Source organism: Siniperca chuatsi, linkage group LG6 (assembly GCF_020085105.1).
Source record: "Siniperca chuatsi isolate FFG_IHB_CAS linkage group LG6, ASM2008510v1, whole genome shotgun sequence".
In the NCBI taxonomy this organism is placed as follows: Eukaryota; Metazoa; Chordata; class Actinopteri; order Centrarchiformes; family Sinipercidae; genus Siniperca; species Siniperca chuatsi.
In genome coordinates this window covers 29,954,738-30,026,826 of record NC_058047.1, presented here as the reverse complement: position 1 = coordinate 30,026,826, position 72,089 = coordinate 29,954,738, and the positions used below count along the sequence as shown (strand labels likewise).

General features: G+C 39.2%; 2 protein-coding genes and 2 long non-coding RNA genes across 6 annotated transcripts; 3 read left to right on the top strand and 1 right to left on the bottom strand.

The window, feature by feature from the left end:
* Positions 1 to 11,599: 11,599 nt before the first annotated feature.
* On the top strand, positions 11,600 to 32,376 carry pde6d (phosphodiesterase 6D, cGMP-specific, rod, delta). Its single transcript, XM_044199017.1, has 5 exons — positions 11,600 to 11,898; positions 24,236 to 24,324; positions 25,997 to 26,122; positions 29,942 to 30,047; positions 30,660 to 32,376. The coding sequence occupies exons 1-5, from the start codon at positions 11,849 to 11,851 to the stop codon at positions 30,739 to 30,741; spliced, it is 453 nt and encodes a 150-aa protein (XP_044054952.1). The 5' UTR covers positions 11,600 to 11,848; the 3' UTR covers positions 30,742 to 32,376.
* Positions 32,377 to 33,683: 1,307 nt separating this feature from the next.
* LOC122877448 lies at positions 33,684 to 41,374 on the top strand. Of its 2 annotated transcripts, XR_006378252.1 has the most exons (4): positions 33,684 to 36,937; positions 37,964 to 38,228; positions 38,405 to 40,779; positions 41,091 to 41,374. It is a non-coding gene; the product is annotated as an uncharacterized LOC122877448 (long non-coding RNA). The 2 variants fall into 2 exon arrangements; XR_006378251.1 differs by having other exon boundaries at positions 33,684 to 38,228.
* LOC122877449 lies at positions 41,316 to 46,392 on the bottom strand. Its single transcript, XR_006378253.1, has 3 exons — positions 45,567 to 46,392; positions 42,884 to 42,940; positions 41,316 to 42,420 (listed from the first exon to the last, which is right to left on the bottom strand). It is a non-coding gene; the product is annotated as an uncharacterized LOC122877449 (long non-coding RNA).
* Positions 46,393 to 49,328: 2,936 nt separating this feature from the next.
* Positions 49,329 to 68,688, top strand: lmnb2 (lamin B2). 2 transcript variants are annotated; one of them, XM_044199015.1, is made up of 13 exons: positions 49,329 to 49,797; positions 53,741 to 53,877; positions 54,042 to 54,198; positions 54,579 to 54,704; positions 55,422 to 55,520; positions 58,426 to 58,497; positions 58,769 to 58,894; positions 59,050 to 59,270; positions 60,168 to 60,405; positions 60,741 to 60,848; positions 62,496 to 62,615; positions 62,817 to 62,894; positions 63,399 to 63,865. In XM_044199015.1, exons 1-13 carry the CDS (start codon positions 49,585 to 49,587, stop codon positions 63,486 to 63,488), a joined length of 1,785 nt encoding a protein of 594 aa, XP_044054950.1. In that variant the 5' UTR covers positions 49,329 to 49,584; the 3' UTR covers positions 63,489 to 63,865. The 2 variants fall into 2 exon arrangements, with proteins under 2 accessions (XP_044054950.1, XP_044054951.1); XM_044199016.1 differs by lacking the exon at positions 63,399 to 63,865 and adding an exon at positions 64,822 to 68,688 and having other exon boundaries at positions 49,335 to 49,797.
* The last annotated feature ends 3,401 nt before the right edge of the window (positions 68,689 to 72,089 follow it).

Below are 72,089 nucleotides of genomic sequence, written 5' to 3'. Positions count from 1 at the left end.
CGGGTGCAACAAGCAATATTACTCACACCTCACTGAAGGTAGAAGTTCCTCAGCAGTGTGGCCAAGTGCCGCCCCTAGCACCAATAGGAAGCGTCGTGCTGCAGCGCGTCTCAGTTTTGTTTATGCGCGGACCTCCGCAGGGCTGCGAGCATGCACAGAGGCGTTTTTGCTCCGCGCGTTGTTTGTTGTATTCTCCAAAGCGCCAGGGGGCGTACAAACAAAATATACTGTGAATAAACAACAAGTCAACGAATGTTACCGGAAGAATGTCATCATCCAATATCCCGACCCCTCATACTTTTCCACACTTTCCTACAAAATGATATATCTTTTGCCAGTGTGGTGGTGATCTCCATGAATTTGGCTGTCCCTGTGGTCTCTCAAAGAAGGGTGGTATTTGTGTTTAAAGAGGCGAACCTGCTCGGTCAGCTTCTGCATCCACAAAAATTCAGAGGTGCATGGCTAAGCTCTGCAACAGCTTGCGGCCCGACGCAAAAGGCGCAATTATGGGGCCATTATTGTAGCATAACTATTTACAAATGTGAGTGAGAGTTTTGTAACTGTATCTCAATCCGTATGTGTGTAATCAGATTTGTAAATGTTTAAAAAAATAAAGTGTATTTTAGATTTGTGTGTATGTGTAGATAAATCGGTAAATATGTACATAGACTTTTGCTACTCTCCTCAGGTTGTAGTCCCTCCCACCAGAGATGAGAGCGGAGGAGGCGAGAAAGAAACTCGAGGAGAGCGGAGTCGAGGCAACAGGCCTTCATCTTCTTCTTCTGATGTTTTATGGCGTTTGGCAAACAGCTTTTGGTGCATAACTGTCACCTTCTGAAATGTAGAGTGGATCAGAATGGTCTTATGCCTTCCCTATAATTCTTCTTCTAAGTCCTGTCTTTTCCAAAAAACTAAATATTACCCTGTACCCCACATGCCCTGAGTTCAATTGAAGTAATTCCTTTATTCCGAACTTGATGTGATCTCTTTCCAGTTTGTTTTTTAGCATCTGTCTTTCCTGCACGTACCTAGGACAATTGATAATTACATTTTCTACAGTTTACTGTATGTTACAATACTCACACATACCAGTCCCATGTTTATCAATTATCTTAAGTGTACTATTAAGACCAGTATGCCCAAACCTCATTCTCGAGATAATGTCTTCGTCTTTTTTTGTTCTACTGGTTTCCCTCATTTCTCCTACTTTCTTTTGGATACTAGTAATGTCTACCTTTAGTTTCCCTGTTCCAAATTTCCTGCCATTTCTTTTTCATTTCTACTTGAATTATGCTTTTAACTTTAGACTAACTATAATTTACTATCATATTTACTTCTACTTTCTTAGTTGCATCTTTTGCATATTTGTCTGCCAGTTCATTTCCCTCTACCCCTATATGTGCTGGAATCCAGAGGAATTTCACTATTACTCCTGCTTTAGTAATTCTGAAGATAGTTTGAGCTATTTCCAGCATAATGTCCTGTCTTGCTTCTGACTGTATACTCTTTAAACTGGTTAACGCACTGCTAGAATCTGAACCTATTAAAACTTTGTCTGGTTTGATGCTTTCTGTCCACTCAAGGGCTAAAAGAATAGCCAACATTTCCCCTGTAAATACTTAAAGGTTGTTACTAACTCTTTTATTTGACACTACATTTAAATCTGGGATTATGAATGCAACTCCTACTCTGTTATTTTATACTTTTGATGCATCAGTGTATATTTTAATATACTCAGCGTAATTTCCCTCTATATATCTGTTAACTTGGTTCCTATCTTTCTGTCATTTTTCTTTCTCTTGGCATGATTTTAACACCTTCTGCGTAGGGCGATTTTCCTTGTGCCCCTTTAAGTTTGCCCAGTATGTTAGTGCTAATTGGGTTCTTCTGATTTCCAGTGGCATTTCATTCATTTCCACCTGCAAGGCTGATACTGGGGTAGTTTTTATGGCACCACCGCAGAGTCTCAAGGCCTGATATTGTATTGTATCTAACTTCTTTAATAATGTTTTTGATGCTGATTGGTAAACTATGCTGCCATAGTCTAGAACTGCCCTGATTAATCCAATATTTACAGTTTTCAGAGAAATCCTGCTTGCTTCAGTACACTTTTCAACAACTTTTCCTATATGAGTAGTCCAAGTAAGATTCTTGTCGAACCAGATACCTAGATACTTGAAACACTCTACCCTTTCTAAACTTTCTCCATAAAGTTCAAGTTTAATTTGGTCCTGAATTTTCCTTTTTGTGAAAATACTGCCTTTGTCTTTGCCAAAATCGAAAACCCCACTCCATTTCCCAGCCCTCTACTTTCATTTTGCCTCTTACATTTTCCTGACTACATATTCTATATTCCTTCCCATTTTCCCACATAACTCCGTCATCTGCAAATAATGCAACACTCACACCCATCTATACAATTAAACACTTCATTTATCATAATTGAGAACAGAACTGGTCTAATTATACTCCCTTGAGTACCATTTTCCACTAAATACTTGGTACTATATTCTTTTCCTACTCTTACTGATATCCACCTCCCTGTTAAGAAGTTTTTAGCCCATCTACACATTCTCCCTCTTATTCCCATTTGATGTAACTTTATCATTAACCCTTCCTTCCACAAAGATGTCATATGCCTTCTCAACATCAAAAAATACAGCTACTAAACTCTATTAATTTGAGCTTCCCTAATTTCATTTTCTAAACACAGAGCCGGATCAATTGTACTAATTCCTTTCCTAAATCCGCTTTGGTAATTATTTAACATATCTTTTGTCTCTATATGAAATCTTAACCTTTCCATAATTTTGCCTACATGTGACGTCAAAGCAATCGGCCTATAACTTTCTGCTAAGTGTGGATCCTTACCTGGCTTATATATGGGGACAATAACTGACTCTTTCCATTGACTTGGTAAACATCCCTCTTCCCATACCTTATTATATAATCTTAATAATATTCCTTTACTCCTATTACTTAGGTTTCCTAGCATACAATAACTTATTTGGTCTCTTCCTGGCGTTGTTTTCGCAGACTTTCTTAATACATTATTTAGCTCTCTTATAGTAAACAACATATTTATTGCACTTCCGTCTTCCTTATCATCCTGCAGTGCTTCTACATTTTTTTCTATTGTTCTATCTCTCTGTTTCTTTTCCTCATTACTCAAATTTTCAGTACTATGTACCTTAACAAATGCCCTTGCTAATAACTCTGCTTTATCCTTACTTTCTATTACTACATTTCCCCCATCTTTCATTATAGGATATCCATACTCTTTTCTATTTCTGGACATCCTCTTAATCATCCCCCATACTTAGCCTAATGGTGTAGTCCTTCCTAGTGAGTCACAATACCTCTTCCAAAAATCCCTTTTAACTCTCTTTATTGTACTCCTAACTACTGCCTGCTTTCTTTTATAGTCAATAGGATTCTGAAAATTGTGTTTTTTTCAAGACTTTATATTCCTTATTTTGATTTTTTATTGCAGAAGTGCATTCTTGTGTCCACCACGGAACTTTCTTTTTCCTCTTCCTACTGTTTTTTTTTTTTTTTTTGGTATTGACTCTTTTGCTGCTCCTAGTATAATACAGTTTATTTCTACATTGAGGTCATCAATTGTTTTGTTCATATACCTCTTTTAATTTCAGTTATTACTCTATACTTGTTCCAATTTCCTTCTTCCAATTTCTATCTTCCTTCTCTCTCATCCTGTTCTACTTCCCTTTCTACTCCCATACTTGTGAATATAGGATAGTGATCACTCCCTATAGTGGTTCCTTTAATTACTTCCCAACTACTTTCCCCGGCCAACGACTGTGATACCAAAGATCTATTGCAGACTCTGTACCCTTCACCAAATTTACCCTTGTGCCCGATCCATCATTTAAACATACCAGTTCCTTTTCGTCCATTAGCTCCTCTAAGATTTCGCCATTTCTTTCCTCCTCAAAGTCACCAATGACCTTTTAATGAATGCAGACGCAGGCATGTGTTCAATTCTTGTGCTGTTGGACTTAAGTGCTGCCTTTGACACAATTGATCATGGCATTCTTTTAGATAGACTGAGGCACTGGGTGGGCATATCTGGCACTGCATTAGACTGGTTCTCATCTTATCTGTCCAATAGGAAATTCTGTGTCAGGATTAATAACTTCATGTCATCCTTCTCCCATATCAAGTACGGTGTGACTCAAGGTTCTATTCTGGGACCAATACTGTTCTCTTTGTACATGCTTCCTTTGGGTGATGTAATCCACAGACATGGTATTTCTTTTCATTGTTACGCAGATGACATGCAGTTGTACCTCCCTGTCAAGCCCACTGACCTTAGTACGCTGAGTTCACTGCAGGACTGCCTGTCTGACATAAAAAATTGGATGTGGATAAATTTTCTTCAGCTCAACTCAAATAAAACTGAATTCCTTGTTATTGGGCCACCAACACATCACTAAACAAATACTGCCATCTACTGGTAACCTGTCACAACATATCAAGCCTGTTGCAAGAAATCTTGGTGTCCTGTTTGATAGCAATTTATGTTTTGAGCAACATATCACTAAGCTTGTACAATCATGTTTTTATCACCTCAGAAACATTGCAAAAATACGATCTATTTTAAATCTTAGTGATGCAGAAACTGTTGTACATGCTTTTATCTCCTCACGCCTTGATTATTGTAACAGCCTGTCACTTGTCTTAATCAAAAAACTTTGACATGACTGCAGACTGTACAAAACTCAGCTGCTAGGCTGTTAACCAGGACCAAGAAGTACGACAACATAACACCTGTTTTTGCCTCTTTACATTGGCTCCCTGTTGGTTTTAGGATTGATTTTAAGATCTTGTTGATTACTTTTAAGGCTCTTCATGGCCTGGCCCCAGATTATATTTTAGACCTTGTAATCCCTTATGAACCTTCACGTAATTTGAGATCTTCGGGCAGGGGTCTCCTGTCTGTTCCTGAGTCCAGGATGAAAACTAAGGGGGACAGAGCTTTTGCTATCAGGGCACCGAGGCTCTGGAACAACTTGCCCGAAGAAATTAGGTTGTCTGAGTCAGTGTCTTCGTTTAAGTCTCGTCTCAAAACATAGAAAAGGTTTCAGTCGTAGTCATCTGGACACTGTTTTCAGAATCAAGACGTTTCGCGACGTTTAGCCAAAACGTCTTGATTCTGAAAACAGTGTCCAGATGACTACGACTGAAACCTTTTCTCATAATACCTTATTACCCGACTAGAACACTGCGCTCCCATAATGCAGGGTTACTTGTGGTTCCTAGAGTCTCCAAAAGTAGAATGGGAGCCAGAGCCTTCAGTTATCAAACTCCTCTCCTGTGGAATCAGGTCCCAGTTTGGGTTCAGCTTATAGTTAGGGCTGGCTCAGGTTAGCTCTGGACCATCCCTTAGTTATGCTGCTATAGACCTAGACTGCCAGGAGACTTCCCATGATGCACCTCTTTCCTCTCTCCTTCTCTCCCTCTCCATCTGAATTCATTTTTATCCCATTACTGTATGTTACTAACTCGACATCTTATCTCTCCCATAGTTTTATGCCTTTTCGTTTCTCTCCTCTCTCCTTTTGTCACTTTCAGCAGGTATTTCTGCCTCCGGAGCTGCAGAGACTGGATCTGTGGTTGTCGGCCACCTGCTGCCCCTGTGTTCCTGCTCGACAACTGCTACTACAGTTGTTGTTATTGGCTCTGTTACTAATACTGACATTTTTTCCTATAGCTGTCATTCCTATTATTATTAATTTATTAATATTAACACTACAATTAGAGTTCTACTATTTTAAACATTCTAGGTGGTATTTGCATTGTGGTTCTGTGATCAGCTCACAGGAAGCCCTTTTACTACTTTTAGCAATTGCTAAAACTCCCCCACAAAGAGTTTAGTAGTAGTTTATTACAGCTCCTGACTGCTTTGTTGATACAGATTTTATTAGGATCTAGTTTAATTCCCTCCTTTTCAAAATAGTCGTCAATGTATATTTCTGCTCTTCCAGTGTTTTGACATGCCTGGGGTAGCCAGATGCCTCTTGCTTGCATTTTAGAAATGTTTTGACATCTGCCTTGTTGGGAAAATGCCACACCTCGTTAATGGTCACAGTCTGGTACCCCTTTTCCATTGCCTTTTGAAACTCAAATGAGACCCACACATCTGACAGCTGCCTCTTACTGTCGCTATGTGTACATTCACTCGTCTGATTGAGATCTTCAGCACACTTGCTACACAGTAGGAACATGAGTTTATTGTGACACCTGGGGGGTAGGACTGGGTGGAACAACCTTTTTGGTAGGAGCACAGTACATTTCACAAACCCAAAATAATTATCAATAAAATCAAAATCCCTATGGATAATCTGAGGGTGGCCAACCGGGTACTGTTTTTTCGCTTTAACTGTTGGATACAAACTTGTGAAGACATAGTATCTGATTTTTTCATTATCATTTTCAACCTTGAATATAGCTTCATGGCATTTGTATGGCTGCCAAAGAGTGCTAGGGTCAAGGCGTTCTGGTTTATTGTAACCAACAGAAAGGCTTGGACTGCGGGGTTTGATTTTGATTGGATTTGATTTGGATTTGTTTGCATTACTTTTTAATCCAAGTGTAGTTCCCAATTGGTAATTTTAGTGTTTGTATGTACTTTGCAGATGCTTGTGGGCCAGGCTTTGTACCACTTCATACTCCAATAAACCAGCAGCAGATTATCGCAGTGGGAGTTGGCGATGTAGCTTCATCCTAGCCCATTAAGGCTCTGTATATAAGGAATATAAAATTCTAAATGTTACAGGAAGCCAGTGTAGAGCAGCTAAAACTGGACTAATGTGCTCTCTCCTCCTGTTTCTTGTTAATAGGCGAGTTTTGAACGAGCTGAAGTCTCTCTGTGGGTTTTTTCAGGAGGCCAGTAAAAAGTGCGTTACAGTAATCGAGTTGGCTTGAAATAAAGGCATGAATCAGTTTTTCAGAATCTTTTTGATTTATAAATGGTCGTACTTTAGCTATGTTTCTAAGGTGGAAAAATGCTAAAGACAAATGCTGAACCCTCCCCACACATAAGCTCACATGAAACAATGACATGATTGACAGCAGAACATCACACTTGGAGTATATGCAGCAAAATAGCTTCTTCACATTCTTCAGCAGTAAACCACTTCTCTATCTTCAGCTGAGACATTTATTTGAACTCAGGATTAGTGGGTTTACATGTATAATGACTGAAGTTCTGACTGAAGTGAATCAAGTTTTTTGTTTTGTTTGTGTGATATTTACGGGCTTTCAAGAATCAAACTAAAACTAACAGAACTAAATGAAAACTAAACTGAAAAACAAAAAAATCTGAAATGGTCTAAAAACAGAAACAAATTTTAATTGGTGGATCCAAAATAACATCCAACCATGCCACCTGCTAGTCCAACCCCATGGCCAAACAGTTGTTTTCTGATGAACCCTGACACCCAAATATCAGAGTTGTGAAGACCAACTCTGATACAGCTAAATCACGTCTACCACTTGTGGTAGACATGAGCCTGACACGGGGCACATCCCAACTCTCAGCAGGATCTGATGGGTCCTACCTCACATTTATGGAAGTACTGGGAATAATGACAAACAATGCCTGACCAGAGAGACAGGCAAGCCTGTACAACATTACCTCAAATAAGTACTTGAACATGTTACCCTGAACATGGCAGTCCTGGGCTATTTTTAAGATGGAGTTAATTTCACACCTAGAGGAAATGTTTTTAAGAATTTGAGTTTTGTCCTTTTATTTAAAAAATTTAAATAAAATGGCTGTATACTGTATGCAGTACAGGCTGTATGCAGTTAACTAAGCTAATATTAGCTAACTCGCTAACCTCTATGGGAAATTACAGTAGTAAGCTAACAGGCTGGAAAAGCAGTGGAAACTGAAAGTGCAGTAGTGCCCTTGCCTTACAAAAGTCAGAACAAACTTTTAAATTAGGCCTTGTAGATCTAATATGAGTGAAATTTAGTTCAAATTTGTTCAGAAACAGATTTTGGTGGACTGCTAAGGTGAAATAAGTGAAAGTTTACATAGCCTACTTAATTCAATGGAGCCCTACTACGCATGGCTCACAGAACTAGGGGCCTCAAGAGAGAGGACTGCAGTTGGATCCTTCTCCACCCAACAGGCATGATACTGGGAAAATGAAGGCTTGCTAGCTAATGCTGGAAGCCAGAAACAAGCATCTATGAGTCACTGTTTGTTTGATAATCTAAACAAAGAACACATTTTCTTGTGGTGGCCTTTCTAAAATGAGCAGTGGTGAAAGTTACTATATTCTGTTATGATCAAGGAAATGATAAGCAGACAGCGTTAGCTAGCGCACTAGCTAGTTGAAAGTTGTCTGGTACAAAACAAATGATGGATGGAGCGTGAGTTGTTAGTGTGTCTCCCCACTGACGCATACAGCAAAAACGTTTTCTAGCTTCTGGGTTTACTTACGGGGTTTGCGGCCCACTGAATATGCACAATAGTGTTTCACCCGCAATTTCCCACTCGGCCCGTAGACTTTACAGACTCAATCAATTAATTAATCATTTCTCTTCGTTAAGAAGAGTAGTGCCCTGAGGACTTTACTCATTAAAGTTATTTATGATTATCATTGATAATTCTGATAGCCATAATTAATTTATCGCACCTACACAAGTGGGTGCCCCCCCTTTAACCATTGTAAATCCCACCACTGGCTTCCTTCAGGAATGAAGAGAAAATATTAAAGCAAACTATTCAGTGCTGTGTGGTCACAATGATAAGCATGGATGGTAGCAACGTGGTGTTGTTAGTAAAGTCAGCCTGGAGGAAAAATTTCTTTCCTGACAAAAGCCTGATCACCCACAAAATATGCAACTTTGATCTCCTTATGAGCCTTATCAACCAGAGGCCGTAACTTCATTTGGTTTTCTTGGTCCTCTGTAAATTTGAGGCCATTATTGCTCAGAAAAGTGGACTTTTCTGAAGCTCTCTACAGCTTGTCTCTGAAGATGTGTGAGGTGAACTGTATGATGATATTCCGGGGTTTGTTAGACTCTGAACATCTAACACCCAGTGGATGTACAGTGTCCGCCACAGCAGGGAGTCTCTGCTCATCCTCAGTAACGACCGCTTGACATATTTGTATGGCTTCTTGGGCGACATCAGGTATTTCTTCTGGGACTCCTGATGAGCCTCAGATTCCGCAACCCAGAGTAGCCATCTAGCACGGAGATTCTCTTCTTACACACATCGGTACGCTCCTCAACTCGTTGACAGTGTCGCTCAGTGTCAGTGCCACTTTATCTTTAGCTGCTATTAATTCTTCTTTTATTGCATCCACCGCATTTTTCAGATCTTCAATTCCAGCTGTATTACCGCTTATCATCCTTTCAGGTGCATCTGATCTGTTGTTAATCAGCTTGGTAATAAGCAACGGTGGGAATTCTTCCTCGTCCATAATATCATATTCTGCTGTCTATATGCTGTCCATATAGTCATGTCCTCCATCCACAATGGCATCTCTCGAAGCTAAATTCAAAAGTAAATTCAAAGTAGTAAATTTACTGACAAAGCAGAGGGATGGGATGGCGTCACCTTGTGTTTACAATGCCGATCATTGACTAATTTATTGCTGCTAAACCCAGTCCACATGTGAAATAAAATTATATTGGTGGGATGTCTAAGTTTGAATGTGATCCAAATCTTACCTTCTCATTATCCTAGTGAATTTCTTAGATAAAGCTAGTAACCCCTGCCCGCAAAAAAAAAAGAATGATGAGCCCCTCTCGGAAAGGAACAGATCCGACTCCCTTCAAAGAGTCGTAATTCCCATCACTATGAGCAGGCAGTAGGCGATTTGAGGGGGGCAAACCTGCTCAAAAGATGTTCTGTGCTTTGTGCTGGTGACGCTTCACATTGCCACTTTTAATAATCGCCACCGGCTCTGAACATATCAGACATACTGGTGCTCCCATTGAGCCATATCCCCTGTTAAAAATTAACATGAGTCAAGCATGAGTGCTTGCAAAGGTGTTTGATTATGGTATGATTACACCATATTGCCAAAAGTAACTAGACTCTGTTGTCCACATACTTTGTGTAGTTTTGGTAAGGCCCATGATTTTAGATGTACATGTTCAACTATCACATATTAGTTGGAAATTCAGTTGTCTACACACTTTGACCTATGCAGTTTAAGTGGAGCTTCAGTCCAGTAAACAATATTTTTACAGTAACGCTGTTTAAGTTATGGTGTACGATCTTGTATAGTCATTGGAACATTACAAATTGGACAAAATTGAATATCAGTGTAACCCATGACATGCAAAATGACACTAGCATTACACACTAACATTAAACAACCTAGTTTAACTACAAGGTTCAGTTTATACAAACTTCTCAAGCGTTACAATTAATTAACTCAAGTGGGTACAAAATCAAAACTCAGATTTTCAAATGTCTTTTTAATAAATCAAGAAAGTTACTTTTATTGTTTCAAATAAAGATTTAAAAAATTTACCAAAGATGGTGGGAAAGGCAGAAAAAAACTCTGGCTTCAGTTGTTAGTAACTTATTTGAATAAAGTTTTGAAAAGAAATTGTTATACTGCTATTGAAAGTGTGTTTTAAAAAGCAAAGAAAATTTCTGGCTTTTGGTGTCACATGACTTCCTGTATAAGGATGACCATTGTGCAAGGAAACTATAAAAGAACGAAGTGTCATTACGTCAGTGACAGCATTCAAATTTTGCATTGGTGCCAGACTCTGGTGCCACTTCTATTGAAGTTAATGGGGCGGGCCTTGCAAGCCCCACTATAACTCATCATATCTGTGCTATTTCACCTTTGACTGAAAAATGCTTCCACAAAATAAAAATAAAACACATTATGTGATGTTGACTGATGTTTTTTATCTAAATTTATGAGTTTGTTTTCCTTGTTATTGGTCTCCAAACACATCATGGCTCAGTCCAGTAGTTGCATATAGCTCAACTCAAGCCCCTGTTTGGTCCAAGAGCTACATCATGATACATGATACACTTGGCACCAATGTGCTTTCACATGCTACACAGTAACATAATGACCCTTCCTTCTTTTATAGTTTACTTGCCATCATGGTTAACGTCTGCCATCTTTTCTGCAGCCAGGTTCTCTTGGACCCTTCCCTTTGAATCACCCACTAGTACTACAACTACTGCCATATACTACTAAGTATATGATTGGCTTCTTCAGGCAGAATGCTCTGGACTGGGACTGCTGTGAGCCAAGTAGGCTAAACTAATTCAACTCGTAAATTGTATTCCATATTTTTGTTTTATTCATTAGTCTCAAACTTTTATTTCATATGCTCAGTTTTAAAACCAAATTTTCCATCCACATTTGTTTTGTTGTTGGTAATGTTGTATTTTGCATTTCGCGAAGTATGCATGTGTACTTTTTGAATGAGAAAATGAGTGGTACACACGGAACCTGTAGCAGTGGCCCCAATCACACTTCATGGTGTGTGCGGCGTTGCCCCTGGTGACGCGTCCCTATCCAGTTTAGTTCCACCCATGCTTCTCATTCTCGGCCTATGATTGGCTGTTAGTAGTTACCATGTGTCCTTGACTGGCTATGCTAGCTGTCTGTTAGTTAGCTGGATATATTAAGCTGATTGCATTATCGGATCAGATTTAACCTGCAGTCCAACAATATAGAGTTAAGTACACATATTTTATGCTATTTCAGGCAAACATTAGCTGACAGTGTAGTTAGCTAACTAATTAAGCTAACATCAACAGCAGTTTTGTTATTTCAGCAGATCCTGGGTTTTCTGTAAGGAACGAAAACAGACGATTTCTGAAATGTCTTCAGACGAAGACAGGGCCAAGGAAATTTTGAAGGGCTTCAAACTGTATCCTTTTTGCTGTTGAGGCGGTTTGGTGATGTTCTGCGAAGGTTAGACACATAGTAATAGGCTGTCTGTCCTGTTTATAACTAGATAACGTCATCTAACATTAGCAAGATGGTAGTAACATCTTGTGACTGTTGTTGAGTATAATGGTACAGTAAGGTTAGTATCTGTGGCTAACCTGTCAGTTTCACCTCTCATTTGATAACGTCAGCTACACAGCTGATGTTTGTCTTTATTTGATGTGACCAAAGAACATTTTCTTGTAGTTACGGACCTAGCTAGTTCCCATCTGAATGACGGCCTGCCAGATAAAATGAGTGGCCTTGTCCTGTGGCTAACTTGCCTGGCTAACTGCTCAGTGCCCTTGCTGTGGCAGCTGTTCTTTTTTTTATCGTAACGATAAATACCCTATATAGCAATACTGACATGCGATGGAGATAATGTTAAGATTGACACAGGTGGTTGTCAGATACCGGTTGATCTTTGTCAAACATGTACTTACTATTAGTAAGCTCTTAGCTGAAAGTTAAAAACAGAAATGTTACTAGCGTTAAGTATGTAGCTTGTTAGCTGTATTACAGCTACGTACATATTGGAAGTTGTCAAACCCAGGTGCGTCCCTTTCTTGTATGGAAGTGATGCCATACTTCATACTTCATTACAAATCAGCGAATTTCAATGCTGCACTGCTTAAAGATCATACCAGTGTATTTTGAATGTATTATCCAATCCACCAAAAGTCACGTACTTTTCCAATAGTGTTTTAAGGTCTTGAATGTTTTTGTTTCTTTCACAGTGACAACAACGTCTGCTCTTATTATTGTCAGAGTTGTGTTATTGTTGTGTGGTGATGCAGTAAGTTTTCAAATCAGTCTGCAGCGATTTGAAAACAGTTACTTGTTTTAGGAGGGCTTTTCAAACAAGTGAAATTACTTTGCAAACAAGTGAATTTATGTCAGCCCATTGGCAGACCTTAACCAGGTTTTATATTATGCATATTTTCCAATGCACACACAATAGGCACTTTTTTATATTGTTTTAGCATTTGCCTTTATTAGATAGTATACTGAGAAGATGCTGACAGAAAACTCAGGAAGAGAGAGAGGGTGGGGTACGGCCGGTCGGATTCAAACCTGCGATTTTGCGTTTGCATGGTATGTGTCCTAGACCACTAGGTCACCAGAACGCCATGGCACGTGATTTTACTATGTTGTTAGTTTGCCAATGTTTTCCTCCTTTACTGATCTTTATTAATGTTGTAGCACTCATTTGTTTTCACAACACTCTGACTCCTCTGGTTGTGTTGCATATAGTTTGACTTATAATACGTTGCTTAGGGTAAGATCATCTACAAAATATTTACATCATATATACATTTAAGCCTGGTTGAACGTTTTCATTCTCTGCTCAAGATAATTTATAAGTTTCTCTGTTTCATTAGTCCTAAAGGAAGCGCATAGAGACATTTTACGTTTTATGTATTCAGGGTCTGATAAGATAATTTGACAAACATGTACTCTCACATTCTTAGTGAAGGGTTTTCCAAAACCAGCTGCCAGCCCAATAGCAGCTACTCAGCTCTGGCTTGCCAGCTGCTTTTACACATACTTTTGCTTTTTTAATTTAGATTTATAGATGGTGGGAAAAAAACACTTGGGTAGGTTGTCTCACGTTAGATAGGCAAGGGAGATCATAAACCTAATGGTGTTGTTAATCTACATAAGCAATTCTGACCTTTGATGTTGTTTAAGTTAATTACAATACTTATTCTTTTTCACTACTTTAATGTGTACAACTTACATGTTTTGGACAAAATGACAACAGAAAAAATGTCTTGCTGTCACAGACATCCATTCGCCATCTATTTTTTACCAACAAGCTGGCTTCTCACTTTTTTGGGACACTCACTGCAGTTTGTCACCTTGTCATTACTGCTTGCAGATGTATTTGTTGAAAAAACAGGTCATCAGTGAAAGCTAGGTTGTCCTCTGTGTTTGCAGCCAAATGCCTCATTGGAATGTTCATCTTCTCAGTAAGTGAGCTGGGCTCTGTTTCCCAAAAGCATCAAAAAGATAAGTTTATCATAGCCCCATTGTAAGCTGATGGTCTAAGATTTTAGCCTTAAGATGCTTTGGGGATACAGGGCCCTGGTGGGTCATCTTGACAGCGGCCACGTTACCCTTCTTCTCAGTAAATATTGTGCAGTTTAATGATAACAGTGAAGAATGACTTGATGTTAGTGGTGAACTAAACCAGTTGTGTTGTGTCATTATCGTAGTGGGGCATATGGTTTACTGTTGTGTCATATTTGAAAGAGCACGGAGGGAGCTACCAATAGAAAACAGTATTTGGTAGTACAAAATAATATAAGTAAATCAGTTGAATACAACAAAACCAATGGAAAAATACAGCATAAAATTTCAAAGAAAAAGGTGTAGGCTGATGTCACTTATTGGGCAACTTATTACGCAATTGAGCCAGCCCTTCTTACTTAGGCATCAGTATATATCTAGTGAGATAGTGACTGCGACAAAAAGTAAACAGCAGAATTTACTGCCAAACTTTCTAAAATTACATCTATGTTTAGAATAACAAATCCTGTCATTGGTGATTATTGTATATTGTCAGAGTTCACAAGTACTGTACTGTACATATAGAACAGCACACGTCATAAGAACACATAAAATGCTTTAAAACAAGGAAAACAATACATAAAACAACAAAACATCAAATAACATACATATCACTGGGTAAGTTTCCATCCATCTAAAGTTGCAATGTTTGTGTGGGTGGGTGGGTGAACATGTCAAGTTCATGCCTTCCATATTACTGCCTGGACTGTGTCTTCATGTGACCATGTAAGACTGAATTAGCCCCAGTAATACTTTCTAGAATAAGCAAGAGCACTGCAGCATGCTACACTTGCTGCAAAGGAGGCCAGCCAGTGAAAACATGACCATACAACTTTAGCTAAAACTAAACATTTAGTTTAGTCATTTAGCTATGTATGAAACTTGTCCCCCTTACTTATCTCAGTCTATACAAAAGATAAAGATGTGAGTGTTTGTTTATGTTTCTTAGTAAGGTCAGGCCTTGTGCTGTAGTTGGTAATTCCTAAATCCATGATTTAGTGGAACAGGGATTTACTACCTTCTGTCCATACAGCATTATTAAAGCCAACACAGAGGCTAAACAGCACATAATTTTGTTTTTCTTTTCTTTTCTAGACTGTAAAGGTAACATTGCTACCATCTATTATCCAAAATCCTTATGAAGAACATGAATAGGAATATAAAACGAGCTCTTTTTAAATTGGAAATGTGTGCGTTTCCATAAACTACAGCAAAGATAACAGACCATCTAGTGTGGTGTTTGTTAAGTTGTCTCATTTTGTTGGTTAGTGTTTCTTAAGAACAGAGCATAGAGAGTATATCTAAGATGGTCACACAAGAAGCAGCACCTACTATAGTCAGTTATTGGTAGTGACATATTCAAACCCACAGTCTGGCTGAATTTATTGTCATTCTGACATAGCTGAAGAAATAATAATAGAATCTACACACGTTTCTTTTGCTCCCACAGACAAATTGTATTCATTGTTGCGAGAGTGAAAAGAAATGTACAGACCAGTATTTTTTGTCCTGAATTTCTTATACCAATCAAAAGGCTAATTGTGGGCCTTATGCACAGTTAAACGTTTTGTCAACGTTTTTCCACATTAGCATATAGCTTCTTATATAAGATGACCATTTGTCATTATTGTTTCTTATTCAAAATGACAATTGAGAGAAGGAATCATAATGCAATAGGCGAACCACAAGATGATTATCAGACTTTGCCATCTCCATATCCAGAGTTAGACTGAGTTATTGGTAGCAGATGAATCACAGAGTGTTCTGGACAGACGCGGTTTGGATTCAGTCTGGCAACTACACTCATTTACTGATGATGCCTTTTACTCAACATTCTACAGGTAACTTCTTAGTGAAACAGGCCTCTGATCTGGTTCTGACCTTCACTGGGGACATCCTCTGGTTTAGAAGTGGTTATACACACACTATTCATTTAATAATACATTTGCTAGCTGTAGATCAAAGGAAAAATATATTTTACTAAATGTTAAAAAAAAAAAAGTAAAATAATATATGTAAGGAAAAAGGAAACTGGTTGGACTACTTTCCACAGCCTGTCTGTATTTTGTCTTACTTAGGATACCTAATGTTTGTTTGACCCTCTGATATGATGTGATGTTAATGCAGAAAGATTTGCCACGAGTTAATTAACCGATTGACAGAAAAAAATGAATGACATTTATTAATCATTTTTCAAGTGAAAACATCAGATTTAATATCATTGTAAAATGAATACTTTTCTCAAGCAGACAACACTGGTAATTTGCATTTGTCTTTTATTTCCATTTGATATAGTAATCAAGTGAAAAATAGTCAATAGACTAATTGATAACAAAAATCTGATGAAAAAGCAGTTTGTTAGTCATTGTTGTTGCAGCCCAACATGAGGTACAGTTTTTTTATAATGATCAGAGCCCTCTGAAGCCAGGCACAGCCCTGTAAAGGTGATGGTGAGATGAGAGCCAATGGAGATGTGGATACTGTGTGTGTTGGTGATTAGATTGTTTTATGTTCCTCTTCTCCCCTGCCTGCCTATAGTGTGGCAGGATTGGGCTCACTTTGCTCTGTAGTTGGCATGGTAAATGGTAAATGGACTGTACTTATGTAGTGCCTTTCTAGTCTTTCGGACTACTCAAAGTGCTTCATGCCTTCTTTTTATCTAATGCAAAAGGCAAAATTCATTACAAAATTGTAAATGTAGCTACGCATTACAAATATTACTACAATATTGTAATACTGAAGCTTTGAAAACCAGAAGCATTGCCTTAAAATGAATGGATGACAAGGATACATTTGACGTTTTACATGTATTTGTAGACTTAAGTGTTGCTGAGTTGTTGAAGTATGAATTGACTGAATTGAAAACTTGTATCTGTTCAATAGGAGTGTGTTATGGCTGTTATATTGTGTAAAGGTTGGGGTTAGGAAGCTGCCTATACTTTGAGCCATTAACGCATATTTAAAAATAAATGCAGACTTAACAGTGACAGCAGCTTTTCACTTGGGGGCTCATTAACTTGTGTGTGTGTTCTGACAGATTTGTGCAGGCACCCTGGTGGTTTACACATACACAACCTTCAGCAGGCCCTGAGGAGGCTATGGTACCACCTTGCATGATGTTTTTGGAGCTTAAATCAATTGCTGTACAAGATTTTCTTTTGTTTAGTTTGTGAGGAAGTGATTTGAGAGAGAATGAAGGAAAAGGCCACACATATGTGAATAGTAAATGGTTTTTGATGATGGTTTTTCCTTCCTCAAGCTGCTAAAATGATATATTCATTTTCTCTTTTTTTGTCTTTTTTTTCATAGTGACGCATGTTTAGAGATTAGAGTAGCGCAACCTGTTGCGAAAGAGCATCAATGTGAAAGACATTGCAGTGTGGCCTGGATTATTCTAGAAGGTGTGGAGGATGATGAGTTTGATGTAGGAGATTGGATTTAGTTAGACTTGAGAGGATTAGAGAAACCATTCAACTCAGCACACTTTACTAGAAAGCTAGAGGAAGAGGTGGGGGATGGTGGAGGTGGTGGAGCTCTGCTGTCAGTGGGGTCTGACTGGTAAGGGTTTCTGAAGGCCAGTACAGCACTAATAGACATTGACTGAAGCTCCCAATAGGTGATGTCAGATGATGTTTAATAATGATATATGATCATTTTCATTCACCTAAATTTAATTTAAAATTATAAACTTTTTTTTTTTGAAAGCCCTTAAAGCAGCACTCCACTAATTTTAGGGTTTGCTGCTTCATAAATCTCTACTATAAGTAGAATTTGATATTTGATTACATAAATGTGAAGATAATTGGGACGGTGATTTGTCATCAACTGAATAATGGAACTGCAAGAAATTTGAGTATTTTGAGACTTTTGTTGATTAAGATTCTGTTTATTGAATCTATTTCAATTAGAATCCTAGATTTTTATCATTGAGAAAAATATAAAATATTTAAGATGTTTAATCTTCCTTCCCTTAATCTTCCCTATTATAATAATTACTTAACTTAATCCTCTTCTTCCCTGATGTGTCATAAGGCTTCGACAATCTGCCTTCATCGAGACCTATCTTGTGTTGCATGCTGTGTCTCGCCCCATGTTAGGTCCATCTCCTTTAACTCAGCTTTCACAGTTCGCCATCACGTTGTTTGGGGCCAACCTTGCTTCTTTTTCCCTGATGGAGTCCAGCCAAGTGCAACCGTCGGTCCTGGGCCATTTTGAAGACATCTAGGACATCCTAGCCATCGAATTCGGTGCCGTTTGATCTCCAGCACCACTGTGTTGCTCTTAGTCATCTTGTATAGCTGTTCATTTGAGATCTTCTCAGGCCAGAAGATGCAGCAGATTTTCCTGAGGCATCCATTTTGGAAGGCCTTGGTCTTTTCCATGTCACGTGTTGTCAGTCGCCAGCATTCTGAGCCATACAACAACACTGGTTTTACATTGCTGTTGTACAGTCAGACCTTTATAATAATTACAAACCTAATATGATACTTTAGTCCATATATGATTAGTTCATCCTGGCTGTTTCACTAGCTCGGTAGTTGTTGGTGATTATTGGTACTTTATACCTTTCTATGGAGGCTTTCATGCAAACATTTAAAGAAATGTAATTAATTAAAGAAATGAAACAATTAGAGGTCTTAATTGTATGTGATAAAACATCAAATAAAATTTAAAAAACATTTTTTTCAAGACTAGATTTTGCAGATGTAAAAAACAAAAAGTCTTGCAGAAAGTAAAACAAATAAATCAAAATGAAATATACTAATCTGTAGTCTAATTATTGTAATATTATATGACCTGCACAACATGCTGATGGCTGTCATCAGTGGCAATTGCACAAACGTTTCTTCAACATATCCTGTTATTTTCTGAATCGTTTTTTAATATTTCCTCTACAACATCCTGACCAGCTGGATTTATTTTTGGAGTTTAGGAAGAGTCCCTGAATGCAACAGGACCCACCTGAAAGCTGATGTGCAAAAGAAATTGTGTCCTTTCAGTTTACTGTGTTTAATAGTAATCTGTATGCATTTCTATTCTCCTCACTCGTGTAACAGTATGCTAACATGGCAAGTCAGAGTCCTGGAGCTTTAGAAGCTGTGTGTTTTGAGGCAGTTGATGGTGGTCATGAGGTGGGATGAAGGGCCTCACAGATGGTGTGGAGTCGAGTGTGTGTGTGACACTAAGTAGTATCTGTGTGTGACAGGATGCTGAGTGGAGAATCTTCGAGAACAGAGGGCAGTGGGATGACAGTTCTTTACTGGTGTTCATCAGTCTCATATCCAAAGATAAAATTTGGCTTTCTCAACTTTAGGTATCATTGTGCACTGCTGTCTGCCACAGTGTTTTGATTACCAGCAGTCACCAAAGTCAGACAGTTTCAAATTCTTCTCATGCTTTAATTAATTTATGTGGTTGCTGGGGTGCTCAACCTACAAAAGTTAATCTGTAGAATTGTACTGATTAAATGAAACAAACCAATAACAACACTGACCAACTTAGAATCCCATGCTGAACTGCCGAAAGCAGTGCTAAAAAGGCATAGGCCTGACATTTTATCCCTAGCCAGGTCCAAAGCCACTGTTTGAATGTCACAATAGGTCCAAACCTCAAAACAACAACATAGCATATTTAGTTAGGAGAAACCATAATGACAACCATATTAGCGTACAAGACTGAAAAATGAAAATGAATCGATTTGGCATCACATAGGATAAAAACCTTTTACATGAGTCTTTCTCACTCCTGCAGCAGCCATCTCTCCTTGGCGTAAAGTACATTACACACCTTCAGGGTAAATCAGCTGACAAGTGTTCAATTTAAGTTGTCATCTTCTCTCTTTTGTGCCTTAACAGAGTCATTCCTTAAATTCTGTGTATTTTGCATAAACATTTCCTTTCCTGCTTTCCACAGTTAAAAAGGTGTATGTACGTTGATAGATCAGTAGCAGTAATTTTATGCATGCTGATGCACTGGTGCCCCCTCAGACTTTTAGTGAATATTGTCCCAGGTGTGTTGTTGAAATGATTGTGAAGACACAGGGAAGATGTAATGTAAAATGTAATCGCTGACTAGGTCCTTACAGGCTCTGTGATTGACGGCTGTATTGTGTTCAATGTGTATGGAGGTCAGGAACAGCTGACCAACTGACAGACTGATGGGACAGCTAACAGCCAGCATCATCTATACAAAAGCTTCTTCAGCTTCTTCTTTCTCACGTGCACACTGTTGTCTTTAGGTTACCTATAAGCTAGCAATATTTCTTTTCATTCATTCTCAGCTGGATTTTGACCAATATGGATGTCTAAAACATGAAGTTATTTGCTGGAATTTTGGAACAATGTTGTGCTTCCAGATATCCAAGTCAAGTACTAGTTCCTTGTTTGCTAATAATAAACCTTTAGTTGTTCTTTGTAACAGAACAGTTGCTGTTCAAATAAAACAGAATATTATCACAAATCACTGAGTAGTCGGAAAGACTAGAAAGGCGCTAGACAAGTACAGTCCATTTACATTTACATTGCTTCTGGTAAAACAATGCTGTGGAATTAAAATAGTGTTTTTAAACAGATAATGTATGATAACATTTGAATAAAGTGTGCATGTTATTCAACTGGTAAGTTTATTAGACTGTTTCAACATCCAGAGCTGTCGACCATACAACCTCCTGCAGTGTAAACTGAGACTCGGTGTTGCTCGGCATGCCTCTGTCCTTTTTAGTCAGTTTTGTCTAAAATAGTGTAGACAATTGGGATCACAAGATACATTTCTTAACGGTCCAGTATGTAGGATTTAGTGGCATCTAGCGGTATAATTGCAGTTTGCATTTGATTACCCCTCGCCTCACCCTCCCGTTTCAAGTGTGTAGGAGAAACTATGGTGGTCACAAAACTTGTGAAAACTGCGAAAGGCCCAATCTAGAGCCAGTGATTGATTTGTCCATTCTGGGCTACTTTAGAAACCTGGCGGTGCAACACAGCTGCCTCCGTGGAAGGGGACCCTCTCCCATTGTAGATAAAAACAGCTTATTCTAAGGTATTGAAAACACAACGATTCTTATTTTCAGGTAATTATACACTAATGAAATCATAGTTATAAATATTATATTCCATTTCTGCCAATAGCTCCTCCTAAATGTTACATACTGGACCTTTAAATCAAATTTGTGTTATAATTAAAAGAAATGTACTCTGTTCTAGTGGTTTGTATATTTGTACATATATCTTAGCTTATATCATTGAACTAAATGAAGGTGTACAACCACAGGTCTACACAATCAGTTCATATATTAATACAGCCCTGAGCTGCAAAGAAAAAAATTAAAATTTACATTAATGAACTGCAAGGCCAGTTGCAGCCACAGAATTGTACAGACAGAAAAGCATGTAATATTCAGTCCCACCAGGATGGGTTTTGATGTGATCATTGTGGCCCAATATGGTCAAAATTTGAATGGATTTTTTAAAAAAAAATCATAGTACAGTCTTCAACCTTATTTGTGCGTTTGTGTGTTTTGCAACAAGGTCCGCAAAATGTGATTGTTTAAAGAACTTGTGGTTGATCATCAAACACTTTCAGTAAGAGGTCCAGTAAAAGTAATATGCAGAAAGTTGTATTTGATACATGTGAACAGTTGATGAGCATCCCTGTCATAGCTGGTAGTCTGTGCGGATGACTAGGCAGGAAGTTGAAATGTCATTAGTGACTGAATTTATGTTTTAACCCAGACCATATAGTGCTCCCTGCAAGCTCCATAAATCAAATGTTACCTTGAGCTGTTATGTTAGGATTGCAGAATTGGTGGAGGTAGAGAGTGACCTTTGATACAGGAAAATAACTAAAGGGAAAGATTGCACTTGTTTTACTCATTAACTTATAAGCTAACTCACCTGATTTGCTAATATTTGCCAATAAATATCAGCTGATAAGTATCAGTGAACTGATCAGCCTCCCTCTAATTGATATAGCAGTATGGTAATATCACAGTATGTTGTCATGTGTAAAATTTTGGTTCTATCTTAGTTGCTTATAAAATGTGTCTAAAGTGAAGGCTCTTCATAATGCAGTATGAAATACAATATACAGTGGTGTGAAAAAGTGTTTGCCCCCTTCCTGATTTCTTATTTTTTTGCATGTTTGTCACACTTAAATGTTTCAGATCATGAAACTAATTTAAATATTAGTCAAAGATAACACAAGTAAACACAAAATGCAGTTTTTAAATGAAGGTTGTTATTATTAAGGGAAAACAAAATCCAAACCTACATGGCCCTGTGTGAAATAGTGATTGCCCCCTAGACCTAATAACTGGTTGGGCCACCCTTAGCAGCAACAACTGCAATCAAGCATTTGCGATAACTTGCCATGAGTCTTTTAAAGCGCTGTGGAGGAATTTTGGCCCACTCATCTTTGCAGAATTATGTAATTCAGCCACATTGGAGGGTTTTCAAGCATGAACTGCCTTTTCAATAGGAGCATCTCAATAGGATTCAGGTCAGGACTTTGACTAGGCCATTCCAAAGTCTTCATTTTGTTCTTCAGCCATTCAGAGGTGGACTTGCTGGTGTGTTTTGGATCATTTTCCTGCGACAACCCAAGTTCACTTCAGCTTGAGGTCACGAACAGATGGCCGGACATTCTCCTTCAGGAGTTTTTGGTAGACAGCAGAATTCATGGTTCCATTTATCACAGCAAGTGTTCCAGGTCCTGAAGCAGCAAAACAGCCCCAGACCATCACACTACCACCACCATATTTTACTGTTGGTATGATGTTCTTTTTCTGAAATGCGGTGTTACTTTTACGCCAAATGTAATGGGACACACACCTTCCAAAAAGTTCAACTTTTGTCTCGTCAGTCCACAGAGTATTTTCCCAAAAGTCTTGGGGATCATCAAGATGTTTTCTGGCAAAAATGAGATGAGCCTTAATGTTCTTTTTGCTCAGCAGTGGTTTTCGTCTTGGAACTCTGCCATGCAGGCCATTTTTGCCCAGTCTCTTTCTTATGGTGGAGTCATGAACACTGACCTTAACTGAGGCAAGTGATGCCTGCAGTTCTTTGGATGTTGTTGTGGGGTCTTTTGTGACCTCTTGGATGAGACGTTGCTGCGCTCTTGGGGTAATTTTGGTCGGCCGGCCACTCCTGGGAAGGTTCACCACTGTTCCATGTTTTCGCCATTTGTGGATAATGGCTCTCACTGTGGTTCGCTGGAGTCCCAAAGCTTTAGAAATGGCTTTATAACCTTTTCCAGACGGATAGATCTCAATTACTTTCTTTCTCATTTGTTCCTGAATTTCTTTGGCTCTCGGCATGATGTCTAGCTTTTGAAGATCTTTTGGTCTACTTCACTTTGTCAGACAGGTCCTATTTAAGGGATTTCTTGATTGAGAATAGGTGTCCAGTAATCAGGTTGAGTGTGGCTAGAGAAATCGAACTCAGGTGTGATAAACCACAGTTATGTTTTAGGTGGGGCAAACACTTTTTCACACAGGGCCATGTAGGTTTGGATTTTGTTTTCCCTTAATAATAACAACCTTCAGGAAGGGGGCAAACACTTATTATGTTTGATTCCTGTTTTGGGGAAAAAAAATAGTGATCGGTTTTCTTATTTCGCTACACAGATATCAATGTATTGTAGATGACTGTCCTGCAAAATGTCCAATATTACAGAATCACTAGTGATGCCATTGTTATCATGGGTAGCATATTGTGGTAGTTTTGCTTTTTGAGTTAATCTCTTAACCTGAACAGAGGTTCTTACCTTGCTTATTTCTTCCATCTGAACGACTGTGAGCTGATTAATGCTCCACCACAGCCTCGTCTTACCTGTTACAGAGTCCTCTGTTACAACAATTTGTTTATCCAGTCTATATTTAGGCCATGCTGCCCTCAGACAGCCCTACCCTATCTGGAAATGTACAGTAAACAATTGCATATGTGATTAGAACCATTTTATAGGAGAAATAAAACCAACTTTCCAGAGTGGATATGATGAAATTAGTTTATTTAATGTTAACTCTTGTTGTCAGGTAATGGTTACCGCAGGTTGAGTGGTAGTAAATGTTCTTCAAAGATTGTTATGACTGCGTTAAAGGAAGATCAGTCTGTTATTCCTGCTAGTGTTTAAATTATTCCATGGATATTTAAATTCAGTTTATATTGTGTATTCTTTAGTTTGGTTGTTGTCACTTAACCTTTTCCTGGCAGAAACTGGATGAATCTTCGAGATGCAGAGACGGGCAAAGTGCTGTGGCAGGGAACTGAGGACCTCTCTGTACCAGGAGTAGAACATGAAGGTACACTCAAACACCAAACTTAAAATTAGACACACATACACTATATGTATTGTAGCAGAACAAGTTAAAGGATTTTTAAATTCTTATTTTCACTATTTTTACCATTTTCCCCCCTAGTTTAATTTTTTCCCCACAGTTTTGGCCATGATTCCTATCAGTTCAGATAACATTTGCTCATCAGCTACATTATTGAGATCTGTGGATGTTGGGACTGTGCAAGACACAGCTTTACAATGAAGTATAGGGGGCAACCATACAAGCAATCAGACAGGTTTTATATAAGACCAGTTTACCCCAGTTATTTAGAAGTGAAAACAAAGATGCATGTTATCACCCAATCAATATAAAGGTGTTACTACTCAAACCTTTTTATTTGAACTTCAACTGTATCTACCCTCTGGTTAATCTTTCGTCCACCATTCTTACTGTAGTTATTCACAGGGATTCAAGGATTCAAAGGTTTATTTGTCATACAGAAACATTATGTGTTGTGAAATGCAATATGGTATGGTCTTAGGGCTGTGCAAAGGATCAGAGTGAAAATAAGAATTAGAAAAAAGAAATATAAAGGATGACAATTAAAAACAAGAACCATAAATATATATGTAAAATGTACAAGTCACAATTTGAAGGCACATTTGTGCACTCAAGTGCAAATTTGCAGGGCAGTACAAAGGATTCACAGAGGACAGCATGCCAGACAATGCAAAGGCTATACAGAGGTTATGCACACAGTTTTACAATGCAATTGACATTTTGAGTGCATGTACTATTTACTTCCAAATCAGTGGTTTAGATAGCTGGGTTAAACTGGATATGTCTGGTTGCTTCTTTTAGCATTGACCTGTGGACTTAATTATAAAGCTGTGTAATGAACCATGCCATATCTCAGTGAGAAGCTAAGCTGTAACTAAAATCATACCATAACTGGTTGGAATAATGACTATAACTATGAACATTAGACTATTTGTGTACATAAAAACATTTTATATGGTAGATTTAAAGGCGAATACCTTTGAAATTGTGCAAATTATTTTACATATTGTTAACAGAATATATTATGGGAAATTCCCTAAGAAGTTATGTAAACAAGCTTTAATATCATACAGTTTTGATCACTGGGGTTCCTGGATGTCAGCATTTTTACTTCATGATTATAAATTAACAAATAAATCAAGATATACAGTACAATGCAATGGTCCCCAGTTGGCTATAAGAAGTTAATTAACAGGCTCTCTGAGAAAAAGTTGGGATTTTCTGTAGTGTTTAAAAATACAATTACGTGAATTGTTAGGATGTAATGTTGAATATCTAGTGGCTTTTTTTAAATAATGAAGATAATGCTAATTTCCACCGATTTTTAGCATTTGGTGAAAGACTGTGTCAAAAAAGTGTCTGTGTTTAAGTAGGACTAGCATTGGTACAGTAACAACCCTCTTTCAGCATGTGGCAGTCAACCAGTACCACACACTTTCTCAGTTTAATGGAAACATACAAAGCTTAAAGCAGAAAAGGTAACGTAAAAATAAAGTGGTTTGCTTTTGAAAACTTTGCTCTTAGTCAGTTAGTTTTGAATCTATAGCTCTGCCAGCAAACCTCTATTGTACGCTTTCAAAACTAATTTGGTCTCGTTGTCAGCGCAATTGTTTATAGTTTCTCACTGTCTCTCCAGCTCGCGTCCCAAAGAAGATTCTGAAGTGTAAAGCAGTGTCCAGAGAACTGAACTTTTCCTCCTCAGAGAAACTGGAGAAGTTCAGACTGGAGCAGAAAGTTTTCTTCAAAGGGCAGTGTCTAGAAGGTAATCAGCCAACACTGAACTGCTTACAGGGACAAGAACCTGAAGGTCAGTCAGTTAAAGGTACCCTGTGGAGTTTTGACTAGTAGTAGCACTATGGATCAGTGTTTTAACGAGTGGGTCCCCGTTTTGAACGTCAGTGATGCGATATACATTCCTGCCAATGGTTTCACACTATTCCACTGATATAATGGTGGTAGTAATGGTGGTAGTAACGAGACAAGAAACACAGCAATGCGCCAACAAAAGGCAGGGAAGAAGAGTGCTAACAAGTTAACATGGATATAAACAATGTTTCAATATTGTCAAAAAAAACCTGCTTTGCAAATTTTTATGAGGAAGGAAATGCATTCAACTCATTTGTTAGACCTCAAGGATCCACACAGTGGGTTTTTATGAGAAACACTGAATGTAAACATAACTTTTGTTTATTTACAAGAAAAATCCACAGGGCACCTTTAATAAAGCAGACAGTCAATTTCTTAGACTCTAAATGCTGTCTATTCATAGATCTTAGACTTTCTTATAGAGCATCTGAAAGGCCAATGTCAAGGGAATGGGCGGTCGAGCGGCAACTTCAACAGCATGTCTGATGTGTAAAAAAAAAAAATCAAAAAATAATCTAATGAATCTTTCAAAGAAAATTTTTCTTTTTTTCCCAATTTAATAAAAGAGAGGAAGTGGGAGGCATAGGAGATTTGCAGAAAAGTAAAATTATATGATGTGCTGTAAGTGATGTAAAAGCTAATAAGTGTCTGTCTTTTTAGTAAATTTTAACAGATTTTATGGAACACCAAAAATTGTAATTAGTTGACAGGGTTGTGGAAAAATCCCAAGAATGTTAGACAAAAAAAAAAGGTCAGTCCCAGTATTTCTTCAGTTGTGGACAATATGGAAACATATGACTGAGGTTGCAAGATGAGTTGTGGCATCTTTCAAATTTGTGATCAATATATGAGTACATTTTAGCCAGTTTTGTTGTAAGGCCAATTTTTTAATAGCTTCTTCCACCACATGAGTTGAACACCTAATTCTTCTTTTCAAGCATTAAAATGCTTATCAACAGCATACAAATCTAGGGTCATGAGATTTTCATAAATCTGTGAAATCAAATGTTTCTGAAAAGGTTCATATTTGATGTACTATAGGGTTGAGATTGAGGTTAAGAAGGAAAATTAGGAAATAAGGTGGTAACAAAATGAGTGAATCCACATAAAATATGAAGCGCGAACCAAGCCAACATCACACACTCAGACATCAACATCACAGACAAAATCTTTAAACTTCTGCCCTCTGATAAAACAAAGCTGACCACAAGAAGAACACTAAATCACCAGCAGCTCCTTAATAAATCTAAACTTATTCCAAAAGTATTTTACTAAATACTATTTAAAAAACTGCTGCGACCTACAGAGATGCTAGATTGAGACTAGACTGATAAAACACAGCTTTTAATATTCAGAAGTATTAAAAAATCAAGCAGCTGTTAAACAAATTAAAACATGACTCACCAGTTTGTCTTTATCAATCAATTAAAGAGGTCATATTATGCTCATTTTCTAAAAGAAAATGTTTACATGCCTTAATGTTCAAAAAACACATTATTTTTCTGAGACTGTACATTGCTGCAGCATTTCTATTTACCCTCTGTCTGAAATGCTCCATTTTTTTAGCAGCACTTATACCATGAATATCACCACAATAACCGCTTCTAAACAAAAAAATTCACGGCCCCACATGTTTGAGCAGGAATCTGATCTGTATTAGCCTCACTGCCCACCAGGCCACTAACATTGCAGCTTTATAGTTTGAACAAGCTAGCTGCTGGGTGCTAATCAAAGTTACACAAAGTTGCCAAGCATATAAATTCATGCAGTTTGACCATTTCTTTTTCACACGTAGCTATATCATTACCTTCAGGGCATGTCTATCAAGTAAATTTACATAAAGCAGCAACACACACACATACCGGCAAGGATCCCAGAGCAGAACGAACTTCTGTATAACAACAAAGGTAATGCTAGCTCAGCTAGCGCTTCAGTATAAAGGTCCACAAAAAGCAACATGAAGTTACCGGCATCCAACCTACTACTCTTGTTAATGAGTTGACTTCAAATGAGGCTTAACATTCACACAGTTTCTCTTGACTGTCCCTCAATATTACAACATTAGTCCAACATCGCCCCAGGCTGTGGGAGTAACATAGACGCTAGCCACGTTAGCCACGCAATATGCCAGCCCCAAGTTCAACAGGCTAACCTACAAAATAAACACTAAAACAACATAAAACATGGCAAAACTTACAGCTTCCAAGTTTGAAGTTGGGACTTGGACTGCTGGTATCAATTCCAGTCATTATGGGGACATTTCCATCAAAAATAAAGCTAATCCACTGCGTCTTGACTTTCTCAGATGGTGGGACTAGATGAAGACTTTTGTGTTGTTTTTTGCAGCCAACAACAGAGAAATTGGCGTTGCTTGGAAAAAACCCAAAAGGCATAATATAGCCTCTTTAATCTTTATTGGAAAGTTAGTTTGCAGCCAGGTGATCAGTCATAAAAAGCACAGTGAAAAAATAAACAATAACAACGTTCAGGCAGGGAGGAGAGGGTGCAGCCTGCAGATTGAATTTCTTTGGTACATACAGAAACCGTAGAAGTATATAAAAGACAAACCTAGGAAATGATTGCATCCCCAAAGCCAAACTTCTTAAGAAAAGTGAAAAGAGAGTTTCATTTGAATCTATCAAAGGCCTTCTCTACATCTAAAGATATAATGACTTCAGCATGTTCGGATTGATATTTAGTCAAAATTATGTTAAAGGGACAGTTCACCCAAAATCAAAAATAGATATTTTTTTCCTTATCCATCTAGATTGTTTTGGTGTGAGTTGCCGAGTTTTGGAAATATCGGCTGTAGAGATGTCTGCATGTTTTTTTAATATAATGGAACTATATGGCACTCGGCTTGTGGTGCACAAGCACAAACTCAAGATAATCCACAGATTTGTTGTGAGCAGTTTAATGTAGGAACTATTTTCTTTCTACTGATAGTTCCTACATGAAACTGCTCACAACAAGGTCTGTGGAGTAACTGGGTCATGATTTCTGGAAAGAGACATTGCTGTTGAGTTTTTCAAATGTATTTTTTTGGCACTTTGAGCAACACAAGCCAAGTGCCGTATAGTTACATTATATTCAAAAAAGGCAGACATCTCTACGGCCGATATCTCCAAAACTCTGCAACTCACGCCAAAACAATCTAGATGGATAAATAGCACTACAGGTGAGAGGAAAAATATGTATTTTTGATTTTGGGGTGAACTGTCCCTGTAAGAAGAGTGCGAATGATAGAGAATGAGTGCTTGGTTCCCTAAAATGTGTCATAAGATACAGCAGTTGCTTTAACACCCTCAGATCTTCAACCTTCTGCCCCACCTTACTGTTAATGTTTTAAAGCACACCTGCGCAGTTATTATGGGAGGGTTAAAGAAGAACAGGAGCATCATCTCCAATCACCAACAGACAGTTAGCTGTGATCTTTTGTAAATTGTTGTCACTTCCCTGTTACTCTGTGTTTGGAGTGCTATCCCTGCTGTCCAGAGGTGAGGTTACATAAAGCCACAGGGGACAACACACAATCGACACCAACACAACATGTTTATGTTGCTGGTTTCCACCAGAGAGGGAAAAAGTCTCTGAAACAGTATTTAGGCCATTATGGTACACCAACACACTGTATAAACCCAGTAATCCTAATAATGATGTTGTATGTTGTTAAGGCAGCACTGAGCTCTTTGTTTGTCTGTGTCTCTCTGTGCAGAATGGTTCTTTGAGTTTGGTTTTGTTATCCCCAACTCCACCAACACATGGCAGTCTCTTATAGAAGCAGCTCCAGAGTCCCAGATGATGCCAGCCAATGTTTTAACGTGAGTCTCCATGCATGATCTTTATTTCTCTGTTTTATGTTTCTGTACTGCTGACACATGCAGTATATCTTATTTCTCATCTCTACAATTTAATCCTATACAGCTTTAATCAAACCTTGAGCTACATCTAATCAACATACAGTGATACAAAAACAAGTGTACATGTACATGTTAGTTACAGGTTATTTCTAACATTGTTTTACATGTTATAAACTGTAAATGCGCTCACTTCAAGTTTGACCTTGAAATTAAGTGGTTTAGATAATCTGGATAAACTGTTGGTTTGTTTCCAACCTGTCTGACTGCTCTAGTTTCTTGATCTGTCAGATTATATTTAAGTGATATAACCATGTTCTCAGATCTCTTAAGATATCTTTATTTACTTGGTGAGTACAGTGACAGGAATGAAAACAACAGGATTAAGAGCCAAGTTGTAATCAATTGAAATTTTCCTTTTACTTTGTGTTTATTCTTGCAATCACAACAATACAAATTCATGGATTCATGGGATGTTATATTGTGTACATGTATTTTTTGTGGCAGTGATAGGCGTGGAATTATCAGAGAGATTTGATACCTCAGTTAAAATTGACATGTGTCTTTGTATTCCAGTGGTAATGTGATCATAGAGACCAAGTTCTACGATGATGACCTCCATGTCAGTACCTCCAGGGTACGACTTTTCTACGTCTGACCTTTGACCCCTGACTCTACCTTCCAAAATGCTGACATCCTGCCAAGGTCTATAAATTACTAAGGTTAGCTACAATTTGCAGCAGTAAACAATTCATTGCTGACTTGGGATCAGCACATTTGGGTGAAACACAGCTATTGTCCCACAGTCAGTGAAGTGAGCTTTGTGTTTGGTTGTTCTCTTGTTTTGTGTTGACCTGAAAACTTCTTCTAGACCTTGGGAGGAGAGGGAAGAGGAGGAGAGACTGCTTTGTTGTTTCCTCTGTTCCAAAATCCTCTCTCTCTGCATTTCCCCCCCCAGACAGCTCCACTGTAAATACATTACAACTGATCTCAAGTCAGCCAGGGAGCCACTCTGAAATGACACGATTCATGTTTTTTTTTAATTCTGCCCTCTCTCACTCCAAGGTTGCATTTACTCAGGAATAGAACACCAGACATGTAACCTGTCTGATTTGATCTTCTCCTTTCTGTCTGAACACGGAAACACTGCTCTCCATGTGTCGTCTGTTTAAACACGAGCAGCATGTCAGTGTCGTGGGAAGATGCAGCTCAGTGTCTCTCCTGAGCTACGTTCAAGAGGTCTTCATCATAAAACACTAGATTACATTTCCTCTAGCTGTGTCCCATTCCAGAGGCTACCTCCTGTGAAGTACACATTTCCTGACAGAATTTATCATCATAGGTAAATAAGGCTGACCCGTTCCAAAGGCACAGTGAAATGCAGCCTCCTTTTGTATACATTTGAAGAACACAACAGGTGTATTGTCTGTAGTCCTTAATATCTCAAAATCCTTTGCACTGGTCAGTTTTTGTCTACTTTTAAAGTCAGAAAATTGTTCTGTCTATTATCAGAGAAATGGAAGTTTCAGATATATTTGGACATATTTACTTTGTCAGCCAACAACTCATCTCTGAAATTTCCACTTTTATGAGGACTGCCTGAATGCACTCTTAAAGGTGGTCTCTGTGAGCCCAAGTATTGGAACTGCTGATGTAGCTTTAGTCCTCTGAAGGACACATCTTTGCAGGCAACCTCAGCAGTGGGACACAGCTTCTACTAACTAAACCTTTCCTGTTTTCTGAATACATGAACTAGTTTAGAACAGTGGTTTTCAGTGTAGTGTGATGGAGGACCAAGCGCCTGTTTTTATTCCAGTCCACCACAAGAGCCGCTGGTTTCACTGGATTGCTTCTTGTCTGTATTGTTTGGAATGAAAACCTGCACATTGTTGTCATGATGACACTATGTTTGAGGGACATTCATCAGCAAACAGGAGGGGATTTTGTTATATTCATTTATGTGCTTGTACTTCACTTTCACTTAATTAAAATATTCAACTTTCAACTAAATCATCAGGTGTAGACCAAGATGAGACATGCATAATTTTTTCACAGTAGTTCACCTGTTTACAATTTGATCTCAACTAGGCCCAGATGTTAACAGCTGCTTAAGGTTTTTAATGCAGCTCTGTTCTGTACATCCTGGCTAGATTTTTAACTTTGACTTCCCATCCAATTCACTGCATTCGTGTCATTGTTTGTTTTTTCTTAGCTGCTAACTGAGCTGTGTAAAATAGACTTGTGTTTTAATATGACAGGAGTTGTGGATTAAAGTCATCCAATGTTGTAATAACATGATGTGTGTGTGTGGTCTGTAGTGTGTTGCTTTCGAATAAGGTTACATGCACCTGTGTGGGTTGATCATGTTTGACCTTTCAAAACCCTTTAATATAGTGACAAAAATGCATTGTCATCTAGCAAAAACAGCTATATTATGAAAACCTGACATTTTAGAAACACAAGAGGGCTGTTACTCTGTCACATAATATTTGGTTATTTGTGAATTTAAAGACAGTGGCACTGTGATTGCATTGTCAAATCTGTTTAGGTTCAGCTGAATCTTAAAGGCTTATTTGTACTGATGATGTTAACTGATACAAGTAAGTAACCACTCTGTGGTTTAGCCTAGACTGATTATTGTGTAGATTGTGGGACCTATTTAAGTTTTTATTTGAGTTTTTGTTTGTCAGTCAAGAGGGAAGGATGTCCGTGTAGTTGTGTGTACGTGATGTAGCCTTAAGTTTGATCTGTGTTCCATATTCCTCAGTTCAGCCAAGTTAACTATTCAGGTGGTTGTTGTTTTCTTTGCAATTCTGGAGTTACACGTGTCTCATGGTTACATGGTGTAAATAAATCACCTTCTTTTAGTCTTTGACAATGTCTCTGAGTCTGTCTCCTATCTACTTCCAAGTCACTCTGGTCAGGCTTCCCCGCATACGTTTTAACATGTATAGGCTAGTAGTACTTTTGATGAAAAAAGCTTCAATTATTAGCAGTCTATACTTTTATGATGGAAAGTACAATTTTGAGGTACTTGTACTTTACTTTAGTATTTCCATTTTCTGCTGCTTTATGCCTCTACTGCACTACATTTCAGAGGGAAATATTCCACTACATTTATCTGACAGCTATAGGTTATTTTACAGATTAAGATTTTACATACAAAACATATGATAAGTTCAGAAGTTTGGAAACACAGGTGTAGGTACGACTACCCCAAACTATATAAAGTAGTTCAAATTAGCTCCACCTCAACCAGCCCCAAAATGCTGTGTATGTCATTGCATCAGTAATAATAAAATACAATAATATAAAATGATGTAACACTCTGAAAAGAGCCATTCTGAGTACTTTTACTTTTGATATTTTCAGTATTGTCAGTGCGTGTTAGGTGGTTAGGTTAGGTGTTCAGTACATGTACAAACAAATCTTAAACAACAAATCTTCAAAGTGAATTGAATCACAATCAGTAGCTTTTAGCAGTGCAGCTCTCCTCACTGGTGACTGAGGCAGACATCTCTACGGCCGATATCTCCAAATCTCGGCAACTCACACCAAAACAATCTAGATGGATAAATAACACTACAGGTAAGAGGAAAAATGTGTATTTTTGATTTTGGGGTGGACTGTCCCTTTTGGACACATGTGCAGCAGATTTAGCTTTCTTAGATACAGTGACCTCTAACGGCATTTAGGTCACCCAACAAGACACAGCAGCTGAGTTTAGAACCACAGGTGAAGTTTTAAGTGAGGACACAGCAATGAGGTTTGAAGGGTCAATTCACCAGCATTTTTTCAATACTCTCTCCAGTGATTTTGTATCTAGGATTTCTGCTTCTAACTCCAATAGAATGGAGGTGAATATAATTTTAATGGTGATCACAGCATTGAAAATAACAAATCAAAATCTCTCTCCAGAAACATCTGCATAATCCTCAGAACAAGCTGTTTTCTTTCAAATTAAATCGTCAGTAGAAAGTAATTCCAATGAAAACTTGTCTGTGGATCACAAGCTGTAACCCGCCATCATTTCTGATGGTTTTGTGGTAGTTTCATAATGATAAGACCCATATTATAATTGAAATATTGATTTCCTCCATGTTACTGATCTGCTCCATACCATTGCAACACACAAATAGAAGAAATAGGCTGCAGACAACTCACATCATCTGCCTTTCTTGACAGGCCATAGATTGTTTTCATTACTAAAGTGTTTCTTTAATGGAGAGTTGGCTCTGTGAAGACCTTGATATGAATTCATGTGTTGACAATGTCAAATATGAAAACTTGGGCTGTGTTATTAGGATTGATAGTTTGTGCTACGTACGTAAGATGTTTGCCTCTGTACAAGTCTAACTAATGTAACATCTCAGGTCAGCAGCTGTTCTGCACCATAGACTGCAGCTAATTAACAGTTAGATACGAGAAAGTGGGGGAAGGTACAGTGGATATGATAATCCCATGGTGACATACAGAGGTGATTTGGGTTGACAAAGAGTGGGAAGAAATGTATGCACATGTGTTGGCAGGCCGGAGCCGGCACCCTGTTGATATGGGTTGTTTGATCAATGCATGGGGGTGACTCGCATTTCCTCACTGACCAGCCGCTCTGATCACACCTGAGAATGGAATGCAGCGGCCTGTGAAGATCAAGAGGAATGGGAAGTGTGAACTTAGGCATTTACATAGCATTGTGTACCAGGAGGAGCTCAGGACATATAACCAGCTACTTTTGTATTGCTGCTTCAGACATAGCGGGGAGATTGCCTGGAGAGGTCTCTGTGCTGTGTCTCCAGATATATCTGTATTTGTCTGTACTGTTAGATTGTTTGTATTGTTTGTAATAATCGTGAGGATATAAATACTAGTTAAAAGACAATTGTAGGTCTCGTGTGGATCCCTTCTCATCAACCAACTCGGAGAGAAATTTTCTGACCTCGACAACAACATCCCTTCAAATTTTCAAGGCTGACCTTTAGTGAATTGATCCAAAACCTGTCTGTCATATAACTGAATGCTCAAAAGTCAGATGAATTTATGGGATTGGATGTCACAGAGGTAGTTGAAGATGCATGAGGCTTGACACTAGAGCTTTTCCTTTGTGAATACGCTATCTTCATCATCCTCAATTTAAATTTATATTAAGGAGGGGGATTGTCTCTCGACCTAGGAGTTTGACGTACAGCGAGCAATGAACTGAATGTGTTTTAATTGCTAAATCATTAACACATTTTTTTATGGTGCTGAGTGACATGTTTATCTACTACTAAAGTAACTAATGGTCTGGTAATGAGTTAACGTTAACTCTAATAACCAACCGGTAAAGAAAACGTCGGTAAGTGTTAGCCAGGTCAGGTCAGTTAGCATGCCGCATTAGTTGCCTGTTCTGCCAGCTCGTGAATCGCTAAACTTCACAAACAGCCGTCGTTATTAGCAAGGTGATGACGTGACTTTTTATGCTATTAGCACACTAATATTCTATACTGGAGATGGAATGTAACTGGTCAGTTGACCTTGATTCATTCATTCATTTTGCTCAATCATCTGTTCAGTTTAAGATAAGTCCAGATAACACCGGTAAATATTCCAGACACATACAGACATTATTTGTATTTTATGTCTCCTCGTTTCCCTCACTTGCGTCTTATCGTCGCGTTATGCAAGGAGAGAGGAATCGATGAAACTCGTTTTTAGAGAAATGGGGGCTCAGTTCCAATGTCCCCTGCCCTGCCCTAAACGCTTAACCCTGAACCTTGAACCCTATGCTACTAGATGTTACCTGTGACATCACTGTAAGTATGTGAGTACAGGAGGGTGTGTGGGCTCCAAACTCTGTTTGATGGTCAGAGACACGTTTATGCATAGTATAGTGTGAGGTTGATATTTCAGACTGTATGTAGTTTATTGAACTGGAGTATTTATTGTTGGCTTTCTGTTGATTGGCAAAACCGTTCTGTTGGTCAACATATCTGAATTCAGAATCCTGCCATTATAAGACAAACAACTAGACTACACACACCTAGTGCTGGTTAACAACATGTGTGTTTATAATTAAAAGGAAAATGCTAACTCATTCCATTTTATGTTTATTTTTCTTTTTTGTAATGCACAAGTACGCTGTAATTGCTGTTTTAACATCATAATGCAATGCATTGTGGCTTGTCCCTTTCAACAAAGTCTGCAGAGGTGCGGACATATGGAAGGTGTGCAGAAAAGACTGTAAAAGTCTGCTACAGAGCCCTCAAACACTTTGCTGAATACACAGTGGCAGGAACTCGCGTCAAAGTCTTTGAGTGTGTGAGGGGTGGCATTGGAACTGGGCTGAGATGTCCTTTCCTTTAAACTATCATCTCAAGCGACGGCACAGCTGTATCACTTGTCATTCTACAAGTGTTAACAGCTATGCATGCATTGGAGTTTGTATTTGGACAGATAATGCACATCACATTATCGGTCCAAATAATAAGGGTGTCCTCCAACATGACAAAAGTGAATGTTAAATATAAGTCTCTGCATGTTTCCCCTTAAATAAACAAATGACAAGCATCTGCACATTCATTAAAAGCCCGCATTTTGTATTTATGTTGTGAACAGATCCATCAAACCACAGTTTGTAAACTGCTCAGACACTGCTGTGATGTAGTATCAGAGCAGACGGATCAGCTGCAGTGCCCAATGACTGATTAGAATGAAGGGGTGTGTCGGTCCAATAAAAGACTTGGTCTTCTGTATCCTCGCTCATGTCTCCTCCGGGCAGCCTCTTCGCTTCTCCGACCGGAACTAAGGGAATTGAGATGTCCTTTGTGATGGCGAACCAGATTGATTTCTAAATCAACCGCGGAGCCGGGAGCGAGGTGACATGAAATAAGGCAATTGAGGAGCACCTATAGCTAAATGAGGAAGTTACTGCAGTATTTTATAATGAGATAGTATAATTACACATCATTCTCGTTGGAAACATCAGAATCCAATTCTTCCTTATACTGACTGATAATAATAAAAGAATGATTTTTTTAAATAATTTTTTTTAACTTTGCGAATCAGCAATTGTAACCGTAGCGTAATGGCTTCTGATTCTGGAGAGCAGATAGTAAAAGAGAGAGAAGTGGACAAAGTTAGAGCAATGAGTTGGCAAGCTGGGCCAGCTTTTGATATTAAGCAGGTTACCACTTTTTGATAAAAACTCAGTGGACATAGTTTTTGAAATGTTGGTGAAATTAGCAATGGAAAATGGCCTAAAGAAACATGGCCTCTTTTTGATGAGAGTGCTTTAGAGGGGAAAGAGAACGCTTGCAGCACTAGACAGTTGCACAAGTTTATAATACGATGATTTGAGGAAAGCAGTGCTTGGCGCATGCAGTAGTGTTCCAGAAACCTACTGAAGGAAGTTTCATGAACTTAATCAACAACATGAAGAGCCTTATCAGCATTTGTGGAGGAAACCAGAAGTGGCACTAGATCGGTGGCTTGCTTCCTGTGATGCTTGCGCTTACCAAAAGATGTAAGACCTTATTTTACTGGAACAGTTTAGGGTTGCCGTCACGTGAAATAGAATCAATTTGAATGAATGTGAAGTAAGTAAAACGTGAAAAAGCTGATGGATATGAGGTGGCTCACAGTGGTAGGACTAGTGAAGGTGTTCCCCATACCCGAACATAGCTCATGTGGCTTTTGGTTATGTGTGGAGTTTATCAGCATTTTGTTCGCAACTTTGCTTCCATTACACCACCAAGACTGACCAATCTGTTGCGGAAAGGTTGGAAGTGGGTATGATCTGAATAGTGTCAGGAGGCTTTAGTTCAGATCAGGGCTATTTCGTCCAGCACCCCAGTACTGATAGCTCCCAACCTTATCTTGCTATGTGAATGTGTGTTTTGTAGGTGACTGATCTGTCTTCTTCAGCTTGGGGAGGATGGTCACGAGTTGGACAATAAATGATAACCTACATCCCTAAGTATTTGGTTAGTTTCTGTCTGAGTCTATTGTTTACCTAAATGAACTGAAACCAACAGCAAGCTCATGTAACGTTTGGCATCCCAAGAAGAGGACCAGAGCGGGCTGGCCCGTTCAGGCGGTCAAGTGAGCGACACTGCGGATGACGACTGACGCCACTGCGGACAGTGGGCTGTGCTCACCAGGGTTCAGGTAAGGCCTACATCCTTTTTTTCATTGGTAATTAAGGCATTCAGTTTATGTTGTGGCCTACTTGTAGCCATAAGGCTCAGTAGTAATTAAATCCCGTAGACCTAAAACAAATAATTTTACCAGTACTACCTGTACCGTGACATTAGCGTCTGTGTTGTGGGTTCCCATGGTTCCAGTACCCTATTATCTATGATATCAGTCAAGTCCAGGAAGATCTCCTCTTTGACGGGCAGCAAAGGTAACAAACACTGCACGCACACACAAGCACAGCTGTTGCTTTTGCTTTTTATGATTAGCTAAATGTAACTATTTGAAATAGTAATGTGCTGCTGCCATGTAGGTGGAGTCATCTGAATGTGTCATGGTGAAAAGATAATGCTGAACATGTTGTTGCTCCCATGAATGGAAAATGTCCCTATTAACCTAGTAATTACAGTAACCTGTGGGGATGAAAATTGTTTGAGTTACATATTGAGATTTTTTTGAATGACATATTTAATGAGCATTTTTAATGTTAGGAATAACCATACCCTCCCCAAATTCAGATCTAAGTCCAATATATACAGTTTTTTTTTTATTTGGTGATACACAATACAACAGGTGAACATTGACAGCATACATATACATTGACACAATTGATACGTCCCTAAGACACATTGCATTACATCACCAAGACACTACAACATAATGCTAAGACTAACAACAACAAACAGTAGAGGTAGTGGCAGAGGTATAAAATACAGTGGGTAAGCTTGTAAGTGAATGTGTGTGTGTGTGTGTGTGTGTGTGTGTGTGTGTGTGTGTGTGTGTGTGTGTGTGAGCGAGTGTATGTGTGCATGCCAGGGAACTGTGGAGAGAAGAAAGGCGATGGGATGCGATCATGGGTTTGGTCGTGTGTGTGTGTGTGTGTGTGTTTGTGTGTGTATCTGTTAGGGATGGGACGATATACGATTTTATCGTGGATCGGGATAAAAAGTTGATTGTGGTGAATTTCCATTATCAGGATAGTTGTGAATCAGGATAATTGTGAATATCCTCACATGAATGACTTGAAAAGACCAATGCCAATGCCAGTTGGACTTTATTTTTGTTAAAGGATAATTCCTGTATTTCTTAAGTCAGGGGTAAATTATATATTAGATTAGATTCAACTTTATTGTCATTACACATGTACAAATACAAGGCAACAAAATGCAGTTTAAAGATAGAGCCTGATTTTAAAAATACAGGAATTATCATGCAACAAACAAGCAGCAACCTCTGGGTCTAAAAAATTAAGCCAACCCAGAAGTGCCAAAAACTGCAATTCACTGAATGACCACTTGAGGCTGGCTCCAAATGGGAGTCAATCCCCATGGACCCCCATGTTAAAATGCCCAACTTCATAGCAGAAATTTTGAAATCATAGCAGTTTTGGTCTCTATAGTTAATTTCCCCCTTCATGACAACTGTGAGGGGGGTTGATTTTTTTATAACTCACCTGTTTAAATTATATTAAGACTAAAAGTTCTGCATTAAGGGCATGGCCACTTTGAGTGACAGGCGGGGATTGCTCATGCCATCACAGCTAGTTGTCTGCTGTCTGCTAGCCCGTAACCTCAGCTAATTGACCATCCAAGAAGTCTGTGCTCCAGTTTTTTCGGTGAGTGAAATTCTAGTATTATTGCAGGTAATTAGTAGGTTTCTGTTATACAGTCTTGTTAGCCTAGCTCGTTAATGAGCTAATTAGCCAGCAAATGAATTAACATTAGGTTAGCCTTTGAGCAAGACGCCCTGTGCTAACGTTGCTAACTTAATGGGAGCTGGCCACAATTATTAAACCGGCATGCACCAAAGTCAAAGCTCGGCTATAGGTTGAGGTTCCCGAGTTAGGCAAGGCTAGATTAGTTAAGGCGGGGAATTAAGAGTGCAACAGCCGCTTCTCAGTTTGTGTCGATAGTTGACAACTAATCAACTGATCATTGCAGTTCTATTACTAAGGCATTTTAAGCTTATTACACTCCAGAAATTTGACATATAACATTACGCCTGTATTTCAGGAGGAATTGTGCAAAGTAGCGTAACATTTACTAACATAGACTATATTGAAAATATGTTTTAATTATGTGTGATTTCAGTAAAACTTACACTTACAGAACTTGCAGATTTATGTCAATCGTGTATGAGTGAATGTGGCTTGAAAAAACTATGCATTTGACTGTCACATGAAAAAGCTTCAAAAATAAGCTTAAATAAGAATAGACAATGCAACAGATAAAATATGAGAAGTGTGATGTCCACCACCTTTTTTGTTTTAGCTAAAATAAATTGATTATGACCTGTTGAACACTGAAATAATTTGAGTTGTATTGTTTGCTTGAAAATAAATCTGTGAAAGAGGTAACCTAACAATATATTACTTTATATATCTTTTTGTCTGTGTAAAGTTTTCCTCTAGGTGATCCAGACAGGCTGGACCAGTGGATGTTCAACAGGAGAACACAGAACTGGACTAACAACACTTCTCGACTATGCAGTGAACACTTTGAGAATCATCACTTCAGCACTGACTGTAGGTTACAGAGACCTTTTTTCATATCTTACCAAGAATCAAGCATCTTATTGGTTTAAATTGATGTAGTAGAAGTATTGACCATAATACATTAATATACATCACAATAAATTACATAATATATTACTTAATACTTGATTAGGGCACAGCTTCCTCTGTTAAGGTGAAATTACTTTTAACCAATACAGGCCATACTGAATGTTTTCCAGCAGTGTTTTCTCATGTAATCTTTCTCTCATGTAGAATGTGTGACTGCCCCTGCTTAGACTTTGCTTTGTCAGTAACTGTGTCTACCTATGTTGTCTTTTGAGGTGCCAGAGGAGCTGATTGCAGTATCCAACCAGATCTGGAGCACCTGGGCGCAGTGCTCTACAGGATATAAAAGTCCCATCTTCCACTGTGGCTCGCTCTCTTCCCTGCCAGTGCCTGCACCCTACCTTACCTGAGAATTTTGTTTTACTTTTAACACCTTATCTTACACTATCCACACACATCCACATGAACACTACTGATTTCACTCACTAACACACCTCATATCCAAAGTTACAGTTCAGTTTATTTTCTTTATTACAATAAATAACTTGTATGTATTGCATTTTGTGTCTTTTCCCATTTTTGTCATGGCCTATGGGCCAGGTTATGACAGACCCTTGAGGAAAGTTAGAATGCCTAGGCCAGTGTGATCTGTACTCCATGGTAAAGGGGTTGAAGGCATCACTTGTTTCACAAGACATTGAGATTTTGCCAAATTATGACACTGGGTTATTATGCTTTGGTTCTATCATTATAATTGCTGTTACACATCTTTTCGTTTATTTCAAGTGTACATAAGTCATAAAAAACAACTTGTAAATTTGCGACCTTTTAATATTGATGTTTTTATGAATGCAAGATATGATATGCAAGGGTGTGATTGTAGGGATGAGGAAGATCAGAGGTGGTAGTGTTATGGCTACAGATGATATTTAACAACCATAATGAACATAAAAAATAAACTCAACATTAGCCTTAACAGTCAGGGCTATGTTTAGGTGTGACAAAATGGGTCCTAAAGGCCAAATTCAAAAGCAGTGACACTATAAGCAATTCACTGCATTTGGAGATGGTCTTTAAGGCAATTAGCTGCCGTACTTAAGAACTTATAATTTCCTCTAAGTGTGAAATGAACTCTATCTTTCAAAAATAGCCCAGGACTTTTATGTGTAATGTGAGGGTGCTAAATCATAACACCATTTAAGCATTTTTTTGTAGCTATAACACTGTTGACAGATTTCCTGACCTTGTCGAGCTTCACCAGATTGGCACCAGCCTTCCACCGGCACCTTTTGGGTCACAGAAGAAAACATGACCTTCATACCAGGGTGCCAGGTGAAGCTGGTGCAGGTCCTCCTCCATCACATTGACCAGCTTGACACTGCTGACCTCCCCCATGTTGCTGCCACAGTGGATGAGGAGGACTTTCGGTGTTGCTCTTTGTCGCAGGGACTGGGAAAAGAAGGTAGGAAGGTCTTTCTACCGCAGTCCACCCCAGCCTAACCAACAGACACGGACATCCATCACGCTGAGGTTGCTTCCCATGGTCTCTGCAGCCTCTCTGGCCACCACGCTGGACATAGCTGTCACCAATGATCCACACTGTGACTATGAGAGGAAAATTAGTGTAATAAAGGCTTCAGGTAATAATATAAAGTTAACTATAAAGGGTGGCTCAGTTTTTTATGTTCACAATACAAAAAACAAGGGAGCAACACTAATAGAATATAGATGACATGACTTAGACAGGCAAAGTGGGCGAGGTTCAGCAACCAGGCTTCATCGGCCCACCTCAGCTCCATCCATGCTCCACCTCTTTGCCCATTTTTGGTTTTCCGAGAGATGGGCTGAGTGACGCGCTGCCAAGATTGCAACGCTTCTTGCAATCTTCAATTTCTGTCCGTCACTTTCACTTTTGTTTTCATTCTATTTGCCTCTATTAGTAGTGCCCAATTTTTATTCACAACCAAATTAGTCACTCTCCATCTTTCCATCAAATCAAACACGATTCTTTTACAGAGAGGGTCACAACAGGGAGCAAAATTCCAACAAGAATAAAAATTTTGCTCACCTGTTCGCCGGCTCTGTTGTTGTTCCAGTGACGCCAATTGATGGGTAAGATTCTTAGCTGAGAGATGGTAAGACAGGACACACACACACAGAGTCACAAGTCGACCTTTAATATCAGCTGAGGACTAGTACAAGGAATACTCAAAGAACCAAGAAAAGCTTAACGTATATATACCATTCTAGACATTGACCTTTAACCTTAGTTGAGGCGACCCTTCTTAGTTACCTTCAAAACATATTTATCTTACTTTCCTGGACCCCCAAGACACATCTGGAAACTCACTTGGGGCCCTGTTCTTTACATTAGCTCATAACATGTCATTCCTAACCCTGGGGTTCCATAATGTTCCAAACAGATGTGGTCCTAGTCCAATTGATATATTACAGATAAACAGGATGCAATTGGAAAGACCTACAACCAATCAGAGCAACAAAATGTGCTGAGCGACACATGCAAGTTGGGGTGGTGCTTGGTCCATTTTCAAGCAGGAAAAAAATTGCGGCCTGGTCACAAACTTTCTCAAATTACAGCTTAACAGTACACTAAAATGTGTTTCTGAAAACATTTGAGGTGGGAAATAGGCAATGCAATAACAGAATCTTGCCTAGTTTGACAGTTTGATCTGAGTTTCATGAGCCTGGTGCCTTGCGCTGTATCAACCAATCAGAGCAGTGAAACGTGTGACTTCAAATCTGAACCATGCACCCAGAACAAAAAGGGATCGTTCTTGCGACAAACGGTACAGTTTCCATCGCCTACCGACAGACAAGGCATACAAAAGGATGTGGCTGGAAAACCTAAACTTGAAGAGACCACCCAAAACACTGTATGTGTGCTCTCCAGTTGATCCAGAATGCTGTGACACATGTACTGACAAGAACTAGGAAAAGAGATCATATTTCTCCAATATAAGCTCCTCTGCACTGGTTCTTCTCCTCACCTACAAAGCTCTTAATAATCAGGCAGCATCGTATCTTAAAGAGCTGATAATACCTTATTATCTGACTAGAACACTGCACTCCCAGAATGCAGGGTTACTTGTGGCTCCTAGAGTCTCCAAAAGTAGAATGGGAGCCAGAGTCTTCAGTTATCAAGCTCCTCTCCTGTGGAATCAGATCCCAATTTAAGTTCGGAAGGCAGACACCATCTCCACATTTAAAAGTAGGCTTAAGACTTTCCTCTTTGATAAAGTTTATAGTTAGGGCTGGCTTGGATGAGTCCTGAACCATCCCTTAGTTATGCTGCTATAGGCCTAGACTGCCGGGAGACTTCCCATGATGCACCTCTTTCCACTCTCCTTCTCCATATGTTTGCTTTTTTATCCCATTAATGCATGAACTTGACATCTTCTCTCTCCCGTAGTTTTGTGCTTTCTCGTCTCTCTCCTCCTTGTGTCATTTTCAGCAGGTATTTCTGCAGAGTCTGGATCTGTGATTGTGGGCCACCTGCTGTCCCTGTGTTCCTGCTTGACAACTGCTACTACAATTGTTATTATTAGTCTTATTACTATTATTGTCATTATTATTCCTTTCACTATCATTCCTAGTATTATTACTTTGTTAATATTAATACTACCACTACCATTACATTATTATTATTTTAAAATTCTAGGTGGGATTTGCCTTGTGCCCCCCCCCCCCTCGCTGAGATAAGGAGCCATGCTCTACATCAAAGCCCTCCTGTGATGCCCAAATGCAGTGGTCAGACCCAGGGATGGAGGACCACACCTATTCAAAAGGACCTGCCATCATGTGCAGAATGAGTACTACACCATCCCAAAAATTATCACGCCCTGTTGCAGATAGTATTTTGGAGAGTGATGCAGACTCCCTCTTGTATACAGGGATTACACTCATTGAGTTTCACACCCTTGTATCCTGCCTACAACCATTTGCCCCTACTTCAACATCCATGCGTGTTGTGGACCAAATCCTAATGACCTTAATGAAACTAAGACAAAACTTTGTCATGGCTGATTTAGCACGACGATTTAAAACGTCACCAGGTCAGGTCAGCAAGACTGTTGGAATGTGGATAGACATAATGTCTGATCACACCAAGAATCTTGTTATGTGGTTGCCTTGTGAAACTAACCTACTGTATGTTGCCCCAAGCTTTTAAAGAAAACTTTTCAAACACAACCTGTGTAATTGACTGCACAGAGACTGTCTTACAGAAAGCCAAAAACCTGGACTCTAGAAGTGAATCATACAGTCACTACTATGCCAACAACAGTGTGAATTATTCAGTGACTGTAGATCACACTGGCTCTGAGGAGACTCATTATTCTCTACATCTAATCTGTAACACTGCTGAAGGAGACCATCCGTCTGTAGCTGAAATAGAGGGTCCATCACAGAACTGACATAAGTTTTAAATACTGAGTGATCCTTGAAAGGTTTCGGGGAGCCTTCTGTAGATGACACACTTCTGTGTGGGATCTGGTGTTGATGCTGATGAGCCTGGATGAATGTGGTCTGGTTTATGACATTTGAAATGTATGTGCTTCACCTTTTCTGCTCTACATTCTTCCTTGAACCTGCATTCCACTTCCTCTGCACATCAGTACATGATATCCCTGTCTTTTCCTGTCTGACTGCATTCTCAACCCACTCGGCAGTTGCAAACTGATATTACAAAACACACTGAAAAAAACAAACTATCAGAAGAATCAACATTTTACCCTCTAAAGTACTGCAGCTGCGTGGCTGCAAGATCGCCCTGGTCCAGACACACATGAGCACCCAGCCGTTTGTATCTCACTTGACGTTGAAAATAAAACCCAGGTCAGTGATGTGGGACTTTAAGGCTCTGACTAGGATTTATGTCTGCTTTAAGGTAGAAGAAGTTGTGTTCCCACATGTTTTATTTCCCAATCTCTCTAGAAAGAAGATTAGTGTACCGCTACCATACGACTGTTTATGACCGTTACCGTGGAAAACGCCGGTTCCGGTTCAATGATAGGACGCACCAGAAGTCACGCCCATAATTCACGCAAGGTATCATGGGAGCTAGGAATGAGGTGGACAGACAATAAACTCAACACATCACTTCTATCCATAAACAATCCCAGCAAAGATTCCATGTTATCTGCAAACTCAGAGCACTGTCTGTTGCCACACACCTCCTGCTGTTGCTTTATAAAAGCATAATTCAACCCATCCTTTTGTGCTGTTCCCCCAGCTTCTACACCATGTTAACCCCTCTCAACAAAAAAAAAAAACACAGAGCCATCACACGCCTAGCACTCACAATAGCAAATGACACTGATCACCCCCTCAATCATGACCTCCCATTACTGCTATCTGGATGGAGATACAGGACCTTAAAATGGAGGAGAGCTCACTTCAACCAAGCGGCAACCTTCGGGTCTGAAAAGTGAAGCCAATACGGAAGTACCTTAAACCTACATTCTTTCTAATGGCCAGCAGGGGGCGATTCCACTGGTTGCAAAAGAAGTCATATTGAATAAAAGTCGATGAGAAAATGACCCTACATCTCACTTGATTTATTACCTCAGTAAACATGCTCCTAATGAGTTGATGGTCTCAATCCCTAGTTTCAAGTCTTCTTCAGTAAAATAGACGATAAAGCAAGGTATGCTTTAGGGCGGACGCCAACAGACTCAACAAACTGATCCGTAAGGCCAGTGACATTGTGGGGGTGGAGCTGGACTCTCTGTCGGTGGTCAGAGAGGAGGATGCTGGCCAAGCTACATGCCATCTTGGACAGTGTCTCCCACCCACTCCATGACGTGCTGGTCAAACAAAGGACTAGGTCAAACAAAGGACTACCTTCAGCGGAAGACTCATCCCCCCAAAAAGCACCACAGAGCACCACAGGAAGTCATTCCTGTGTGGGTGTGTGTCATTAGGCTTGTTTAGATGAGCCAGGCCTGCGCAGAATCGATCACTGGCGATCGCCGCACAATGCATGCCGGTTAGATTTGTGTCCGACTTGATCTCCATGGACTACACAGCGTCGGGGGCGGGGCTCCGTTCATCCCTATGAAAGCTGCTCAGTGGAGATTTATTTATCCAGCATATTCCCTAAACATACCTCAAAATTTATCAAACAAATCAATCAAAATAACTTCAATTTTCTCTGGAAAAATAAGCATCATTATATAAGGAAAAATTATATTGTTAAATCTTTAGAAGAAGGCGGCCTGAATGCCATTGATTTCGACCCAATGAATGCCACTTTAAAATTACAGTGGTTACAAAATTTTATAACAAATCTAGACAGTTTTTGGTTCAATCTCCCCGCTAAAATATTCTCTAGTTTTGGTGGTGTCGAATTTCTTATTAAATGTGACTTTGAGTTATCCAAATTACCCATTAATTTGTCTAAGTTTCATGGACAAGTTCTCCAGTACTGGAAATTAATTTATAATCATAATTTTTCTGAACAGGGTGTAATGCTGGTTTTACATTTACTAGATGACGGCGGTAATATACTTAACTATTCAGACTTCATTCACAAATATAATATTATTTGTTTTAATCAACAATTTACACAAGTCATCAATGCGATTCCACAAGCTATTATTGGTTCTGTTAAAGGTTTCTTGATGTACACACACTCTGTTCCCCAACTGTTTCCCTTAACTATTCAAAACATTTCCTTTTTAGACAAAAAATGTAACAACAAGTTCTTAAAATCCGTTTTGTCCAACGAATGTTTTCCTTTGCCTTTAAGAAGACGAATTATTATGAAGGGTTTCACCAGTCAAAATATAAAAAAGTTCAGATGTAACTATTTAAAACTTCCTGTCCCACCCAAAGCTAAAGAGGTATGTTTCAAATTGTTAAATAATGTTTACCCATGCAAAGAATTTTTACATTCAAAATTTAATATTGAAGACAATGTTACTTAATGTTAATGTACTTTTTTCTCATGTGTTTCCTCAAAGATATTTTGGGATAGTTTCTGTATTTGGGTTTATCAAAACAACTTGGGTGTCCGATCTTTCAATTACAATGATGTTAAATTTGGCGTTGTACTGGAGGACAAATCAAAAGACTTTTAATACAATTAATAGTATGATTGTTATGGCAATTTTTTTCATTCACAAATGTAAATTTGGCAATATTAAACCTTTATTTAATGTTTGTATTCATGATATGTCATCTTTAAAAGAGTCTTTGAATGTCTGTAAATCTAAGAATGCACTTTGGCTATGTAATAATCTGGATGCTCTTTCTTTGAACCCTGTAACTCTGTAATTATGGCTTTCTTTGTTCTTGGTTTCATTTTTGTTAATTTTGTTGGGGACTTTCTAAATGTTATCGGACCGAATGGATCAAATTCTGATAGTGAAACGAGTAATTTCGCGGGTGTTGTGATGCTCAAAAAGTATCCACCGTTTTACAGCCACTTCTTTCACAATGTAAGTCTATGGGAAAAAGTCTTGTGGGGCCAGTGTGTATCACGTGACAGACCCGGAAGCTGTAATTCCACGGTTTGGCCGCTATGTCAAATTAGCTTCAAAGCCCGGCGCAGCCCCTGGGGGCTGGTTGATTCCGACTTGCTCTGACGTTATGTCACGTGGGAAATGATAACCTCACGAGATCAAGGTGGCCGCAGTTTGTAAGAGCCAGGCGACGGAGCTGCTCTCCACCGACTGGAAGACCCAGGGCATGATGGGAAACGCTTGGTTGTCGCTTGATCAAAGAGTTGATTGGCTCTTACTTTTGACCACAAACACTACGTTTTGTAGAAAATCCTAATTTTCTGTGTAATTGTAATATTTAACGCTAGATATAATAATAATAAAGGTTATTTATATAGCACTTATCAAAACGAGCAATTAATGCTTTACAAGGCAGACATAAAAAGAACAAAGGATAGAATACGATACCAGGATGTTATAGACAAACTTAGACCACTGAGAAAAGTAGATTTATTGTTTTGGAAAAATCCACTTTGTATGACTTCAAAACTTTGAACCTAAAAAGTATAATCAATTCATTGGTACAAAGTTTGTTTTTCTATTTGTTACATTTGTGAGATTACATATTAAATATCACAAACCACATCTCACATGCCCATTAAGATAATTAATACAGTGGAATTTATGTGAAAAGTAGCCATTATTCTCTGGCTACATATCATGTAACAGTAAACTGCTAAAGAAATATGAGTCAAACTTCAGTTCAGATAAATGTATTGGTTATTTATTGGACAATTGCAGTAAAGCATAAGAAATACATTCTGCAAACTACCGGTAGCCTAAACCTATAGATGGATCTAACAGGATGTAAATATTTCTGGGACTACCTATATATTCTTTGAAGGCTGCTGGAAACTGCCAGACTTGACTGCAGCTTCTTGTCACCGCCCCCTGCTGCTGCCGCCTGATCTCGTCCACTTTCCAGACGAGGCGTTGATCTCAAACAAGCCTTTTCTTTCTTTTTCTCCTATTCTCCCATCATCCATTGCGAGACCGGAAGTCCTCTCTGCTTTTGGCGCGGTCTTGCGGTGTCGGCCATCTTGGAATCACATCACTTTTCACTCATCACTGTTTAAGGCAACTCTCTGAGACATTGCATGAGCATATTGTTCATTGATTGACATCGTATCGTTAATTAAGAAGAGAAACCGTTTTTGCGTCTTCATTTAACGAAGCCAACAAATACGATCGCTGTCTATTGCTCGCTGAGTGGTGAAGCAAACTCAGGATTGTCAAAAGAACCGTTATGGCGACTGCTACCCCAAGCCGTGAAGCTGGCCGGTCGGCGGCCTCTACACCTCTCTCCCCGACCCGTATCTCTCGCTTACAAGAGAAACAAGATTTGCAACACCTGAACGATAGGCTGGCCGTGTATATCGACCGTGTCCGGGCATTGGAACTCGAGAACGATCGGCTGATGGTCAAAGTGTCTGAGAAAGAGGAGGTGACTACTAGAGAGGTGAGTCCAACTAAAATAGTCCAACACCAGGTTGATCTGTTTGCGTCCACGTGTAGGAAGGAATCGATCAAAAATGTTTATAGAGCAATAAAGTTATTAATAATTAACGATAACTAATCCACGTTAGTTATCTGTAATTATGAGTGGCAACTGGCTATAAAATCGACTAATGATTTGCTCGAATATTGTGTTCACAGCCAATTGCACTAGTTTATCAGTACTGGCCGTTACATTCACTTAACAACTTTGTTAACCTTAATAATAGATGTGCTAAGGCATTTCCTAATCTGTATTCAACCGGCTGGGAAGATTGAGCGGGTGGTTGCGCGCGCCAATCTATAAATATGACTTATGAAATAACATTATGTTTACTTAACTTGACGGCAAACATACATAACCTACATTATCTTGAAGCATTACAACATATTTGAGTAACGTTAAGTTAAAGCTTCATGTCATCGTAGTTTGTGCTATTTATTACCGCCCTTAAGTCTGTTTTGGTAGTAAGACTGATGACCAACAGCAAAACCTGTCTTGAAAAAAAACCCGTCATACTAAAACAGTGTTTGTTGTCATTTTGCACAGTTCCTTTAAAATTAAAACGTGAGGTTCACTCATGTATTTGTGTGAAGACTTTTAATGAATTTGAACGTACGCAAAGTCGTACCGAGGAACTCGAGTCTGCGATTGAAGTCCTTTGTGTCCTCAAAAAGGTCGCGAGAAGTATGCTCGTTTTCTGTAAGCAGAAATATGACAAATACTCGTGCCCGAATCCCGCAAAATGTTAACTTCCATAATATCATACTTTGGATCATGATTACTGATGAAGATCCAGGTACCTCTGGTTTTCCTCAGGTTGCATTAGAGAGTCAGTGGAAACCTCCTGAGGGGTATTGTGTTTCAGAATCAGAATCAGAAATACTTTATTGATCCCCGTAGGGAAACTCTTTGTTACAGCAGCTCGCCTTTAAGTCAGTGCACACAGGAGAAAGTACTAGAAAACGATATGATACACTATAAACACTATAAAACAGGTCAGAAAATAAATTAAGTATCAGGTCGGTATAAGTATAAGATAAACTAAGTGTTGAGTACCAAGTGGGTTTACTGGTTGATGATGAAAGTACACTATAAAATACAATGTAACCAAATATGTAATAAGTAATAGTAATAAGCGGAGGTGCATGTACCGTCGAGAGTAATAGAGGTATATAATATCAATAACAAAAAATAAGAAAAACTAACATGGGAAAAATAATAATGCTCAATGTCCAGTTTAGTGACCTAGGGTCAAACAGACTAACCCTTAGAGGGAGAACTTAAATAGTTTGATGGCCACAGGCAGGAATGACTTCCTGTGGCGCTCTGTGGTGCTTTTTGGTGGTCTTCCGCTGAAGGTGCTCCTTTGCTTGACCAGCACGTCATGGAGCGGGTGGGAGACACTGTCCAAGATGGCGTGTAGTTTGGCCAGCATCCTCCTCTCTGACACCACCGCCAGAGAGTCCAGCTCCACCCCCACAATGTCACTGGCCTTACGGATCAGTTTGTTGAGTCTGTTTGCGTCCGCTACCTTCAACCTGCTGCCCCAGCATGCAACAGCATACAGGATAGCACTGGCCACCACAGACTCATAGAACATCTTCAGCATTGTCCGGCAGATGTTGAAGGACCTCGGCCTCCTCAGAAAATAGAGGCGGCTCTGGCCCTTCCTGTAAACAGCTTGAGTGTTCTTGGTAAAGTCCAGTTTGTTACTGTATCTAAGTGTACTCCCAGGTACTTGTAGTCCTCCACAATCAGGTAGTCCACAATCCAGGACACAAGTGGGGCATCCACCTGCATCGCTGCCAGCTTCTCTCCCAGCAGGGCAGGCCGGATGGTGTTGAAAGCACTGGAGAAGTCAAAAAATATGATCCTCACCGTGCTTGCCGGCCTGTCCAGGTGGGTGTGGATGCGGTTAAACAGGTAGCCGGGGCTGGTAGGCGAACTGAAGGGGGTCCAGGAGGGGTCTGACCATGGGCCGCAGCTGTTCCAGCACTAGTCTCTCCAGGGTCTTCATTATGTGGGAGGTCAGTGCAACCGGTCTGTAGTCCTTGGAGCCACTGGGGCGTGGCGCCTTCGCCACAGGAACGAGGCAAGATGTCTTCCACAGAATGGGGACCCTTTGAAGACTCAGGCTCAGGTTGAAGACTTGTTGAAGGACTCCACAAAGCTGGGGGGCACAGGCTTTTAGCACCCCAGGGCTAACTCCATCGGGGCCTGCAGCCTTGTTTGAGTGGAGCTTCATCAGCTGTCTTCTCACCTGGTCAGCAGTCAGGCACACAGCAGAAGTTACAGGTGGGGGGGGTCGTTGGTCTGGAGAGGGCCGTTAGCCTGATGGGGAGGGGGGAGCAGAGTACTCGGAGGAGCTTGAGGGCCGACAGCAGCTGAGTTAGAGGGGGGATGAGCAGGAGCCGGTGTGTTGAATCTGTTAAAGAACAGATTAAGTTCGTTGGCCCTGTCCAAGCTGCCTTCAACTCCTCTGCTGCCAGTCGGTCTGAAGCCAGTGATGGTCTTCATGCCGTTCCAGACCTCCCTCATGTTGTTCTGCTGGAGTTTCCGCTCCAGCTTCCTCCTGTACTTCTCCTTGGCTTCCCTGATTTTCACCTTCAGGTCAACCTGGATAGCCCTCACCTCTTCCATATTACCATCAGTAAAGGCCCTCCTCTTGGCATTCAGAATGTCTTTGATGTCCTTTGTTACCCACGGTTTGTTATTTGGGTAACAATGGACCATCTTGGTTGGGACATTGCAGTCCATACAGAAGTTAATGTAGCCAGTGATGCACTCAATGAGCCCGTCAATGTCCTCTCCATGAGGCTCACAGAGTGCATCCCAATTTGTCACCTCAAAACATTCCTGCAGTGTCTCATAGGCCTCCCCTGACCATCTCCTCACTGTCCTCGTGGTCGCAGGCTGCCTTTTAACCAGAGGCACATAGCAGAGTTTAAGGTAAACCAGGTTGTGGTCTGACCTACCCAGAGGGGGGAGGGGGGAAGAGCTGTATGCGTCCTTAATGTCATCTGGTTCAGCAGAAGCTCTGCTGGCTGTCCGAGAGCAAATAAAAGTCAAAGCAAAAGTCGGACCAAATCTGCTTAAATTACTGTATAAAGTTTATTTATTGTTGAAAGTTATACTCAAAATTCGATCAAATTACTGTAGTTAATCACTATGTACAATGCCCCTTCCTTACTCACTTAGATTAGTTTGGAACGGCCTGGCTCCAAACACTACTGCAGCATAACAGGGTAGACCAGGTTCAACGAGCGATCAACAGAGCTGCATGTCATTACAGGCCACACTCTGAAAGACCACATAAAGACTGACAAACTTCTTCAAATTACTGGTATTAACAGCATAGTGGACAGAATTAACTGTACTGACAGTGGTATTTAAATTTGTGTGTCACATTGCCCTTCACCACTGGCCACTAATGGTCGCAGAAAGTCAGCGGCGAAGCCTCTGGAGAGATGGGACCTGCATCTCTTGGCAATCCCTGAAGCTAAAAATGCTGCTTTCAAGAGCAGCCTGCAGTTTTATGAAGCCACTATCTGAAATCAGCTGGACAGGTCTACAAGGGAACAGACTAGTCCACAGGCATTCAAACGTAATCTGAAATCCAGACATCGGAGCACTTAATTAGCCAACTGTACTAACTACAAATATTTTTAATTGTCTTGTTGTTTTATTGTTTTAATGTATATACCCAGGACTCTCTGGCAAGCAGTATTGATACAGGGTGAAATAAAGTAAAATAAAGATTGAGAATTGTAGAAGATAAGAGTTGCGTTTTAATGTAAAAAAAAAAAACAACAAAAAACTCCACCACAGTCAATCGGTAAATTGTAATTTTTCTTTTTTTATCTAGCCAAGCCATCTAGTAACATTTGTGTGTCTTTCTCTTTAGGTGACAGGGCTGAAGGCTCTGTATGAGGCAGAGTTAGCTGATGCTCGACGGGTTTTGGATGAAACTGCTAAAGAGAGAGCCAGGCTCCAGATAGACCTGGGCAAGGCTCAGGCTGAACTGGAAGAAGCCACACGCAGGTAATATATACAGTGCACCTAATTATCACACAGGTCACATTGTTTGAGATCAGATTATCTAGGGACCAGGTAAGCATTTGGAATGAGGGTCACTTGGAAGGGCAGGGTCAATGGCCAGTTTGAAGCACTAACTGTCTTCTCCTTCCTCTGTCCATGCGTTGCAGTGCTAAGAAGAAGGATAGGGATCTTGCCGCAGCGGTGTCCAGGGCCAGTGATTTGGAAGGCCAGCTGAATAAGAGTGAAGCAGCTCTTTCTACTGCTTTAAGCCAGAATGCTTCTCTCACGTCTGAGCTGGCTGATGTCAAAAGCCTGCTGGCTAAGGTGTGTACTGCAAGGTTTTCTGTTCAGAACAAAGGAGGGAAGAAAGAAACTAGAAAGGGTATATTTAAATGTTTAAAATGGCCACAATGTGAAGATTTAGGTATGTAGGTATTAAACATCCAAATTGGTCAGTAATCCAGTGATTATTTAATGTAATAGTCCACATGAAGACAAAGATTATGACACCCAAAGTGGTACCTCTTAAAGCACCCCACAAGGGAAAATAACATACGTTCTTACCTACTGAAAGGACTGTAAGCCAGACTGAAGTAAATCTTTTCACCTTTTCTACCACAACTTGCTCATTATGGTTCAGTCAGTTAAACTTATGTTGGAAAGTCCATGTGCTAATATTTCTTATGCCGTTATGTGGTGTATAGGCAGAGGACAGCCATGCTATTGCTAAGCGCCAGCTGGAGGCAGAGACACTGATGCGTGTAGATTTGGAGAACCGGTGTCAATCACTGAGTGAAGAGCTGGAGTTCAGGAAGAGCATGTTTGAAGAGGTAAGGGGTATGTGAAGGGCAATGACGTACATAAGACTGCCACAAATCATTATTTCCATTATCAACTAATCTAGCAGTTATTTTTCTAATGAATCATGTAGAAAATAATGACAAATTCTCATCTCAAGTTACCAGAGCCCAAAGTAAACTGCTTATTTAGTCTGACTTCACAAATGGCATAGACAACAACAACTAATCTGTTATTATATTTGTCATAAATTGATTTAGATTTTTTGCACTGGATAAAATAGCTATGCACAACCATATGTGTAGTTTGGGTGAGCATTCTCTGCCCCAGATTTACCAACAAAATTACACATACCATGATAGATGTGTCCATATTGTCCACCCCCAATGTGATGAATAAAATCCGACTTCAATAAGAATTTAAATTTTTGTGAGTTATTTAACTAAAACTAACATTAAAGTCCATGCCAAAATTAAAACACTGGTCAAAAGTTAAAAATATTAAATACCGCTTTTAATTAACTCTTGATTCAATATATTTTTATGTTTTCTGTTCAAAACCAACATTTATCCTTCAGGTCACTGATGTGTTCTCTGCCATAAGCATGTATACCATAAAACATTTGTGTATGCAGAGTATATAGAATAGAATACAATCACTAATAGTCAAATCTGCATCCAAAGCAGTGAAATTTCTGTGGCATTAAGAATTTCTTCCAGTTACACTCCTATCATTCTCCTTTTGTTCAGGAGGTGCGTGAGTCTCGGCGTCGACAGGAGCAGAGAATAGTGGAGGTGGACTCAGGAGTCAGACAGGACTATGAGTTCAAACTGGCACAAGCTTTACAGGTGTGTTGGGGGATGAATTTACAGCAGCTGCCATTTCTGCTGTTGTCATGTTTGGGGTATGGCTGGGCAACAGAAACTGTGTGTGTGTGTGTGTGTATATATATTATATATTTGTGCTTAGTGCGGTTCCTTTAATGCAATTGAATATTCCAGTGTCTGTGATATGATGTGATGGTTAATGGTGTCGAATGCAGCACCAACATCTAACAAGACAAGTACAGAGACAAGTCCATTGTCTGATGCAATTGAAAGGTCATTTGTAAATGCTTTCTCAAGGATCTTAAAGAGAAAGGGAAGGTTAGATATAGGTCTATAGTTGGCTGAAACCCCTTAATCAAGAGTGGGCTTTTTAAGAAGAGGTTTAATTAGAGCTACTTTTAAGGACTGGTACATAGCCTGTTAATAAAGACAGATTGATCATATCCAGTAAAGAAGTGCTAACTAAGGGTAAAATGTCTGTCTGGCAGGACGTGATGAATTTTTTCATAGTTAAAATTTTATTATTGAAGAAACTCATGAAGTTTTTACTACTGTGGGCTATAGGAATACATGGCTCAATAGAGCTGTGACTCGCTGTCAGCCTGGCTACAGATCACTTCCTTGAATCTAGCCACGGCACTATCAGATAGACATCTAGAGTAGGAGTTTTTGCGTAATGGCGTGTAGTCCAGTAATAGCAGTTCAAAAGTTATTAAATAATGGTCCGATAAAGAAAGATTCTGTGGAAAGACTATTAAATGTTCAATTTCAATGCCATATACCAGAACAAGGTTGAGGGTGTGGTTAAAACAGTGAGTGGGTTTATGTACACTCTGACAAAAGCCAATCGAATCTAATAATGAGATAAACGCAGTACTAAGGCTATCATTTTCATCGTCTACATGAATATTAAAGTCACCTACAATAATTACTTTCTGTTTTACGGACTAAACTTGATTAAAAACTGAGAATTCAGATAAAAATTCAGAATAAGTACCAGGAGCGCGGTACACTATAACAAACAGAATTGGTTGTCGTGTTTTCCAGGTTGGGTGTGAAAGACTAAGAACAAGGCTTTCAAATGAGTTATAATTTAGTTTAGGTTTAGGGTTGATTAATAGGCTTGAGTCGAAGATGGCTGCAACTCCACCTCCTCAGCTGGTGCCTTGAGGAATGTGAGTATTAATATGATTGAGTGGTGTGGATTAGTTAAGGCATAACATAACATATTCTTCATGACCCAGCCAGATTTCACTAAGGCAAAATAAGTCAATGTGATACTCTGATATTAAATCGTTCACTAGATGACAGAGATCAGATGTTTAAGAGTCCACATTTAATTCTTCTATTTTGTTATGCTATTTCAGCGTTTTTGTTTAGGTTTTTATGTGTAACTCCTCCTCTGTTAACTTTTGATTTTATTAACGTAAGTGGTCGGGAGGCAGACACCGTCACTAATGAGTTTTGGGTGGGTAACTGCTCTGGAAGCGCAGACAAGCGTGTAGGACTGCAACTCTGCCTCCTGGTCTCAACTCTGGGTTGTCATGGTTTTGGTCCACTAATAAACTCGGCCAGATTTCTAGATATGACAGCTGCTCCATCCAAAGTGGGATGAATGCTGTCTCTCCTAATCAGACCAGGTCTTCCCCAGAAAGACCGTCAATTATCTACAAAGCCCACATTGTTTGCTGAACACTACCGTCCGACATTGTCTTTGCATATGTACACCAACTCAACTTTAAATTTAGTGACCTCTGATTGTCGTAATTGGGAGTCGTTACTTCCGACGTGAATAACAATCTTACTCTATTTATGCTTATCCTTAGCCAGCAGTTTTAAATAGGATTCAATGTTGCCTGCTCTGGCCCCAGGAATATATTTGATTATGGTCACTGGTGTCACTAACTTCACATTTCAGAGTTGGTTTCTCAGCGGGTGTGTCACTGAATGGGGAGAACTTGTTGAAACGTGAACAGGTTGGTGGTGAACCGTGGGCTTCTGCTTAGGGCTATGCTTCCTTCGGACAGTCACCCAGCCTCCCTGGTTTCCCGGCTGCTCTGGAGTAAATTGTCCTGGTTTGCCAGGAGCTACCGCTGGTCGGTCCTCACCGGCTACTGGGGGCTGGTTAACTACAGCAGCTAATGATTGAGTGCCCACGGTGTGGAACCACGTTTCCAATTCACTAAGCCTCGCCTCCAATGCTACAAATAAACTACATTTATTACATGTACCATTATCACTAAAGGAGGCAGAGGAATAGCTAAACATTTGACACACCGAGCATGAGAGATCTCACTCTCCTGCTCTCTCCTGCTAGTGCAGGCTAGTGATGGGAGAGAGAGAAGCCCTTGCTAGCTGCTAAGCTAAAGAACGGTAGCTAGCAAAAATGAATAGCGTGTAAACTGTGTGATTAGGGAGAAAGTCGTTAAAAGAAGAAGAGTGCTTGAGCAGAACTAGTGTACGTTTTTAAATGTATAGCAGATAGTCACTATAATAAAGAATCAAACAAAATTAACTGTGATGAGCTAGAGTAGTAAAATATGCTACTAGTAACACACAAACACTGGTGACTGGAATTGAGACAATATGCTTACCTCAGCATGTCAACCTCATTGACTTGCACTACACTACAATGCTACACTTACCTGTTGGAGAAAGGTAATATTTTAGATAAAGTTTTCAGTTGGTTTTGTCTTCATGTAAGTATGAGAGAAGTTTAACAGACATCCTGTGTGAGCTCAGTAATATCTGTTAAGCAGAGAAACAGACAGCAACAGTGTTGTGACTATGACATGGTTCAACAGCATAGGATTAAGTGCTGTGGGAAATGTAATTTGCTGACTTTACCATGTGAGCTATTAAGGTAGCCCCTAGGGGAGCTTTTATTTGAGACTTAGCATTAATCAGGTTTGTGTGATCCCACCAGGACCTAAGGAGGCAACATGATGAGCAAGTCTCTCTTTATAAGGAAGAACTGGAGCAAACCTTCTTGGCCAAGGTGAGAGACAAATGTTTTGTTTCCTTTTGTCTTTCAACACTTCCAAGGGAAAAAATTTGATTGGTTCATTTTTGACTGATGAAGACACATTAGTGTTGAAACTTTGGTCTATTTGCAGTAATGAAGGCTGCAAATTAACCAGTGTGCTCCAGTCCTGTTTTTTACCTCTTAGAAGTTTGCTGTCCTCGAGCTGAGAAGCACTTGATTCAGCTGCATACTGCTCAAAGATGTGCGGAGAACCCTTTCTCACACATAGTCTGTCTCCCTCTAGTTGGATAATGCCAAGGTGTCCTCAGAGATTAATGACAAGGCAATAAGCACAGCCAGGGAGGAGCTGCAGGAGTCCCGTATGAGAATAGAGAGCCTTGGATATCAGCTGAATGCCCTGCAGAAACAGGTACTACTTAATGACAACCTGTACACACAAATCTAGACCTCTCCCACAACTCACACAGTTTCAGGTACTTTTGCCATTTGGCTTCATGAATTGTTTTGCTAATTAGCATTACTAGTTGACTGTTGCTCGTTGGATGTGTGTGTTTGTATTTGTAGGTGGCTGCCTCAGAGGATCGCATCAGAGAGCTGGAGGAAATTCTGTCGGCAGAGCGAGACAAGCACCGCCGTACCATTGAAGGAAAAGAACAAGAGATGAGCGAGCTGAGAGACAGGATGAATGCTCAGCTCAGTGAATACCAGGAGCTGTTGGACGTGAAGCTCGCCCTAGATATGGAGATCAATGCATACAGGAAACTTCTGGAGGGAGAGGAGCACAGGTACAACACACACACACACACGCATGCAGGCCTAGGATATATATACTATGCAGGGTTCAACACTAACTTTTAAAAGTTTCCACAACAAGTCAGCTTTTAGTTGCCGAAACTGAAGGTATGGTTGCCTTTTTTAGTCACCTTATATTTTGAGTAATACTTTGTAGTTATACATCAGCTTAATAATGAAAATGTGACATAAAAGAATGTTTAAAAGCTTTATGACAATAACAGAACCAAAGTTTGTTTTATCTGATATATTTGAATATTTGACAGAATTTGAATCTTTAGTGTTGTCAGTTAATGTGTCCACCCTCAATTCCTGATATTCAAAATGCCAGCATTCGTTTGTAATGTTGGCGGGTTAGTAAGATTTTAAGTTGGATTGTGCCAGAGTGGTGTTTGTGATTTTCTGGATTTCCCCCAGGTCTCAGTCATTGCTATTGTTAATATTTTGAAACAAGGGTGGTGCTTGTAGGCTGGCTGGTGGTTGCTCAACTGTATGTCCATCCATGTGCTGTCTGTTTGGGGTTGATTCACTGAAATAAAATTGAAGCTGGTTGTTTAGAAAATAATGAAAACAGTGTGGGGCTTCTATGCTTCCCTGTGGTTTTGGTTTTTAGGGTAGGGTAGCCAGTGTAATTGTGTCTTGTTTTTTTCCAGTAGAACGTGTATAGGAAATGTGTAAACCAGGTGGGTGTGGGTTGAGAGGAATCGGTGAGAATCAGAATCATTTACTTTTTTTAGTATCATCATTTTAATAGTGCCTATTCTCAATTTCTCATTTGAATGTCAAGAAGTGACTGTCCTTTGTGCCAACCTCTTGACAACTCAGACCCTGCTGTATCATGTAGTGGTGGATAGTCATTAACTCACTGGTGACTGGTGTGCTGCTTTCAGACTGAAGCTGTCCCCCAGCCCATCTCCACGAGTCACTGTTTCCAGGATAACAGGATCTTCCTCCTCCCGCTCCTCCAAGAGGAAGAGAATAGAGGCGGAGGCTAAGGATGTGCCAGAGGTAGGAAGAGGAGAGGGGCAGCTGCTGGTGTCAGAAGAGGCCACAGCTAGCGGAGCAGTCACCATATCACCAACTGACATGGATGGAAACGCAGTCACACTGACCAATGATACTGAGCAGGTGTGTAAGAGTGGACGAAGACTAGAAATACAAAACTGTTACATTTCTAGTCTAGTCTACACAGATGACCAGCAGTTGGTGATTAGTAGTGTCACATAGTTACAATAGAAACTGAATATGAAGGGCTTTATTAAGGTTGGATTTATTCCACCATAACAGTAAATGCTGATCATGTAAGGTAGAATAAAAAACTGACAAAGTCCACACAGAGCAGCCTCCTGAGGTCTGCAATAATTTCAGCAAAAATGGTGTGTAAGTGTGGATCAATAGGTTTAGTGTTAAAAGTTTAAAAAAAAAAATCTGTACTTGTATGTTACTTTTCTTATGTTTTGCAGGACCAGCCTTTGGGCAACTGGAGGTTGAAGAGACAAGTTGACAATGGGGATGAGGTCATCTACAAGTTCTCCCCAAAATTTGTCCTCAAGGCTCAGCAGTCAGTTACGGTGAGAAATATGAAGTAGAAGAGAATGTGTGTGTATGTGCTGTCTTCAGTGTAAAGGGGCTTTGTGTTTTTTCATGAAAATTATTCTTTCATTAATTTTGCTTTGCTTGTATAATTTTGTATCTAGGCATAAAGATTCAGTTCACACACTCACAAAAGAATTTCTCTCACTTAATCCAATGGATGTGTAGTAGTATTTTCAAGATCTCTGCTGCCACCAATGTACAATGGGGGTGAATGGAACCTATTGAAAAAGGACATTTGAGAAAGTCAACAGCAATATGTCTTTCCAAACACAACCTCACTCAGGATAATTAACAGAGCTTGAACAGTTTTAGTTGGACCTACTTTCTACCAACAAAATAGTGCTGGGAGATAAACTACCTCTGACAGTGTTGAAGCTAAAGATCAGCGATCTAAATGATACTGACACGTTATTATGCGAAGGTGATGAGCTTAGTCAGGGACGTGAACAAAGATCAATCAAAGACAAAGTAATGTTTCATGTTAGTGACTGGGTATACTGAGACTTAACCTGCTGACCGCGGCATCAGTAAATATATATAACTCTTTGTATTTGTGTAATTTTAATGTAAAATGTGTAGTATAAAGGTCAGTGTGAAGTAGCAAAATTACTGACAATGTATTATTTATTAAAATTTGACATGTACAGATTTTTAAAATTCTGTAAAGTTCTTCAGTATGAACAATTTCTTTGATTACATGTAAGTCCAACGGGCAGCGGAGGCTAGGTTCTGGCCTCCCCATTGTCCATTACATTAATGCCTGACGAGGTGTCCATTAATCATTACCATTCCATAAGGTTCTTATGCACTGAAAACGTTGTTCACTACTCCAGTAAGTAGGACAAACCTTAGATACGACTTGCCAACAGGAAATATTTCCAGTCCGCTCAGCTTATAGAATCCTGGCTCAGCTATGAGCTAGAAAGCTAACGTTATGCTAGCAAGTTTTCAAGCCAATAATATTGTGCCCAGTTGACAAACAGTAAATATAATTTGGCAGTATGTTTAACAACAAGACTAGCTAGCTATCCAGCCATGTCATTGTCTCCAAATCAATATCAAGATTTTCACGAACAAAGGATAGGCCATGTGTACTGTCGGCTGCAGCCTAAAGTAGCAAGTTGAATAGCAAAAGGGATGTGAGATGATCGCTTGTGAATCTATTCTATTCAATTCAATTTTATTTATATAGCGCCAATTCATAACAGAAGTTATCTCATTGCGCTTTTCCTATAGAGCAGGTCTAGACCGTACTCATTATAATAATTACAGAGACCCAACAAATCCCACCATGAGCAAGCATGAGTCAGTAAGTATCTTACTGATGTAAGTTCAGAGGGGGCAGTATACTTCTTGCAGCTTGTGTGTTAAAGTCACCATCCTGTGGTGTTCAGAGGATGAGGCACTGAAAGACTACACTCAGTGTTGTAAATAAGATAAGATAAATAAGTAAATAAGATATTCAGATCATTTTAGATACACTGATACCATGTAGCTAGCGCATTAATTTAGAATGGTAAACAGACAGATCAGAAATTAATGGAAACCCTGCAGCCCATCAGAATCAGGTATTCTCCCAGCCCATGGTGTAAGATGTATTTACCTGCACTTTGTGTATACAGGTGTGGTCTGCTGATGCTGGCGTGGCCCACAGTCCACCATCTGACTTGTTGTGGAAGAGTCAGGCTTCCTGGGGCACAGGAAATGACATAGTCACCATTTTGATCAATGCTGATGGCGAGGTAAAGACATCCATGCATGACTTAATTGTAACTGATTAATACATGTTTTCTCTACATTTACGTGTCCCTGATTTGGTGCGCAGAGTACTACATGTTATATATTGAATGTTGTTCCTGTGTGTTATCCTTGGCGAGGGCACTTAAGTATGGCATTATGGTATTTCTGTATTGAGTCATGTGGGCTGACTAACTGTCCTGCAGGAGGTGGCCAGAAGGAGTGTAACCAAGACTCAGGTGGAGGTAGAGAACGGAGAGGAAGAGGAGGAAGTGAGACAAACGGTGAGTATACTTGTTTTTCTTGCCAGATTTACCTGTGTAAAAAGCATACAAAAGTTTAATTTCCCCATTTCATGTTATGTCTCCTTTGTTCACCTTTTACTTTGTTCATTTGTTTTTCTGTTGTTCTTTTGATTACATATTTGTTCATTTCTATTAGTGAGCTGGCCTCAGAGAAACACGCTCAGGTTGTGGTGATTAGTGTCATGTTTTTGTATTTTCTTTCTTGTGTTTTTCTCAGACTTTATTTTTCTATGCACTCAAATACTTAAACATACTTTCAGCTCATGTCGGCAACTATCACATGTATTCAGCTTTTTCATACCTGTTGTTATTCTTCAATTAATCAATCAATTTAATAAATTATTCAATATTTTTTCAACTTCTCATCCATAATAGTTTGTAGTCTAATGCACAGACGTACAACAGGTGCATGGGAGCATGAAATCTGATGGGAAAAGTGGTTTATGCCCACACACTGTCACACTGAATGTCTAAATGTTTTAGGTGCCCTGTGTCTTGGAATATCTTCTTCATGACCCCCGCTGTGATGATATGATATTTTGTATCATTGTCTTTCAATTTCTTGTGAAGTGAAAGGAAACTATAGTACACATGTTTAATAAATGTTTAACCCCTTTTAGTTGTATTAATGGTGTCAATTATCAATTGTAATGATTTAATTTCCAACAGTTTACTGTTTGAAAGGAAGTTACTTGTTACTGTCAGCTTTGATAATTCAGGTTGTTTGACTGTAATTCATCCAACCTCAATATCTACACTGCTAGTTTATTAGGTATACCTAGCTAAAACTAATCCAGTCTTTTACAACAGTCCTGCAATAAATCCTTCATGAAGGTTGTAATGTTTCGTTTTTGTTGAAACTGTGTTAGGGAGGTGTTGATTCAACTGTATAGTCATTTTGGAGGCTGCACTTTGTGGTGCTGTTAAATCGTATTGCTTGTTTGTTATTTCACCCTCCCCATTTATATCAATGAGGCTAGGCTAAATAACATGAACACCTCTCTGTATAATGCAGTATAGTTTAACAGCAGCACAAACTACATCCCCCAAAATTATTAAAAGTTAAACACCTCTTTAAAATTTTTCAACAAAAAGGATCATTATACAGGGTTCCCACAGGTCCTTGAAAGGTGAATTTGAGGGGGGGGGGGATCAAGGCCTTTTCAAGTTTTTTAAAATAATCATAAATAGACATTGAAAGTGCTTGAATTTATACATTTTGTGCAAGAACAGAAATTTAAGTTCTTTTGATTTAAAATGTTTTATTTTTCTTTTACATAAAGTAACATCATTATAACACAGCATAATTGAGAAGTGTTCACACATTCAAGTCTCTGTCTTTTTAATTGTTGTCTGTGAGCTTCTGTAAAGTCTGCTAGTTCTCATTATAAAAATTCTCAGTGTTGTAACCAAAATTAACCATTGATCCATGTCGCAAACTATGCCGTGTTGGGTCCTTGAATTTCAGAGAATTGGGTCTGGGAAGTCTTTGAATTTGATGTTTAAGAAGGTGTAGGAACCATGATTATAGCCTTCACGAAGGTAAGATATATTGCGGATACAATCTTACAAATATAGGACTGTTGTAATAGACTGCATTAGTTTTAGCTAGGTGTACCCTAATAAACTGGCAACTGAGTGCATGTTTGCCATAAATGTTTATTGTCCAAAAATGTCCATATTTGCGGAAGTTGCTGAATAAAAACAACAAATAGTGGTTGATATATTGTTGTCAGGTGTTTTATCGCACCTCAAAAACATCTGGGCTGTAATTATTTCCTCTTTTTTTTAATCCTTATTGTTATGGTCAATCGAAGTATGTAAAAAAAAAAAAAAAAAAAGTTGCCATATAGATGCCTCAAATGTTTTTTAAAAGATAATCTGGACCTTTTTGTTTCTCCTGCAGGGCAAGGTTTCATCTAGAGAGTGTGCCATCATGTGAAGCCTTCCTGTTCTGTTGATGCTTTGACTTCCCCACTATACTTCTTTTTTTTTTGTTTGTTTGTTTTTATAGAGCCACTCAGGTATGATCCTGTCCATTGCCTCATCATTTGGTGTTTTTATTGTTCAAGACAATATAAGAATTTTTGGACTAATGGACTCAGTTTTTACTGCCCTCTGCATTTCTGGACCTGTTTTTAATGAGTAATTTCCCTAATTACTAGCAATGCCAATGTCTGTGGATCACGCAAAGATGATGTATCCAAATATTCAGTCAAACTGTGGTGTTGCAGCTGAATGTTCTCACCCCTAGTAATAGTACTCTACATGTCAATGATTCAGGCTACATCCACACTAGTACGTTTTCGTTTTAAGACTCATAACTTTTGCTACGTTTACACCTAGCGTCCACACTACATCAGCGTTTTCGAACCCCTCAAACGGAGACTTTTGAAAACACTGCTGACCCTGTTTTAGTTTGAAAACTCCGGGAATGCGTTTTAGTCTGGACGGGGGGAAACTTCCCTGATTTGTTACGCCCCTATCACGTGACCCTTTTCCAGAAAAAAAAAATAAACATCATCCTTGATTACCAGCGGTTAATTCACCAAGCCAAAACAAAACATTACAGCTAGCTCTGAATACCTTTTTGTGATTTCATCCTTCTTGTGTGGGTACTCCTTTCTAATTGCCATGGCTCCCTCCGGCAATGGATAACGCTCCCGGTACTGCTCTAATATGTTGCCGTATTTGCTTTGCAATGACTCCCAATCTATATTTTCCACTGTGTTGACGGCCTTATACTTGTTACTTTCAGTAACAGTTCCACCTTTTCGTCAGTCCAAGAAAAGAAATCTCTGGTTTTCGCCATTTCTGCTCTTCGTTCATAGTATTTTCTGCCAGCCAACCGCAGAGTAGACAATCTGCTTCCTGTTTACACCGACACGCGCATGCCCAGTGTAGGAAATTATTTCTGAAACAGTGCTAAAATGCTCATGTGTACGGAGATCTTTTTCATTTTAAAACACCATTTTTTTTAAAAGTTAGTTTAGTGTGGATGTAGCCTCAAACCACTGATTGTCTTTCATTCTTCTGTGGTAAGCATTTTAGTTTCATCCTTCATGCACAGTAGAAGACAATGTAATCAATCGCACAGAAATTAACTAAAATAACCTTAAATTTGAGTTCTCACAATAAATTACCTCTGCTGTAACTCCAAACCTTTGGGACACGCTTGGTCATTACCTGCTGTCAAATTCCTGATCACATTCCCTCTGCTTTCTCTTCCTTGTTTTTTCTTTAAAGATAGAAATGAAATGTGATAGTTTATCTGATCTCAGTCTTACTTGGCAGAGCTGAATTAAACACAAACATTTGAAATTTGCCAGAAAGATTTGGAGAGGTGGTGTTTGGAGCCTCGTGTGATGTTATCTTCCAGTTCTGAGTTGAGGCTGTATTTCACAGTTAACTGTTGCTATTATCTGTAGGGGCTCCCTGGAGCTGGGCAAAGTCTTCTTGAACAGAAACACTGCAGGTTCATTTTGACTGCCAACCTTTGATTTCTGACAGCAGTTATATGGAAAAAAGTAGAGAATCAGTTATCTGTGCTGCCTTTGTGTGGTCTGTAGTGGAAAGAAAATGTGCTGTGTCATGGAACTTAGTGACTCCTCCAGGCAGCCCAACAAAAATCTTCAGAATGGTGATATCAGCAGTTTTTGCAAATACTGAAAGCTGCTAGAAGGTCTGTTGTGCTGCCTGGGAGCACTTGGTGGTCATGTTGCTTACCCAGTAGCATTAGTGGCAGAGGTGGTGAGTCAGTGGCTAGTTAATATCGGATTCTTCTGAAAAATATATTTGATTGCAAACCTTTAGTGCACACTAAAATCTTAAGTCTTAACAGTGTAGGGGAGTGGTAACCTGTTCTCAAAACTTATCAGGATTTTTTTTGTTTTGGCCGATGAGTAACAGTTCTTATCATGAGCAGCCCATTGCAGTCTTCTGTTTCATCTCTTGTTGACTGTAAATTCAATGGTCACTAATGTTCAATCCACCAACATCTTCAAAAAATAAGTAGCTCTCAAACTTGCTAAATGTTCAGGCTCTTTTAGCCAAAACAATGAGCTGAAGCTCCACATAGAGCTGCAGACCAGACCAGACGCAGGAAAACGTGCATACAGACAGGGGCAGATAAATGAAACTGAAATGGAACCACATTGCACACTTGAGTCTGCTAAAATTGACAACTACAGATGACCCTGTGACAGCTGTCTCATTGGAATGGGGCCGCATGTGCAGCTCCTGTCTGAAAGGGGTGTTAGATAAATAGATAAATAGGTTTACAGCCATACAACTTGTTAACTCATGGTTATCTGTGAAAATGTTGTTAAAATGCTATCGTAATAACAGTCACCATTTCTATGCTGGGATTGTGATGGGACCGATTGGTCCAGATTATCTCTGCTGGTTTGTTTCTCCTGGAACCATGCAAAGCAAAATTGCTGCTCTTAAAAAGCTGAGTGGCCAAAATGTGGCTGGAGTTAGAACTGGTGAATGTGAGTTTGGTGTTTTGATCCCCAGTTCTGCCTCAGAAATAATATGCTTAAAAGAAAAGCCTTCTGAGTGGCTTTGTCAATCTGAAATATTAAACTGACATAACATTGCCTCCGGGGTTTTTTGTTTTGTTTTTGTTTTCTTGAGTATACAGAAGGTAAATGGTGAACGCAACACTTGATTACATGATACAGTGTATGAAGTGATGTTCTGATGGGTTGCATTATCTCCATCTCTTTATTATCTTCTGTTATTTTGGATTGCAGTACATTGTACAAGTATTGCTCTCACATCTGTGTGCCATCTTGGGAAACTCAATTTTTCTTGTGTGTTTTTATGCTGTGCATTGCTAGTTATTTTTCTATAGAGTTCTTGTCTATGTAATCAGTTTGTTTACATGAAATATTTCATTTATTTTGTGTTTAGGATTTCTGGGTTGATTTAAGGTTGGGTGTTCATGGCCTAAACAAGAGTAAAAACTGATTCTTCTGCTTAGAGTTTAATGTCTTCACTTGAGTGAAGGATATGAAAACCATTTTCTGAGTTTCATATGGGCAGAAGAACTTCTTGTCTAGTAATTTGTAAGTGACCAACTTTGAACATTTGAATTAGATTAAATCTGTTAGACTGTGACAATAAGTTAATACTGATCTGATTTTGATTGCTCTATAATACTGAGATATTGTAAGGCTTTGACATACAATGGTAATTCAGTCCCTCCAGGAATACTCATTCTTTCAATTCATCCACAAAAATTCATGCTAATTTAACCAATCCCTGCAATATTTCCAAGAGCAATTTAGGGGGAAAATTTCATTTTTTCCCACTCAAACTGACAATGCTAATTTTACAAATCACTGTAATTTTAATATAGAACCTTTTCCCCCAGCCAAAGTCAAATAAGCTTCAATCTGGTTTTTTTTTAAGTATTTTCTTGAATATTAGTATGTATGATCATCACTTTCTTCTTTAAACAATAACACATTTTAACAGAGTTTTAGAAAAATAAAATAGGGCCAAAATCCTGTCACTTTTGGCTGAACTAACCAAAAAACAACTTAGATCCTTGGAGGGACTTTTAAATGACTTGGGTCTGACTAGTTCTGGTACAATATAGATGTGACTGTGATAGTTCTGTTGAGAACAATTATCACCCAAGTTTTAATCAGTGAAGCAGAGACCTGGTATTGTTCAGGGGGGGCATGCCAAATGAAAGTTTTCATTCATGATTAACTGTTGTTGAACTACTTTTTGTACACACAATAAATGTTTTGCATATACACATTTGATGTCGCTAGTGGTTATTAATACACACGTGATGGGCATTCAGTCAGAAATCAATCACTTTCCGACCTCGCCCCTTTCGATTTTTTATGTTTATATGTTTCATATGTTAACCTATATGAGTGGGTATTAGAACGTGGTTTGATTAACCAGAATGAAAAACCATTCAAGAGATGGGCCCTCAGAGTTGACTCATATTGGAGCCCCAGCCCACATATCTTCTTCAAAAATGAACATAACAGTATGGTTCTCTGATTATTGGAAAGCTTAAAAACAAGGTTATCCACAATTTCAATACTTTGGTCCAAACTAAATATGCAATGTCCATAAGCTTTAACTTGCAAAAAGTGCAAAAACTCTTTATTATTCTTTTTTTAATATGTTTATAGGGTAGACATTTCTTTACATCGCCTGAAGTTTTCAGGTTGTGCCTGCTATTGGTTGAGCAACAGCAGACCTTGAGTATATGGTGGGAGGGCAAGCTAACACATGAATCCTTGCCTATATCATCTCATATTACTTCAGTTTTCCCATTTGTTAATCATCACATAACTGAAAACAAAATAAATTTAAAAAAAATAAATAAAGAAGCCCAAGTCAGCAAAAATGTGTAGTGCAAAGTCATGTGAAGGTGTTCAATTAATTTTTATTTATATAGCGCCAATTCATAACTCATTGCACTTTTCCTATAGAGCAGGTCTAGACCATATTCTATATAATATTTACATAGACCCAACAAATCCCACCATGAGCAAGCATTTGGCGGCAGTGGCAAAAAAACCTTCCTTTTAAGAGGCAGAAACCTTGGACAGAACTAAACTCAATGGTGGGCGGCCATCCACCGCTGCCGTGTTAGGTTTTGAGAGAGAGATGGAGAGAGAGGTTTTGGCGGGGAGGGGGGGAGCACAATGCAAATACCAACTAGAATTTTTAAAATAGTAGAAATTTAATTGTTGTGTTAATATTTATAAATTAATAATAATAGAAATGACAGCTATAGGAATAGTAATGACAGTATTAGTAACAGAGCCAATAGCACCAACTGTAGTAGTAGTTGTCGACCAGGAACACAGGGGCAGCAAGTGGCCCACAACCACAGATCCGGTCTCTGCAACTCTGGAAGCAGAAACACCTGCTGAAAGTGACAGGAGGAGAAACGAGAAAACACAGAACTATGGGAAAGAGAAGATGTCGCGTTAGTAACATGCAGTAATGGGATAAAAAAACCATACAGATGGAGAAGGAGAGAGGAAAGAGGTGCATCATGGGAAGTCTCCCGGCAGTCTAAGCCTATAGCAGCATAACTAAGGGATGGTTCAGGGCTCCCCCAAGCCAGCCCTAATTAGAAGCTTTATCAAAGAGGAAAGTCTTAAGCCTACTCTTAAATGTGGAGATGGTGTTTGCCTCCCGAACCCAAATTGGAGTGTTCTAGTCGGGTATTAAGGTATTATGAGCTCTTTAAGATACAATGGTGCCTGACCATTAAGAGCTTTGTAAGTGAGGAGAAGGATTTAAATTCTATTCTGGATTTTACAGGGAGCCAGTGCATAGAAGCTAATATTGGAGAAATATGATCTCTTTTCCTAGTTCTTGTCAGTACACATGCCGCAGCATTCTGGATCAACTGGAGAGTCGTAAGGGACTTATTCAGGCAGCCTGATAATAAGGAATTGCAATAGTCCAACCTAGACGTAACAAATGCATGCACTAGTTTTTCGGCATCATTTTGAGACAGGATGTGCCTGATTTTTGCAAAGTTGCGTAGGTGAAAGAAGGCAGTTCTTGAAGTTTGTTTCATGTTGGAGTTAAAGGATAAATCTTGATCAAAGAAAACTCCTTACGGTGGTGCTGGAGGCCAGGGCAATGTCATCTAGAGTAACTATATCTTTAGATAATGTGTCTCGGAGGTGTTAGGGGCCAAGTACAATAACTTCAGTTTTGTCAGAATTTAACAAAAGAAAATTTCAGGTCATCCAGGTTTTTATGTCCTTAAGACATGCTTGCGGTTTAGCTAAATGGTTAGTATCATCTGGCTTGATTGATAGATATAATTGGGTTTCATCCTCATAACAATGAAAGTTTATGGAGTGTTTCCTAATAACATTGCCCAGAGGAAGCATATACAAGGTGAATAGAATTGGTCCAAGCACAGAAACTTGTGGAACTCAGTGACTAACTTTGGTGTGCATGGAGGACTCACCGTTAACATGTACAAACTGAGATCGGTCTGATAGGATTTAAACCAGCTTAGTGCGGTTCCTAAAATGCCAATTACATGTTCCAGTCTCTAATAGGATGTGATGGTCAATGGTGTTGAACGCAGCACTAAGATCTAACAAGATAAGTACAGAGACAAGTTCATTATCTGATGCAATTAAAAGGTAATTTGTAATTTTCACCAGTGCAATCTGTGCTATGATGTACACTAAATCCTGACTGAAAACCCTTAAATAAACTATTGTTATTTAGAAAGTCACACAGCTGAATGTGTAACAGTTCTTATCATGAGCAGCCCATTGCAGTCTTCTGTTTCATCTCTTGTTGACTGTAAATTCAATGGTCACTAATGTTCAATCCACCAACATCTTCAAAAAATAAGTAGCTCTCAAACTTGCTAAATGTTCAGGCTCTTTTAGTCAAATCAATGAGCTGAAGCTCCACATAGAGCTGCAGACCAGACCAGAAGCAGGAAAACGTGCATACAGACAGGGGCAGATAAATGAAACTGAAATGGAACCACATTGCACACTTGAGTCTGCTAAAATTGACAACTACAGATGACCCTGTGACAGCTGTCTCATTGGAATGGGGCCGCATGTGCAGCTCCTGTCTGAAAGGGGTGTTAGATAAATAGATAAATAGGTTTACAGCCATACAACTTGTTAACTCATGGTTATCTGTGAAAATGTTGTTAAAATGCTATCGTAATAACAGTCACCATTTCTATGCTGGGATTGTGATGGGACCGATTGGTCCAGATTATCTCTGCTGGTTTGTTTCTCCTGGAACCATGCAAAGCAAAATTGCTGCTCTTAAAAAGCTGAGTGGCCAAAATGTGGCTGGAGTTAGAACTGGTGAATGTAGGTTTGGTGTTTTGATCCCAAGTTCATTGTCTGATGCAATTAAAAGGTCATTTGTAATTTTCACCAGTGCTGTCTCTATCTATGATGTACACTAAATCCTGACTGAAAATCCTTAAATAAACTATTGTTATTTAGGAAGTCACACAGCTGATAGGCGACTGCTTTCTCAAGGATCATAGAGAGAAAGGGAAGGTTAGATATAGGTCTATAGTTGGCTAAACCCCCTGGATCATGAGTGGGCTTTTTAAGAAGTGGTTTAATTACAGCTACTTTAAAGGATTTAAAGCAAAGCAGTCAAAATATATATCAGATTTTA

Excerpts from the sequence above, each read along its gene's own strand:
- pde6d (XM_044199017.1), top strand. The coding sequence starts at position 11,849 with ATGTCTTCAGACGAAGACAGGGCCAAGGAAATTTTGAAGGGCTTCAAA. Across the intron at positions 11,899-24,235 it reads ATTTTGAAGGGCTTCAAACT|AAACTGGATGAATCTTCGAG; the intron begins GTATCCTTTTTG and ends TTTTCCTGGCAG. Across the intron at positions 30,048-30,659 it reads ATGCCAGCCAATGTTTTAAC|TGGTAATGTGATCATAGAGA; the intron begins GTGAGTCTCCAT and ends TTTGTATTCCAG.
- lmnb2 (XM_044199015.1), top strand. The coding sequence starts at position 49,585 with ATGGCGACTGCTACCCCAAGCCGTGAAGCTGGCCGGTCGGCGGCCTCT. Across the intron at positions 58,895-59,049 it reads TGAATGCCCTGCAGAAACAG|GTGGCTGCCTCAGAGGATCG; the intron begins GTACTACTTAAT and ends TTGTATTTGTAG. Across the intron at positions 60,849-62,495 it reads AGGCTCAGCAGTCAGTTACG|GTGTGGTCTGCTGATGCTGG; the intron begins GTGAGAAATATG and ends TTGTGTATACAG.